A 72089-nucleotide genomic window follows, 5' to 3' on the forward strand; every position below is an offset into this window, starting at 1 on the left:
CAACCAATCAACCAACCAGTCAGCCAACTAACCAACCAATCAACCAACAAACCAACCAATCAACCAACCAGCCAGCCAACCAACCAACCAATCAACCAACAAACCAACCAATCAACCAACCAATCAAAACAGCGAACCAACCCTTAATTCTTAACAATTTTCTACCACAATATATGCATGCATGTTCATGTGATGTGAGCATACATTTCATAATATAATGTATTATAGATTGAAAGAAACAGCTATCTGATATAATTTTTCCATCTGTGTATAAATATGCTTGTTCAGTATAACGAACACACACACACACAGAGAGAGAGAGAGAGAGAGAGAGAGAGAGAGAGAGAGAGAGAGAGAGAGAAACACACAAACACACATATACATACATACTTATATTTACCTAAAATATATACATAGATACATAGATGCATAATACATATATCTATATTCATAGATAAATATACTTGTATGTGTATGTAATGTATATATAAGAAATGTAATTAATCTACAATATTCGCTTTCTCCATATAAACTTGAAGGCTTGTATGTAACGCGATGTAACCTAACATAAGGTGTTGTAATGTAATGTTTTGTAATGTCTGCTGTCTTTATAAAAACTAGTTAAAAACTGGTAATTTTTTTGACCTGCTTATATAGAATAGAGTTAATTGTATTTTGTTACAAATTTTTTTGTAGATATTATTAATTATTTCTTCATATTTCCGTGTTGAATAATACTTTCAACAAGTTATTATCATTTACTGATTGATTGAATCTGTCGTCCGGAACTTAAACCTCTGTAAGTTCGTGTTTTTGTTTTTTTTCAAAATTTTCAATTGTATTTTCTAAATTTGAAAAATAGTCTTTTGCAGATAAATTTTACCCAAACAAATATTAGAGACCAATTGATTGCTTGGAATTCATTAAAAATAAATAAAACAACAACAAAAGACACATGCAATTTTTGAAAAATCTGTTCTTAATATCACCAACATTTATCTGTAAATTATATTATGAGTTGTATATAATTTTTATATATATTTTCAAGTTTCGTATTTGTGAAAAAATTGAAATTGCATTAAATTAACAAATTATTAACCTCATTGTAAAGGAACATTGCAACTGGTTAAATAAGAACATAAGATGATAATAGCCAAGCAGCAGCTTAAAACAAACACATCTGTACTAGTAAAATATTATTTATGATATAATAATAATTAGTACATTAAAAACACAACCACAACATACAAACATGTAACATATGTAACAACATAGTGAGACATCACATACACACATCACAATAAATCAGAGCATGCAAAAAAGCGAAAAACAAATATTAGCATCAAGACGAACGTGCAACCACAATAGGTTGAGAGCAGACATATGAGGAAGAATGTTATCAGAGCAGGCAGACGGTTGCATAGATAACAAATATAACAAACAAAACAGACAGTTGTTACTTCCCTAAAAACTTTCTGTTTAATGTTCACAGGCGCTAATGCGTTCACATTAACATGTTCATCTTTTTGTATTAAACACATGCTATTACAAAAACACCTTCACATAACAAACAAATAAATGAACATGCCATGCATACACACACGTAGTATACATAGTAGCTTAAGCACGCACACAGACAAACACACATAACCACAAATAAACACATACAAACAAACACATATCCACACATACATACACTATTCATATAAATACATAACAAACACACACCACACACCACACACACATGCACTTATAGATAAAAGAATTAGTGTACATGAAATCATCTTTTATAACATCTTTTATGTAAGTTCTTCAATAGGACGTTCCATGAAAATCTTTTCTATTTCTCTTTGTTTCAATATCTTCCCGGTACTCACGAAAGGAGAACCAATTATTTTATTATAGTTTTGTCTATGTTCCGCTTATTACTTTCATTTGTTTGTTTGTTTTTTGTTTGAAAATTTAAATCAGCGTTAAGACGTTGAACAGCTGCTTCCCGGCTGCAGCTGACTTTCAATGAAGTTCTGTTCTCCACCCAACTAACAAGGCCTGACATGATGTTACACAACGCATTACTTAGCATTTTATAAAATATTCAATACAACACATCCTAGCATAACATAACACATTCCAATATAACATAACATACCGCAACAAAACATAACTTTACATAACATTACGTAACGTAACGTAACCAAACTAAAACATGAGAACGAAGACATAGAAAGATGTGATCAGCTTCGAATTCATCATTAGAGACTTCCACTGACATATTTGCTACTACATGTTTATCTGACTTCCATGACCTCCAACTGAACACACAAGCACACGTTTGTGATGAACACATAATTGCAAAAACGCATACTTGCACATGCATCATTTCACACATACACAATTCCATAGATACACAATTTCCTACATAGCAACAAACATAGGCGCGTATCCAGTTTCATACAAAGTACAATTATGCATGGCTACTTTTGTTAAATTGACATACCAACGGGAACAAACACATCCATTCCATCACTCCACAACTCTGTTTCTATAATTTGTTGTACGCTGCCACTACTAACACACATATATAAAGAAAGAGATACGCTTACACACACACACACACACACACACACATACACATATATAGTCTATAACTTATATACGTATATAAGATATGTGTATTGTGTAATGTACCGTAGCATGTTTGGTCCTGTTAAATTGTGATATATGTTTTATTTAGCTTGGGTGTGTGTGCATTCGAATTCAAACATTTCTAATGGAAACACTACACCTCATTGAATCATGCATGGATGGATGTGTGTGTATGTGTATGTGTGTGTGTGTGTGTGTGTATGTGTGGATGGATGTGTGTGTATGTTTTTGTATGTGTGTGTGTGTGAATAAAGGAATGGATGTGTGTGTATGTTTGTGTATTCGTGTGTGTGTGTGTGTGTGTGTGTGCGTGTGTGTGTATTGCATTACATAACACGTACCACTGCTAAATAATTAAAATAAATACAAATAAATACAAATTTATATTTAAATTTTAATTCATAGAAAGTACATTAATTTTTGAAAGCTAAGCAGCCATGGGCGTATTTCATTACATTTTTTTTCAAATCTCCTCAAATACCACGTTTCACATCGTGCTGTTGTTGTTGTTGTTATTGATCTTGTTGCTGTTGTTGTTGATGTTGCTGTTGTTGTTGTTGTTGTTGTTAATGTTTCTGTTGTTAATGGATGTTGTTGTTGTCGATGTTGATGTTATTGCTGCTGATGTTGTTGATGATGTTGCTGTTGTTGTTGTTAATGATTCTGTTGTTAATGGATGTTGTAGCTGTTGTTGTTGATGTTATTGTTGCTGATGTTGTTGTTGATGTTATTGTTGCTGTTGTTGCTGCTGATGTTGTTGTCAATTTCTTATGGCCGACAATATATAAATACCCGTAAGCAGAAACTTATATACGTGTATAAAATATGATGATGGTGATGAAGATTAGGAAGGAGGTCCGTAACGACAATTATCACAAATATCAATAAGTAGATAAATCGACAGGTTAATATGAACTAATTATGAAGATGACACGGCTGAATAAATGACGACAACAACAATCAATGCAACTAGATTAATTACATTACACCAAAGAATCTTTATAAAGAACCTTTACCATCATCACCATCATTCTTTGCAATGAAGAAAGTAATAAAAAAAATAAAAACAGTTTAAAAAGTTCAAACTAGTTTGAAGATATTTTAATAAAATTTAAATTTAAAGAAATGTAAATCAGAATGACTTAAAAAATTATCTTTTATGTATAATGTCATCAATTGTTTAACATCGGGAGTGAGCAATTGTTCTTCTTGAGGGTTGTAAAGGTTCCTTCTTAGAATATTAAATTTTTATCGTCCTGGTTATTGTTAGTATCATAGTCATTATCATTTTCATCTTTGCGTTATCATTTTCATCATCTTCGTCGGCATCTTCATCACTATCATCAACTATCATAAACTTCACATGATCATTGATACCACTAATGATTACATTACAGCAGTGAACTTCACACACACTTACACATAACTCTCTCTCTCTCTTTCTCTTTTTCTTTATTTCTTTATTTCTCTCTCTCTCTCTTTCTCTCTCTTTTACTCTCTTATTCACACACAAAACATTTTAAATTTCAAAAACTTCCTGAGAAAATCGTGTTTTGCCATTTTAATTTATTCACACGCCATAGAAATGTACAGGAGTTACTTAGCGGAGGAGAGAGGTCTCGGTCTATAAAGTTATTCCACCATGGTTCACACAGCAACAAGAATGGCATGAACAAAATAATGAACAACGAGAACAACCTAAAATTCAAATAAGTTCGTTTCGTTCGTTCGTTCACCCAATCACTCAAGTTAATGTTAAAAGTCTAATTAGGCTTGCAGTTCCTGGAAATGGTGCCCCACTCATTACTTCAAATTTATGCTAACTCGCTTTAAACAGCATGCACGGGATTTTGTGTGTGTGTGTGTGTGTGTGTGTGGTGCGTGTGTGTGGTGCGTGTGTGTGGTGCGTGTGTGTGCGTGTATGTGTGTGCGATAGAAACGACGATGCGAATTTTATTTTGGAAATTCTTGAAATAAAATGAATAGCATGGCTTCATTTAGACAATTACTCTCAGTCGTAACATTAAAATAACATTTTCCGTCAGTAAAAATTAGAGAAAAAGAGAATTTAATTTATGTTACTGCTTAGCTGGTTACGTGTGGGCGACATCATTTGATGTTGCTAGAAACTATTTACTCTTCAATCAATCAAATTATTAAAAGATAAACCGAACGGCTTAAGCAAAAAGAATACACACATATAAACAAAAAACGCACTCCTTCACACACACACACCACACACACGCATACACACAAACACACATACATACACCCAGTAAAACGAATTCATTCACACACACGCACTCGCCTTTAGATATAACCCAAGTAAAACTGTTTCATATTTGGTGGCAGTTTTTCAAGTTTGTTTTGTTTCTTAATTCGCAATTAGCATGACAAAAAGCACTAAATTATGTATAAAAAAAATAATAAATTTAATAATATGATCATCATTAAATTTAATTAAGACGAACGTTTGCCAGTTTTTATTTCAAATGCCAAGTATGAAGGAAATGCCATAAACCAAACAGCCATTGACACAACTGAACGAACAATCACTGCATGCAAGTAAAACCAAAAATAACAAAACTATTAATTTCTTTCATTCATATCTTCAATAATACAGGACAATTATTTATTGACAGAATCGTCACCATAGCAACAATTATACATATGACAACATATAGAAATATGCACACATATACGTACATTCACAAACAGACAAACACAGACACACACACACACAGATACACACACACACACACACACACAGATACACACACACACACAGACCATAGACTCACTCTCTCTCACACACACACACACTAATGCATATGCAATTCTATTTCACATACTTTTATAAAAATTCTATATGAATGTGTATTAGTATTAAATACTAAATTGCGTATATTTTTATATATCAGTTGGTATAATATACTATAAATATGTTACGAAAACGAAGCTAACAAAAGAAGCTAACAATAAAAGTTATGTGGAGATTTCATTAGATAATGTAACGGTATGTAACGTAAGAAGCTCCTTTAGTCAGTTAGGTAGGTCTCATAAGCCATAAATTAACGTTGTAGTCTGTTCGAGAGTTATTTTTTCATCCTAAATTTTTGTTTACAAAGTACAACAACAACAAATATAATATTGTTAATAATAATAACAATAATAGTAATAACAATAATAATAATAACGTAATAATAATTTTGTTTTGTTGAAATACTTTTAACAGACGGCACATAAACTAAAGATCTCTTATAAAAGATCAGTATGATAAAAAAAAAACTAGCGACACGGCCATTATACGTTATTCAGCTTTACACATATACGTGTTATATATGTTACTGCTTGTACATTACATTGTATTAATTTTTGTAGTATTGATGGTGTAGTATTGTTAGAGTACTATTATTATTGTACTATATGTGAGTGAATGTGAACTAATATTATAGAGTTATATATCGTCGTGTTATATCGTACAGCTGAAGTAAGACGAAAATTGATAAGATCAGTTAATTTTTACTATATACCTAGGCAAATGCTGATCTGATGAATAGCGATATTTTTGTACAGGCATCTGTAGCGATGATTTGTTGCTAACGGTATTATAACTCAAAATTGACTTCGAGACTGACTCAATCAAGATAGTTTAATATTTTTATGTATTTATATATTTAAATTGTTTGTTATTGTATTTTTGTAAAGTATTTGTTTTACGTATTTTTTATTACTAAATTATCGGTCTGTTAATGTGTTTGTTTTAATATGATTAAAGTATGAGTAATTTTCTGAATCGCACGAAACAAAATAGATTGAAAATGTAGAGTATATACGTGTATTGGTGCATATTAAATATAGCAACTAGATTGGTGTGGTAGGCTCATGTAACAGTAATTCCTCAAACGAAGGGTCATGCTTTTTTAAGGCGGGCAAAAAACTTTTAGATTCAAGGTCTCTTATATTATATATTTTACCTCTTGGTTTTTTGATTTGCTATTAACCAAACCATTGTTTTGTGACGTCATCACTCAAAACAGCCTCAAACATGGCGTGTTCAGTTGAAAACGTTGACACCATTTTAAATTCAACATATTTAATTGAGATAGCATTTTTATGAATCGACATTAAATTTATTCGATAATTTTTCTCTGTAATAAATTCAAACGAAAATAAATTTGAAAGAACATAGATGTTATATCAGGCCTGCCTGATGTTGCACAGTGCCCAATCATTTAATCTTAAGTGAACAAAGTTATAAAAAAAATTATTACTCAGTTACTCAAGCTCGCCTAGATGACACGTACGTACGTATTCACGCAGTATATTAAGTACGTGTGCATAATTATTACTGTATAATTATGCACACGATTTTATACAAGTTATGAATATTCCGACTTTAACCGATGCACATTACTGAAGAAAATTATTAATAATTATATTATATTAATATAATTATAATTAGCAGACGTGGAGGCATGACTTAACGAAAACAATAGCTGCCTTGTTCGTATATGACTTGATTGAATGCAGCGTCGTGTGAATTAGTTGCACGTACGAGTATGTGCCATGAGACCAGCTGCTCTCTTTTGCTCTACTGTTTTTGCTGTTTGCTTTAAAATTGTTTGCCGTTCAAATGAACTTATTGACTTTATGAGTTTGTTCAAATTATACTAGTTTAAAAATATTACTGACTACATTCAGCAAACAAGCGTGAAAATAAAATAAGAGTAACTGAGCGAATGCATTAACTTATTTTATGTCGTTAATTTAAACAAACGTTCGAGTGTTTAACGTGGTTGTTATGTTCTCATTTCAAGTGTTTGATGTCCTTAATGTGTTTATCTCGTTTAAAATTCTTAGGGAGGCGGAATATTTATAGCTACCTTAACTTACAGAACTCCGTACATGATTTTGTGGGTACAAAAGGTAACCCACGTGGACGGTGTGCTTCTGCTTCTGTTGACTCCATGGGTTTGAAATTGTGAGCTTAGCAAAATTCGCAAAATTAGTTTCTACACAAAGCTAACAACAACGGAAGATAATAACTACATGATTAATTTATTAAATACTAATCAATTAGTTTTACATAAATATTCATACATACAAACATCAGCAAACATAAAATATTAGATAGATACAAACACATGTTATACAATTGCATAAGCTTGTGTGTGTATGTTGTACGAGTATGTCGACAGCGCGATCAATCTACTGTTGAAGATTTAGAAGCCAACATTCTTCGCATTCACTTTATTTCTACTCGTTCATTTGATACATTGACAGTATGCACTGTGCGGTACACTGTGCGTATGTTTGCTGACATGTGTGTGTTTGCTTGTTGTGGTAAGGATGAGGAGGATGACGAGTTCATGTGATGATGTGCTGCATAGCATTATGGCATTTTGTATGTTTCTTAAAGTTGTTTACATGGGTTTACAAATGATTGAGTGATCTTTTATGCATATACAAGCAGATTGAAGCTGCACATTTAATCCGCTATACAAATACGTACGTGTTGTTGTAGTTCGATTGAATTGCTTACTGACTGCGTTCAACTATTTTAAGAACACGCAGTTAATTAAATTCGTTTTGACTAGTTATATTTTAGTGTCATTTAAGGATTCAACAGATTTCATTTCGATTGGATTTCATATTTTTATTTACACTTTCTCGGAAAATATCTGCAAATATGAAAAACAACAATTAAAAATGAAAGTATTTATTTATAAATCATAAAAAACAAAATATTTACGTCACATAAAATAACATTAACTATCAATACATTAACATTATTACTTCACTTAACATTTCAGGGGAGCAGAATGCTGAAGTAGTCTTAAAAACGTCCTCTAACAATTCCGTTTTAGCTCTTATAAGCAACGACATTATCATTCATTAACAATTGATGCAACAAATTTCAAAGTTTCTGACAAACATCGGTAAATAATATTTTCAACCTAAACTACCATTGAAATGTCGGCAACATCGCCCATATCGAAACAGCTGATTACTGTGGAGGAGAGGCAACAAACAATAAGAGAACAACTTCATTCCAGAATGAACCAACGGGATTTGGAGTGGAAGCAGGAGGTGGAGCAACTAAAAAAACAATTCTTCACGGATGGTTCTGTTACTGGGATGATGGACAGAAATCGATTTTACAGTAGTGGCAGTGATAATTGGGGAGTTAATAACAATAATAATAATAGAGAAAATGGTTTTTATTACTACAACGACACAAAAGCAACGAGTAGTAACGGTGGCAACTTTAGAGAAAATAATGTTTACTCGCCCGATTCCATTAAATCCTCATTCACTCCACCTATTTCGCCAGATTTGCAGCACCATTTCCAGCAACAAAATTTTGACAAATTGTCTTCTTCCACAAATCAACAACAACAACAAAATAAAAATTATTATTACCAACAGCAACCACAACAACTACAGCAGCAGCCATTTCAGCAGCAACAACCACAACAATTTACAGTACTATCGAAAAGACCAACACCTTTTTCCAGCAATTTAAGCAGGTTTTCCCACATTGGCGATATAAACCCACGTTCCAACGTTATTTCGCCAACAAACTTTATTTCGAACTCATCGTCGTCGTCGTCATCATCTTCGTTATCTCCAGTTCTGTTTAGACATGAATTTGAAGTGAAAAATTTTCTGCCAGAAGAAATTAAAGTGACGACGGAGAAAGGGAAACTTATCGTCTTTGCATCACACAAGGAAACTGGTTGGCCGTTTTTACTTTTCAACGTCAATTTGTTTGTTAGTTATGTTACATGTAGCTTATTATGCCGTAATATCCTGTTATTGATTTTCTTAAATAGATGTATTATCGAACTAATTATTTTAACTTTTGGTCATCATAAAATTTTATTTATAGATGTTTAAATTTTTATATAAATCTTGAAGTCAGTGATATTTAATTAGCGGCAACAGCTTCGATAATGAAAGTTAAATTTCTACTACTTTGTTTCTTATTTTTTTTAAACCCACACTGTCATTGAGTCATTAAAGTTATTTAAACAAGAATCTCCTTTTTATTTTTATTTTATAGGTTTATAATATTTTTAATATATAAAACGCGTTGGCTAAGTTGGTAGGTCTTATTATTATGTATGTTAAATTGTGGAACACCTTTAGAATTGTAAATTCATGTCAAGTGGTTTGCGTTTGATAGAATATTTAATTTACATAGCCTGTATGCGGTTTTTAAGACGGTAACAGCGGTGATCGTATGACAACTAAGGTTTCCTGGCACAATTGTGAATAGATGTTGGGCTGCTAATTAGATCGCTTGTCGAAATTTTGCCTAGAAAAAATGTCTAAATTATAGCCTACCGTGCAATGTTATATAGAATAATTAAAATAAACATAAATAATAAAAAAAATTTTTGATAATAAAATTTTATTCAACCATTCAGGATTGAACAAATCAGTAAGCAAAGAATTCAAACGAACTGTTGACATTCAAAATGACCTTGACCCATCTCAACTGTTGTGCACACTGACTCAGGACGGAAAACTCATTGTGGAAATATCAAAGAGTCCCCCGTCGTCCAAACCCTGCCAGTTCGGATTTGACGATGTCAGGCCGTCAGCCCCCACACTCCTTGCTAACAATAACTTCAATTTATCGGCTGTGGATAATTATCTCAGCAAAAATTCGTCATTTGTTTCAACCAGGTTTAGACCGATCGAGACTCAAGAAAATAAATTTCCAAGCGTCAGTAATCAGCAACAAATGTCTCATCAAGTTGTCTTCCTCAACAGTGAAACAACTTCTTCAGACATCAACCACCAACCAACACTTTCGACATTGCAATCCAATAAAAAGGACAGGTACGCTGATCACAAAAACGAAGGTTGCAACAAAATTAATACAAATAAAAACTACATCAACGGCCTTTCATACACATTTCCACATAAAAAAACGTCATTGCCCGATTTGATTGATACCACAAACCACAACATCGACAACTATTCTCAGAATTGCACAAAATTCCAATGTGACAATGACAGCAGCAGCAACTTCTTTACATCAAGAAATAAAACAGACGCCTTGCACACAATCGAGCAAACACACTCAGCGGATTATTACAACCATCAAAACTCGCCGAACGACTTAGACCAGTTCACGGAGATTTTAAAACTCTCTGACGATCAGAATCTTACGTACGAAAGCGGTGTAACGGTTATTCGTTCAACAAACAGACCATTCCATGTCGGTTTGAATGTTGGTTTCGGTGTCGATCCGAATGATATGAAAATCGACGCAGTTGACGGGATATTATTGGTCAGAATCAGCAACAGCTGGAATGCCAATGATCATGACACTAAGAAAACCACACGGATGTGGAAGGTTCACCTACCTGAAGAGTTGGATCCCGTCAATATGAACGCCCACCTGACCGATGAAGGATTACTTTTGCTGGAAGAAACCTGCTGAACAACCACTGCACATGATATGAAATCAAAATTAATAAGATAGCTTATTTTACTAAAATGTTTGAATTGTTTGTAAGGTGTAACGTAAACAACAATTATATCATTTATTTTATGTAATTTTAAAATTTAATAATGTATATAATTTTAATTTATTTTTTCAAATTCACTTACTTTTTATTTTTTTGGATATTTTGAAATTTTGTGTTTTCATCATGAATATTCGATAAAAATAAACACATGGAAGCTTATAAAATTGTCCTTCGATTGAAAATAAAAGGCAATACGTTTAGTTTAAAAAGTTTTTGAGAACCAACGCTCAATAATAATATAGAGATTTGTTTTTGTTGAGACAGTGAAAAGTTCTTAAAACAAAAATTGACTTTAAACACAATTTATTTTAAGTTTTTCAGTTTCTCACAAAAATATACTATCATATAACACAATTTGCATCAAATTTGTTACTACTGTGAAGTTTAAAATCAGTAAGTTATAAATTTAAAAAATATATTGTTTATAACAAAAGATTAAAAACTATACACGAAATGGTTCTATAAACCTTTTATTAATTACAAACATGTATTAACCAACATATCTAAGTTATGTAAAAATAAATTCGTTTATATGTAATTATGTTATATGTGCATTCGTTAATTAAAAAACGAATAAATAAATAAATATAATGTAATTACAATATTTCGATATTAATCATACGCATATATATAATTATTCGTAAAAATTATTCGAAAAATGGTTATGCGAAAGAATTATGATTTTTTGAAAGTTATATTGTGAGTTGATTTGAATTCTTCTTTCACTTGGCGAGGCGGCGATTTCTCACGGGGTGGCGTGAAACGAACAGGCTGCAAAAAATACATAACATGTTGATTATTTGTAGATTCAATTTAAATGGAAATTTTAAATAACAACTTTCATCTATTTAATAGTTAGAGGAAGTTTAGAAATCGTACCTCTGGCTTTTTCGTCTTTACGGTAGGATTAGTACTTTCGGCTTCTTTTTGTGACCAAAGTTTCCTTACGTTTCTGGTGGCGTGGGCTGATATGATTTCTGGCTGAAAATCTGCTTCCCTCGCCACATCTTCCCGTGTAACTGGGTTGTTCTCAAACACGCCTGCCTCCAACACCTTGCAGTTTATTAGGTTGGAATTAGAAGTTAGAGTAAGTGTTTTTATTTGTAAAGGTGATGTATTATTTGTGTATTAACTTATGTAGCAATGCCAAATTTGTTACACGTTAAAATGATTCACATGATGCTAAAAATTTATTGATTGAAACATTTTCAAAAAAATTATGAAAATAGAAAATTTAAATTTGTTTACCTGTTGAATTTCATTTTTTCTTGAAGGCTGAGGGTCATTCTCGTAAACTGCCGGCCCATCTGCCAACTCAAAGACAGATTGTTTTTTTACATTTTGGTTTGCGTCAGATTTTGGTTTAGTCCAGAATCCAGCCATATTTTTAGCATATCCTTTTCTCAAAACAGTAAAGTTGTCTGCATAATTTTCATCATCTTCACGAGCAACGCCTTCTCTTTTTACAGGCTCATTTTCAACTACACATTTTTCATTCGAATTAGTGTCATAAATGTTGATGGGTTCCTTTCTGGAACCTTGTACTTTATATTGACCTGCCGATATAAGTTTTTGTTTTATTAAACTAGCCTGGCCTTTTAAAGGCATGTGTTCAGCAGCAATTTCATTTTGATTCTCTTCTCGAAAAACATCAGTTCTTTTGGGGCTAGGATCATTTTCAGCCACGTGTCCGGAATCTAACTCGAGAACAATTTTCTTATCTTTATTGGTTTCATTACTAGCACTTGTACTCCACTGAGATGTCAAAGATTTTGTGATTCCTTTTTGAACAATTTCCAATTCATCCGTCTTTGCTGGCATATCAGCTTTTATTATGTCATCTCGAATTATTGGTTCGTTCTCTGCGACAACTCCATCGTCTTTTGAAATTTGAACAGTCGTTTTTGTCGACGGTTTTTGAACTAAATCAGGATTTTTCCAACGATTTAATAACTGTTTTGTTGTGCCTTTTTGAACAACTGACGTATTTTCAATGGTAGAACTTTCTTTGGCCACGTCGTCTTTTGTTATTGGTGCATTTTCAGCCACGTGACCGTCCTCACTTGCAATTTTTATCACTTTTTTTTCAGGTGTAAATTCCTCCATTTGTTTATTTTTCCAATGACCTACTAAAGATTTTGTTATACCACATTCTACAGATGAAATATCATTGTCCGTTTGATCACCTTTGACGACATCAGTTCTTTCTATCGGCTGATTTTCTACTATGCGACCATCATCTTCAGATATGACCACGGCTGTTCTATTCTCTTTCTCAAATGTTTTGTTTCCCAGATTTTGCCACTGAGTTTTCAATTGTTTTGCTGTTCCAGTTTGAACAACGTGAATCGGGTTTGTGTTAGCGTCTCCTTCACGAGCTACATCGTCTCTTTGTATTGGTATGTTTTCCACAATTTTACCGTCTTCGTGAGAAATAACGATTGGGGTTTTGTCTCGACTGCTGTTACCACTTGATCTTTCATTTGTGTTTTGTTGCCACTGATTTAACATATTCATAGTAAACCCTTTTCCAATGTTTATTTCATCAGATAGAACATTATCTGTGGACTTTATGACATCGGACCTTATGATAGGTTCATTTTCAACGCACTGTCCATCTTCTTCTTTAATTTCAATTTTTGTTGTTTTTTGAGATTTGGTTTGGTTATCCTTTTTTTCATGCCATTGATTTAAAATTGATTTAGTAAATCCTTTTTGCACAAAAGTTTCTTCTACTTCTACACCGCTTTTTACTACGTCAGACCTTTGGATAGGGTCGTTTTCAGCTACGAAACCATCCTGCTCCGAAATAGTAATAGGAGTCCTGCTTTTTACATTTGATTTGAGAGGCATAGTTTTCAACTGATTTAGGATATTTTTTGTGTAACCTTTCTCAATAATAGTTTCATCTTTGCTTTGATCTGACCGAACTACATTCTCTCTTGTTATTGGCTCATTTTCAGCACATTGTCCATCATTCTCTTCTATGACAATAGGAGTTTTTTCATTCCTGAAACTTTCTAAATTTTTATTTTGCCACTGACCGACTAGTGACTTAGCTAAACCAGACTGAATGACTGGTTTGTACTCGTGAGTTGTTTCAGTTTCACGAGCAATATTTTCTAATGTTTCAGGATTATTCTCAGAGAGCGAACCATCTTCTTCTCGAATTTCAATTTTTGTCTTACTTTTCGCAGTGCTTGTTATAACGTTTTGATTTTGCCATTGATTAAGCAAAGATTTTGTGAAACCTTTTTCTATTTTTTCTATTTCATCATTTTGCATTGGTTCCGAACTGACAACATCCACCCTTTTCACTGGTTCGTTTTCGATTATGTGACCTGAATCCAAAACAAGGTTTACCGGCTCCTTTTTGAGAACTTCAGAAGAATCAGTAGTTATTTTATTCCAACGTCCCAATAAATTTTTTGTAGTTCCTTGTTGCACAACGTTTAAGGCGGAGGGTAGTTGTTCATCTTCCTTGGCAATATCATTTCTACTTAAGGGCTCATTTTCACAAACGGTACCATCAATTTCAGAAATAATTATTTTCTGTGATTTTGATATTTCTTTATTTTTGCAACCTTCAATTAATTGATTCATTATCATTTTAGCCGTGCCTTTTTCGACTAAATTTTTTGCTTCATCATCTTTTGATTTGATTACATCAGTCGAAATTATAGGCTCATTTTCAGCAATCAATCCTTCATCTTCATCAACTATGATTCGTCTTTTACTGAATTGAACAGTTTCAGTATTTTTATTTTGCCACTGCCCTAGCAAATGTTTTGTCAAACCTTGTTGAATAACGGGTTGCGACTCCGATATTTCACAGCGTTGACTTGATGTATCTGGAATCGCGGTTTCATATTCTGGAACTTTATCATCAACTGGAGATAATAAAATAGTCTTTTTTTCAACAATTTTTGAACTTTCCACTGACTGTCTTAATTGCTCTAAAGCCGTTCTAGCAAATCCTTTTTCAATTGTATCCACATTAGATATATCTGATGTCTTAACAGTTTCGTCGTCTTTTGTATCACTTTTGAAAAATGTATTTAAATTTTCAGATAATGCTACCGATGCTTTCACGTCAAATTTTACTTCATTAAGTTGATCTTTAACAACATTTTTGTTTAAATCTGGTTTCTGTCGGTTTTCGTTTAATTCAATTTTTTCTACGTTGTTAGGAATTTCATCCTTTATCACATTGGTTGCAGCATTGTTTTGTGGCAGTTCAGTTTTTACTGGTAATTTCTCCAAATCTTTCGAATTAACTTCATCTTTATTTAATATTTTTTCCAGAGTATCATTTTTTAAATTTTCCGCTTCTTTTTCTGCACAAGTTGGGGCATTGGCTTCCTCGTTTGCTCTATTAGCCATTACCTGCATAACGGTTGGTCTTGTTCGTTTCTCCGGAATATTGATAACAAGAGATTTTTTAGATCTATCGAGTTTTGGCAAGTGTTTGAATTTGACATATTTCCATTGTTCGTATAACGTTTTATCGATTCCTTTTTCTAAAAGTATTTCATTATACGACCCACTAGTTTTTGTTGCATTTTGTATAATATCATCTAGTGAATCATCAGGATGATCGGATTTCCATTGAAGCACCATAGCTTTTGCTAGACCTTTTTGCAAACTATCCAGATCTATTTCTTCTTCTTTTGTTTCTTCTGATTTTTTTGACTCTTGGGTAGATTGGTTGACCGCTTCTGGAGATAAGGCATCACTGTCATTTTTTGCCGGTTCATCTGAAATTGTCATACTTTTAGCAGTTTTTGGCAATAAATCGGTGTTAGGAGCTGTTTGGTGACCAATTGTACTTTTCGGTATAATTGAAGAATCCGTTGTTACAGACTGCAAAAGAACTACGGTTTGTTTGGGTGCTACGTATGTTTGATTTTTCTTATCATTCCATTGGTCTAACAAAGATTTAGCAGTTCCTTTTTGTACAACCTCAGCATCTGTAATTTTTTCTCTTGCTTGTTCTAAATCGTTACTTGAAATTTTATCATCTTTATTTATTTGATCAGCACCAACTCCTTCAATATTTTGGTTATTCCATTGATTTAAAAGGTTTTTTGCAAATCCTTTTTGAATAATGTCGTTTTCTTGCATTTTCTCATTGTCCGAAGTTTGATCTTTTATTGAATCATCGTCTACTAATTTTATTAATGACTTATTTGGTGATACGTAAATTGATTTATCTTCGCTCTTTTTTTGCCATTGATCTAACAAATTTTTAGTAGTTCCCTTTTGAACTTGTTCTCCTTCGCTAGCAGCCTCACCAGATTTTATTATGTCATCTGATCTAGCCGTAGGAGTGTTTTCAAAAACAGAATTAGTTTCAGCTGAATCTTCAATCAAACTGATGCGTTTAGGTGTTGTTTTAGTGGCAGTGTTAGAGGTATCGCCTTTTTCAAACATAGATCTAACATTTTTCGTCATATCTTTTGCAATATTTTCAATCACTTCTGACTTCGGAGCACTGCTAGGACTCGCATTTTTACCAGCAGCTTCAACAAGATTTAAATATTGCGATTTTCCGGATTCACTTCCAGAGGCAGTCATTAAAAATGCTAACTGTTAAATTATAAATGATAAAACTTTGTTAAGCAAATGTAAAATAAACAAATGAAATGAAAATTTTATTAATTTTAAGATTTTTGTTTCATTGTTTAAATATTAATTATTAGTTCACGAAATTAATCAAAGTATGGAAGCTAGTTTTTATTCCGTTATTAAAAGGTGAGCTTAAAAAATGGTATTCACGCGTATTTTAAGCGTTTTTAACAAAGATTCTTACGATGTCTTGTTCCCTTAAAACAGGCCCCGAGGTATCTTTCTTTTTTTCATCAACCACCCTGATTATAAATTTTTTTAATTATAATCAAATTTATCGCAGCAATATAAAAGCTGTCAAACTTGTTCCAACTGAAGTCAAGTTTTTGAGGTTCTCTGACTACAGTAGGTAAACTTATCTTGGATACATCTTTGTCCTTTTCAAATTGATTATATTTATTTTTCATATAATCAACCACTATTGGCGAACCTAAGATTGACAATATTTAGATATTTAATTAGTCAATAAATGAAAATAATTCACAAGTACTGTGAAGTAATGGACAACTTGATAAATGATTTCATTTAAGCATCCGGTTTTCAATGGATAATCCAATTTCATTAATTGGTTTAAAAATCACGAACTTCATTCAATTAATTTCACGAACTTGAAAATTAATTATTACAAATAATAACCTGTGTCCTTCGCTGGATCAGCTTGCAAAAGCTATAAATTATTTTTTTTGTAAAACATTCAAAGCATTTAATGATAACTTGTTTTTATTATTCTCCAAAACAAACAACGACGTATTAACATTAATCAACCAACCTTTTGTTTGTTCTCCATTTTATTAATTCAGCTCTTGAAGTTACTAACTATTGTTTAACGTTCAATAAATGTGGGGAATGCTTTACAAAAAAAATTAGGAAATAACAATGGAAGTGCGTTGAAAAATGCGGATGAATTGAACCATCAGTGCAACTGATTGAATAAACAGTGCTCGACAAAGTTTATTTTCACAATACTTCAACTTTTCCAACATACGCCAACATATGTATATATGAAAATATCTATATATAAAAAATAATCTTTCTGTACAATTTATATGTGAATTTTATATATATATATATATATATATATATATATATATATATATAATGTATGTACACTTATACATGCATATATATATATATATATATATATATATATATATATATATATATATATATATATATATATATATACGTATGAACACGAGTAGGTACATACAGATATAACGTAATATATGTCTAAATTCACCGGCACATCGCATGTGTATTTTCGTATTTAAGCAGCAGGATTGTTGAAGATGTGAATCATACAGCGAAATATAATGCATGTAGTTAAGAAATACATACATATACATATAAATACATACTTTCATACATCTTTTTCTTTCTTCAACTTACCTATGTATGTGCATTAAATATTTGCGTGCATTGCTTGAAGCTGCTATGTAAAAACGTTAAATACATTACAATGCGCCTAACGATTTCGTGCGTTATTTTCAGTTCACTGAAAATCTAATAGATAAACAAATGGCTATCAAATCCAAGTTGATGAACCTCAATAAGTATGAACAAAAGTTTAAAAAGAAAGCTCACACACGCTCAACAACAATAGGGAAACCACTGTTAAGTTTCGAATACAATCTTGCCTATAAACTTAGATGTTTACTGCGTGCAGCTTATTCTTAAGTTGATTGACTTAATTTTAAAAGATAAACGTTCATATATCTTAAAAACGGTTTTTTATTACAAAATAAGGCTTATTTTTAACTGTAGGAATAAAGTGAGGCGTACACTCAAAGGAAAGTTTTATCGATAAACTAAGTTCAATATTAAAAATATATAGCACAGCAAGATACTTTTTCAGTGATATCTGGCATGACTATCCATCTATCGTCCTTTATTCTTAACGGTTTGCAAACACACGATGATAAAATATTGCGAAACATAGATTTTGGCAAATGTATCCAATGTTTTTGAGCATCAGTTTTTGCGATTTTGTTTTTTTTTTGGTAAAAATTGGTCTTTACTTTGTTATAGAAGCGTTGACCACGACCAAAGGTGATCGCATATCATTTCCAGATTCAAGAATTCAAGTTTCCGATAATGAAACTTGATGTTTTGGTGCCTTACCTCAACTTGTCTTTTTTCTTGCTTTTTGCAATAAATTAAACAATTTAATTCTTTTCAAATAAATTAAAATGAAGATTTGTTAAAACCAAAAATTATAAAGTTTGTTTCACAGTCAAAACGAAATCAAATACACGGTTCATCATTTTAATATATATATATATATAATTAAAGATAAAGATATATATATATATATATATATATATATATATATATATATATAATTAAAGATCACTGCGTTTTCGGCATTATTCAACTTGTAGTTAAGTTTCTCAATTTTTCTAACGAGACTTTTATCTTGATGAAGTTTATTGAGGTTAAATAAAAAACTTTTAATATTTGACATTTTTGACAAAACATATACTGTATTATATATATATATTTATATATATATCCAAGATTTACACTTATAAAATATTTTAAAATGAATTATTTTATTGTAATATTTCAAACACCACTTCTACATTCTAATCATCAGTCTAAAAAATTGCAAAATTAACATCGACTTAAATAAACCTATCACAAATGAATACATTACATGTGTACATTAGTAATAGATATAATGGCCTAGTGGATCAACAAAAATGAACATCGTTTATGAATACTATATAAAATATATATATATAAATGCCTTTCATAAGAACACAAATGTTCCAATATCGAATTCGTAAACATAAACAAAATGGTTTTCTTAATTGGAAACATGAAACGTCAATATGAAAGTTCACTGTTGGCCTAAAATAAAGCTCATTCTTACAATTTGGTTTAATGATCGCTATCAAAAATCGTCATCATATTGAAATATTTTCGAGAATGTGTTCAGTTATTAATAATTTTACTTTGATTTTTTGTACGAGTTTATCATTTTTCTGTACATGCAAACAATTTTAGAATCAACCAAATGTTTTGAAGAATCTTCAGCAATGGTTTCAACAGGACCTTTTGTTATTATCTCTTCATTATTGATATCTTGGTTGAAATTTGAATTTGGCATATCATAAACGCTGTTATCATTACTGACATTGCAAACTTCTTTTAGTTTTTCATTACTGATGTCATCTTCAACATTGTTATCAACAAAATTGTCATAAACATAAATGCCATTTACATTTAAAATGGATTCAGCATTTGCAGTAACAGAGTCAACCATTGTTTTAGTTGCATCTGTGGTTGCATCGGTAACAAAACTTGTATCATTAACTAGTCCTAGCTCTCCTGCACCTGACAAGTTTGTTGATGTGATCAAATTGTTACAGGCATTACTGTCATCTCCTTTATCTAATAATCTATTCTTAAAAATTAAACCTGAATCCCTGCAAATATTTTCAGCTATAATTCCCCCAATTTTGTGGTCATATTCTGGATAAATATCATCATTTTTCAAATTATCATACATTGTTTGATCAATAAGATTCTGACAGTTTGAATGCTTCGAATGGTCACTTGCTTTTATCTGCTCAACTGTTTCTTTCAAAATTTTCATTTCACATTTCAAATTAGAATTAACATCTTGTAGTTCCGAGTTTAACATTTTAAAATTTTCATTAAGCAAGAGGGTTTCCTTATATTTCAATTTCAGTTCATCAAGTTCTTTGGTGATAATGTTTTTCTCAATAACATTAGAAGATATGATTTCTTCAAGCTCTTTTTTACATTGAAAGATTTCCTCAGTTGCTTTCTCCAATGCATTTTCAAGCTGTTTAATTTTCAAAGACTTTTCAGCATTGGATTCAGAGTAACTGCTAAGTAACGATTGAAAATTAGAAACTGTTTTTAGAAGATCATTGTATTTCAATTCTTTGTCTTCTAATCTAGATGTCAGAGATTTGTTACAATTTTGTAATGCAGACAACTCAATCTTAAAGTCATCTATTGAAGTTTCTAAAGTATTAGAAACTACCTTCATTCTTACATCATTAGCACTGGAATTAATTATTTTTTGTTCCATCAGTTCTAAGCTATAATTTGTCTGTTTCAGTTCATCTTTTAAATTATTAATAACCTCTGAATAAAGAGAATTCACTTTGATGCTTTCTTTTACCTCCAATGCTAATTTAGATAAATCACTGTTCACTTTTGTGGTGATTTCTTTGAAACTCTTCAATAATATTTCAGTATCCAACTTTTGTTTGGTGAAACTCTGTAACAGAGAATTATTATGAAGAATCTTTTCATTCTGTTCATTTATTTTTCGTTCAAGTGTGAAATTTGCTAACTGTAATTTGCTGTTTTCATTTCTCAATATTTCAATGGCTTTATCACTTGTCTCTATGATTAATTTTTGCTTTTTCAGTTTTTCATCCATAGCCACTGATTGGTTTATGTTGGATACTTTTATTTCATCTATTTTCAGCAAATGTTCTGCTTCTAAATGTTTCAACTTCATAGTTAAAGTGTCCATTGATTTTTCCAACTCAATTTTTTCTTTAACTAACAATTTCATATTAGATTCAGTTTCTTTGTCTTTGGCTTTACGACAACGCAACTCTTCAATAATTTGAAATAACTCACATGGAATTTTGATTTGATCGATAACACTCATTATTGCAAAACTTTTAAAATAAAAAAAACGCAACGAGGGGAGCGAAAAGCAGGCGACAAAATAAAACCATAGACTGAAAATAAAAGAAAACCTACAAGCATATGAAACCATGGATATATCCAGGTATGAAACGTTAAAATAACCGATGAAAATGTTTATTTCAAAATCTCAAGCTGTTTGATTCAATTAATTTTAATAAATAATTAATAAATACAAATATGACGTCTTTATTTTGTGACTTGGAATGACGGTGCACTACTTTACATATTTGGTAAAGTGAATATGGGGTATTATCGTATTGATCACGATTTTTAAATTTTATAAGCGACCTAGAAGAAACTATGTCAGACAGACGTTCTCCAAATATATAAGAATCATTGAATTGATTATTATCCGTGTTGCCCTTGTGCATACACAGATCTATGTGGGATGGGTTTAACAGGAATTGAAATATGAAGCACGGACGCGTCAACTCATATGGAGGCATTCACGAGGCATCGAAATCATCAAAGCGAGTGCATCATGTATATTAAACTGTTAAATAATGCGAGTCGATGTATAGCTCTTAAATCAGAAACTTTTTGTAACATAAACTCCTGTAAACTCCTGTATCACATATCAAGTTTATCATACTGAATGTTGTCTACGGACGAGTTTCCAAAAGTGGTGGGCCCACAGGAAGGGGTGGAGTTTCATTTAAAAAGGGGGCTATTTGAAATATACAGGAATATGAATTATAAGTAACCGTCAAGAAAATTTAAATAACTGACAAGGGAATGCTAAGTGATCCAATGGAAACTAATAATCTACAAAACTGCTTTATGAGTGCGTTTTCTCAGCGAAAGAAACTAATTCCAAACAAAAATTTTTGTTACAATATCCATTTTACTAGCTACAAAGCCCAGTAAATTACGTTTCACCACAGTACGATGCTATTTTCACGTTAAAAATAAGATACAGGCTACATCTACCTAACTAATAACTTTTAGAATCATCCAAACTTTTTTTAGTGTTTTGAAGGCAGGGCGCGAAAATATATAAGAACTGGGAAACGCTGCTGTAGTGTCGAATAATTCATAACAAATGACAAGATGAAATGACATCAACAAGAGAGCATTACCTTAAAAGAGTTTAGTTTTATATAAATTTTTTTTTGCGAATAAAACTTTTTTGAATTTGAATGTGTCTCAATGTTTCAACCTGTTTAAGTTTGTACAACTTATAAAATCATATGTCGATTGATTAGGCGAACAAATTAGACCAAAAAAATGTTACTTTATCTTGGAACTACTGAAACAAACAAGATGAAACAAACGAAATATAAAATAAAATGTAGAAATTCAAATTTTCAAAAAAGTTATGAAGCACGATATTATCGTACTTCTTAATTACACAAAAAATAGAGAACAATAAAATAAAATAGAGCGAAAGAGCAAAACAATCATGTTAGAAAATGATAAATGTAACAATTTTAAAAGACTGTAACAATAACCAAAAATCGAATATATAAAAATGAAAAGAAACAAAAATGACTATTTGAACGCTTAAATAACTTCCTAGGGCGACTACTTGATCATCTGGAAAAATAACACCAAGAGTCATAAATGGAACAACTAATAAAACTGCTCAAACAAAAATTTCATTCTGTCACAAAAATCCGAAAATTTATAAAATCCGGTCAGTCGAGTTGGCCTGCAATGATTGATGCGGTTCTTGATGTGTAGGTACCTAAGCGTGTTACATACCTTGTGGAGCAGTTGTGAGTATGGGGCGATATAAACGATGCTCTGTGTCGGTCAAAGTTGTCTAAAAAAGATATGAACTGTTTTTGAACTAAATATGAAAAATTATAAATCAGCGTCAAGTCCGAACTACCGATTTTGCCCTACTTATTTAGCAAAATAACCGCCAATCAATAAGTTTGAATCAATCAGTAGGCCTATACTTGGCCGAATAACAATTATACAATAATGAATCAATGACATAAAAATAAATGACTGATTGGATGAATGAATGAATGTATACATGAATGAATTAAATTTTAATACTTTGCGAAAAACTTAAGAGTGGGAGGTGATAATAAGCATGAGCACAAAATATTAATTATCATTATTATTCTACTGCAAACAGTTCACTACACACGAACATTCAAAAATAACGTACAAGGTTGACGAAATAAAATATAATGCAAGGAATGTTTTTAATGACTATGAACTGGAAGATCAGTGTAAATATATTTCAGTAATTAATGCGTCATATTAATTCAGACTCAGACCCAGGAATTAGATGGAAGAAAATTTTTTACTTTTCTCATTTTATCAGATGAGGCATCTAATAAAAACTGAGACGACAGAGAAGACAAATCCGGCTGCAACGATGACGTCACTACCGCCACTGTGGAATAAGAAGATGATGATGATGACGATGGTGGTGCTGCAAGTGACCTGGATAATGATGCTGAAAAATTTTCAAAATCAGGCAGTAAACATGAATCATTGAATGTTTGCTTAGATGGTGGGAAAATGCCTAAGCCATTGTTTAAATCAAATGGTAAACTTTTGTCACGTTCATTTGTTGCAGTAGAAGCTGTTGGAGGTAATCGTGTTGCCGACGATGATTGAGATTTGTTATCGCATGTAATGTTCTTATTTGAAACATTCCTCTCGGGACAAAGTGATTTCGTAATCGCTACAGATGACGACAACGATGACAAATTATTATTATTCGTTTTAGGAAGAAATGACAGAGATGAGGATGATGCTAATGACAGTGCCAGCATAGATGACGACAACGACGAAGACAACGATGACGGCGATGAGGAATGATGGGGCACTGTCGATAAAAATGACGATGGTGTTATTTTTGAGGCCATGACAGGATAATGATGAGAGGATGTTGTTATGCTGACATCGTTTGGTTTTGTTGACTGCTGGTGGTGGTGCGAGTGACTTTGGGGAGGGGCGTGTTTATATAAACAGGCCTGATGACGATCCTCTTTGAAAGTTGAATTGGTCTGACACGATAACCTAGTTTTTTTCTCTTCTGAAATACAACAAAAATAGTGATTCAACAAAAGTGTTCTTATATCTATGTAAACTTGACAAAAAACTCGTTCATTACAATCACGGTTATCATTTTATTACTATCAATAACTGAAAGACACAGACCATCTTGTTGAAGAGAATGACAGTTTGAATGATCAGAAAATCTGACTCTTTTCATCTTCAGCGAACAATCAGAATAACTCATTGGAGCAGTTGTGTAACAGCTAGTGACGTTACTTTTTAATGAACATCAAAAATAAATTGATAAACATACTAACAACATACATACGTTAAACATACTGCCTAACGTATCATCAAACTACACAAATCATTGTAATTATTTAAACAAGTGTAATTGAAGCAAGACTTACATTTTTGGCTGAATGAAAAAATCACATTTCCTATACCCATACTTTTTGAATTCAGAATGAAGATCCAGCAATGACCAAAACTTTTTCAAAAGCTACAAATGTACAAACAGTTTTTTACATTATAACATTTTAAAACGTGTTGATTAAACTTTTTTAAGAGCAAATCAATCAATCAATCTTCGTTTTGCGTCCAGAGACCCGGTTCCCAGAGGAAGGACAAGAGCAAACAAGAGAGTTTAAGAGCAAACAAGTTCATATCCTCAATTATCAATCTACACTTCTATCTATAAGCTGAAATTAATACTGAATCAATGGGAGCCAATTATTTCCGTCACCTAGTTAAATTTGATAAAAATTATTTTTTAAAATGAAAATTAGTTGGCTAACAATTGATGCCAAAGTGCTTTTTCCAAAACCAAATAGTTGTGGAGACATGGCAACCATCTGCAGGCTATTCAACCAACCACCAGATATTACACTTCTTTTAAATTTTATGGAAAAAAGTTGTCGACAAATTTAATTTTACAAAATAAATAACAAAAGTTAATAATCAATAACACAAAATCATATAGATAAAAAAATGTGTTGTCCTATCCAAAATTTCCTAATACATTGTTTTCTGTCACGATGTAAATGGTGATTGAAATGAGACGTTACCGTCAAATTATATAAATGATGCTATACATCTTTTAATAACATGAACTGTTGAAATGAATAATTGCTTGTGTGACTTTCAGAATGAAGACCTCCTTCATAAACCTGGTGAGCTGTGCAGTGGGACCCAGGCAATGTACCACGGTTGATTCAAGCACTGACGCCAGTTCAGGTGTGTATGGATCATACAGGTGAGGTATGGCAGGTGAGGTGGGACTCACATTCGGCGGTTTGCTCAACAAATGATCAATTAAGAGCTTTCCTAAAATTTGATCGTAATCTAGACTAGTATGAAAATATTTTTGTATAACGAATCAGACATACCAAAATCGTTTTGAGATGCTTGATCGAATGGCAGCTGTTTCAACAAGCTGGCTGTAGGCAATACGATTCTGTCAGAAAATGAGGTGAGATTTTTGATGAAAAGTTGCAGGTTGCTGTCTTTTCCAACCAAATGCTTTGATTCCAATGAAAACTAAAAACAAATTAATCACAATCAATCAATCAATCAGTCAGCCCTAATTTGTGAATACACAACATAAATATAGACTCTCACAGTTATACGACTCAACATGAAAGTTAATCAATAATAACGTTGCATCATTTTCATGATATTTTTTTTTTAATAGAAACCTCCGAATTATCCAGCATATTTAAAATAATTTCAAGGACAGCCTCACAAATGTTGATGCAGACATCTCCCTCAACGTTCTTATTCTTGTAGTTATTATTATTATTGTCGTTATTGTTATCATCATTGAAATGACTGTTGATGCAGTTGAGGTCGGGATTGTACAAGCAGAGAAGATGAAGCATGATGTGGAGGAGTTCGGAGCTGGTTATTAGCAGGAATACATTGTCGGTCTTGTTGCACTCTTGCTTCATCTCATTCACGTTGGAAAGGCATTCCCTGCAGAGGGATAACGATATGCACGTCGGGGTGAGTGTTTCTTTAGACAAACTCTTAATTTCAAATTTTTTTCAATTCATAAGTCATCACTTTGAGCATGAAATTTTGCGAAGCTAATGTGAAAAAATTTCAAAATAAGATAAGTTTATTAGGGAAATTAGTTTGTCAAGTTAATAAAAAAGCAAGCTTAATTAATTGCAATGAAAAAACCCAACACTATAAAAGAAATATATGAAAAATCTCAATTAAAAAGCGGAAAGTTTTTGAAGGAGACTGACTGACTCTGTTGAGGATTGCTTGAATGTTCTCCTGGCGAACCTGGAAAACATTCCACTTCTAAAACAAACAATTGTCGGACTCTCTTGATTTGTGAGTTATGTTAGTATTGTTAGTAACGTGAAAGCTGTTAGTGTTAATGACATTGATATCATTAACGACGTTATTACCGTTAATACTACACCAAAAATATTGAAATGAGCAAAGCTGATGTCAAATGTTAGATAATAAAAGCTTTAGGGCAAGCATTTATAAATCGAATGTTACGACAATAATAGTAATTTATCAAGCTGATTTAAAAATTATTAAAAACTTTTTTGTTAAAAAGTGTTGGTGACAAAAACAAATAACGGGAAATTTATAACAATATGGAAACGAGCACATACATGCAACTTTAAAATCATCTAAACTAAATTGTGGTCAATAAAAGAACTAATGATCAAAAAAATTTTTTTAATTTTTTCAAAACAAACTAACCCAAAGTTTCTTTCTTAACGACATAAACCGGCTCTGTGGGTTTCCTACCTAAAGAAAAACTTCTTCGGCCGTAAGAAGATGATGATGAGGATGATGATGGCGTCGATGATAACGATGATGACCACTGCATGAAATGTCGATCTTTGTTCATGTTTAGAGTTAAATTCCTCAAAATAATTAAACAGTTCTCTAGTGATTTGCCATCCGTCAGCTCTTTGTGCTTCGAGGACCATGTGACAAATTTCAATATCGAACTCACGACTGTCAACAGCTGATTAAGGTGGGGTCGAGATTTGCGACTAACCGAACTTACATTTCTGAAGAAAAGATTTACAAATAATCTTTTTTTTACGCAATAGACAGTAAAACATGAAATATCATCACAAATTACCACAAACATTACCTAATAATGCCAGTGGCGTGTCTGAAATTAGTGAACTGCAGTTTCAGAACCGGGTTTGTGGCCTGGTTGGATATGCAGCATATCAGAGGCATTATGATGTAGTTGAAGAGAACATGCAAACTTTTCTGTAGGATTTCTTCTTTCAAGTGCTGTCAGGTTGTTACAAAATGTTGTTTTACATGAAATCTTTGTAGGATAGGAGTTGGGTAAATAAATATACATCAATACACTTGTCTTTAAACTTGATTATTAAGTAAAAATGATTTCACAATTTAAAATTTTGAGTTAAGTATGCAATAAGTAAACAAATAAACAAACGAGTAAATAACAAACAAATATACAAACAAACAAATAAAAAAAACAAACAAAAACATACAAGCAAATAAAATGTATTGATCGAATAGCAATAGACCAAATTAAAAACATAATCGTTGAGAATACTGCAATTAATTAACTTAAGTTGAATGTGTGTATGTAACTTATACTCAACAAAATTTTTATCATAAAAAATGTATAACTTAATACAAAGAAAATTGGAACATAAAATGTAGATGTAAAATAAATGTATATAAGCACCAACCACTGGCAACATTAGGTACCAGTTAAGATCACACCACAAATTATGTAGTGCCATTCTTACTGGCCAAACTACTAAATGACCAATGAAGCAAACAAATGAATGGGTGAATGAATGAGTAAATAAGTTAATTAATTAATTAATTGATGAACAGGACAAACCTGACAGGAAGAAAGATTCCAAAGGAGACCAGAGGATAGAGAAGTGATGGATGAATTATTTGTTGTTTTCAATAAATTTATTATTGCATCTACACCTTTCTGCTTAAGTATTTCAATCTGAAATGAATTGAAGAAAAGTTTTTTAAATTATGATGACAAAAAACACGAAAATAAATTGATATTCAATTGTTATTATTCATCATAAAATGTTGATGCAGTAACGTGCAATCCTAACAACTGACCAATCAGCTTGATTATTATTAATTGAACGAAAATAATAAAAATTAATACTTTGAAATGCCAAACTAATTAAACAGTTATGAAGTATAGAGATGCATAAACTATTTTGTACTTGAACTTCATAACACTTATATTATCAATGAAACTAAAAATAACAAAAAATAAATACCTCAACATAAATAATTATAGAACAATGATAATAAAAATGATGATGACAAAATAATGACGAAATAACAAAAATACTTAAAAATACTGATACTTTATTTTTATCATTAGCCTTCCCACAGGAGAGGTTCCTCAAAGCACCCAAGGCATTCCTGACCACATCCACATTTGCACTACTCAGCATCTCAACCAGGGGTTTTACACCATGCAGCTCTCTTAATTAAATTTTATTTTATTAAACATTGAGAAATATTCAAATAAGCAAGTTTTTAGAAAAGTTAAACAAATTAATTAGACAATGACACTGGTAACAAATAAAATTAAAATCAGCAAGGTTCATCTGATAAATTTAATCTCTCTGAGCGGCGAAGGCAGATGCAAAAGGAGAATGAAATTCCCATCAATGCAGGTAGAAACATAGCACTTTGTTAATAAAATGCTGATGGCATGTCTACCAAAATTAATATTTTTCTCCACATCGTTAATTGTACAAACACTGTCAACTTGACTAATTATTATTTTACTTCCAAACGTGCTCACCAGGTTAGTTTCATTTCAAAGTACTTCTATGTGCGTAGGTGCTTAGCTATACTAACAGTGCTAAGCTACGTACAACTTTACTAATTTGAGCTTGCAATTCAAAATGTTAACTGAAAGATATAAAAATCTCAATAAACATAATAAACAACAAAAAAATTAAAAACAACAAAAAACACCTGACAGAAGATTTCACTTGATCATTCTTAAAAGATAAATGTTGCAAATAGGCAGCAGCGTTCGATTTAATGTCGTCATCGGAATTACTGAGATCTAAAATTAATTCACTCAAATCCGGATACCTCCAGAGCTCATTATTTACCATCGGACCTGATTAAAGTTGCCAATGATTGTTTATTTCAAATAAATTTAACTATTGTTATATTGTTTAAACGTTTATTTTTTTATGTTAATAAACACCAGAAAATCAAAATCGTAATTTAACTATTAGTAGACTATACTATTTCAATGGTCATCCAGACAAATTAAAGTTTTACCACCATTCAGACAGATTGAAGTGTTACTACTATTCAAACAAATTGAGGTTTTATTAATAACAAATATAAAGCCATAAAAACTTAATTACTATTACCTATTGCAACTACTAACACACTCAATACTTATTTAATTTTTAACTTTTTTAATTTGATTGAAGAGTAACGTTTAATTATTGGTGAATATAAAATAATTTAAATATTTTAAATAAAAGAAAAAACCAGTGAACTAACTAACCAACATTAAGGTCGGTATCCATGGTGTATTGTATTCTTTATCAGGTGAAGATGATATGTAAATCAGCAAATAAGTAGTTTGTCGTTCGTTTTTTACAATTTTACATTAGTCATTAACAAATGTCTAACTAATCCTAATCCTTTTTAGGAGAAGATAACAAAACATAACCACTGATATAAAAAAATGATAAGTAAACAAAAGTAAACATTTGGATTTAATTAAATTCAACTAATTAATTAATTTAATTTAAACATTTAATTTAATTCAATTTAATTTAGTTAACCTTTTTATTAATAATAAGAAGGTTAGTTAAATTCAATTAAATCAAATGTTTTTAATATTATGTCCTATATTTAATAAATAATAATTCAAAATAATGTAATATTATGTTATTGTTAATAATATTAACAATTTTATTTAGCAACTTTTAAAACCTTTCAATTGTAGTTTATTAGTATTAAAAAATTTTAAAATAGATCAAATATTAATTAATTACCTTACGAATTTTATGTAAAAAAAGTTTCATTTATTTATGCTTTGGGACTAGCATAATACTAATCTACTAATCTACCCTACTAATCTATTTTATTTGCTTCACTTTTTTACAAAACCAAAAATAAAATCTAAATTTTAGATTTACTGATGAAACCAGTGGATCATATCACGATGATGATCACATTCAGCAACAGCAGAACGACATTACGATAATGATTAAAAATGATTTTTTGGAAAAAAATATTTTTTAAAATTAAAAACGCGAAACTTCTCAAGTGAATTGGGCATAAAATTAATCTTTAGATCGAATGTAACTTTAATTGTTGTAGAATCAGGGATGCTACCATAACATTTTAATTTGTAATAATTTCGTTATTTGATCAATCAATCAATCAATCAATCAATCAATCAATCAATCAATCAATCAATCAATCAATCAATCAATCAATCAATCAATCAATCAATCAATCAATCAATCAATCAATCAATCAATCAATCAATCAATCAATCAATCAATCAATCAATCAATCAATCAATCAATCAATCAATCAATCAATCAATCAATCAATCAATCAATCAATCAATCAATCAATCAATCAATCAATCAATCAATCAATCAATCAATCAATCAATCAATAAATCAATAAATCAATAAATCAATCAATCAATCAATCAATCAATCAATCAATCCATCCATCCATCCATCAATCAATCAATCAATCAATCAATCAATCAATTAGCTTATAAAGCGCTATTTCTGCGATGTTCAATCAATCAATCAATCAATCAATCAATTAGCTTATAAAGCGCTATTTCTGCGATGTTCAACAGCGCTCATTAGTTTGATTCTTTTCAAGAAGACAATCGTTAAATGGTTTAATTACAATATTTGATAAGTACCTACTTAGAAAATAATTTAAATTGAGATTTGTACATTAATGTGCAAATTTTAAAAGTTATTCTACATTGTGCAAGAGATCAAGATATGGTGATATATGCAAAAAGATAGGGGCAAGAGCAACTAGTTCAGAGGTATAGAATACAAAAAGAAGAGAACCGAAGATGAGTCTTTGACGTATTCCAAAAGTAAGTGTAGAGAAGTTATAAGTAGTGTTATTAAGAACGACAGAAAAGAAACTGTTACAGAGACAAGAAGAAAACTAAGACAAGCAACATTAAAAGAATGATCTAGCAGTCTCAAAAGCAGAAGAAAAGTCAAAAGCAAGAAGTAGAGTAAGATTTGCTAGAGTTATTCTACATATATGAAGAGAAGGATGTCGTTATGAACTTTTAGTAAAGATGTCTCAGTACTGTGAGCAAGTCTGAAATGTAAAGTTTAACATAATATATTATAAATACAATTTTTTTAATATTTTTATTGCTGTAAAGTTGTATTATTTACAGTCATATATATATATATATATAGACTATATATTCTATATATATGTTTACACTATATAACGCAGTTTTAAGATAATATCTCGAAGTCCATTAGCTAATCCAAAATAGAAGCGCAATTTATATTTAAAATTTCTTTGGTTAGTGGATCTATTTATTTTACAAATAACCGGAGACTTGAAATTGAAACGTTACGAATTATCGCTATAAGATAATTATCGCTATAAGATAATTATCGCTTTCTTATTATTTTCTTAATTTTGAAAATTTTTTCTTTTAATAAAAATTTCAAAGGTTAGATAATTTTTATTCAGTTTGTTACACGCTTAAAATTATTAATGTTGGTCTGTAATGTTCTTTTTTTGAGTTTGATTAGTAAATTAGTTCATCAGTAGTTAGTTTTTATTTTAATTTAATAATTTATTTAATTTTAATTAATTTAATTTACATGATTTATTTATAATTATATCTATTTATATACAATTTAGTATTCTTTCAAATTTTTAGTTTATGAAGTCAGTTGTGAGTGTGTGTCTGTGTTTAAATTAAAAAAGTTCAAAAAATTTAAAAAAATAGTTTTGATTTAATTTTGTAAAAGTTGGAAACTGAATATAAATTAAATAAATTAAGTTACGTTTTCTGTAAAAGTAAATGCTAAATCTTAGTCCATTTTGAATTTTAATAATTTTTCCCATTTGACATTTGTTTTTATTTTATTTTCACTTTTCAGCTTTCTCTAATTTTCTTCCTTTGCTTTGCAAGATCATGTTCGGAAGTAAACCTACTACCGGATTGTTTGGCGGGACTGGCACCGCTAATACATCGTTTGGTAAATTTTGTTTTCATCTACATTTCTTGTTTTGTGTGATTATCAATTATTTAATGTCCGTTATAAAATGATTCAAACTTCAAATTGTCTACTGGGCTTTTCTGTTGAAAATGGTTTTGATTACAACTTGTTTTTAACATTTTAAATATAAAAATTGGATTAATCATTTATTTCATTTTATTTATTAATACCAGGTTCAACATCATTTGGAGCTCCTAGTACTCCTTTTGGGGGGGGAAGTTGGTTCATTTTTTTAAATTTTCAACTCATTAAATTAATTTTTTTAATTTTAGTGGCAAAAGTTTATTGATTTATTGTAAAATTCAATTGAATTTGCGAATTAATTGTCTTATAAGAATAATTATAATATGTTTTATATTTAAAGATGTTGGGTTTGGTTCATCAACTTTTGGTACTCCAGCTCAGACAGGGGGTGGTATGTTTGGTCAGCAGTCGACGAGTACTGCTGGGTTGTTTGGGGGAGCGTCCAGTTTTGGAGCCACCAACACTGCATCAACACCTTTTGGTACAGTTTTAGTTGTTTGATCTAAGAAGTGTTTTATTACATAATTAAATTATTACTTCACTTTAAAATTATTTTGATGGTTTCCAGGTGGATTTGGAGCAGGGGTGCAAACATCAAATACAAGCTCATCTGGCTTGTTTGGAGGAACCACTAGCACTGGTATGCAAATTCAGTATTGAATTTTTCATTTTCCAATTAATTTGTTCATTTGAATACTTATTGTTTTGTTTTACGAAATATTTCGACAGCCTTTGGGACACCTTCATTATTTGGCCAGCCAGCTCAACAAGCACAGCCAGCAACAGGGTTTGGCCAGGCAGCTGGTCTGAATATGTTTGGGTTAGGTTCTCAGCAGACCGGGACCACTGTGAAGTTTGTTGCCACTCCTGGAACCGATATTATGATGAAATCTGGCATCTCAACAAATGTCAGCACCAAGCTACAGTGCATTACTGCAATGAAAGAATATGAGAATAAAAGTCTTGAGGTTTGATCATTTTTAAGGATTATGTATGCATGTGTTCACATTATATTTTTTTTTTCTGGTTGCAATTAAATAGGATTTTGTCTAATTAAAAATATTTTAGCGAACAAATGAACAAACAAATGAAAATATGTGATGTATGTGTAATATAAAATTTGTTATAGTGACTGCATAAACAAACCTATCATGCTAGATGCAATCTGTCAGGCCCAAATATACATATATATATATATATATATATATATATATATATATATATATATATATACACATTACACACATACATTACACACATGCCTCTTATTATTATCTATTAAGTCAGAATATCCCTCTGTTGATGCATTGAATCAGTTGTTTACATATTAACCTAACATATTAACTGTGAAACCCTCTCAGGAACTGAGGCTGGAAGATTACAATGCAAACAGAAAGTCAGGTTTGGTGATGAATGTTGGATTTGGATCAACAGCTGCAAGTGGGGGTGGCTTCATGGGCGCTTCATCACAACAGCAGCAACAACAAACAAGCAGTTTTGGACTCTTTGGAAATCAGAACAAGCCAACATTTTCAGGTTAGCTAATGAATAAATCTTGAATGATTGAGTTGATAAGTTCAAGAAATAATATAATTAGTGCTAGAGATAAAGATTAGTTCGTTTTTTACACCATTGTCTGTATATTTTTTTATTCTATCTCTGAAGAGCCAATTTTTCATTATTAAGTTATTCTAATAGAAAATTATTAACTTAATAAAATCAATGGTTTCAAGTTGCACATTGAAAATGTTATCTTTATGGCATGTTAGCAATGACTCATTAACATAATGAAATTTTAAAGGTTTTGGCACACCATCAGCAGCCAACAACACATCACTATTTGGTGCATCCCAACAAGCAAAACCATTGTTTGGAGCCCCTGCAACAGTTACATCTGCCTCCAACGCGTTTGGAGGCCTTGCTGGTGGAAATCTCTTTGGAAATGCATCAAAAGTTTGTTTTTCTGACTGCTTTCTTTCTTATTTAACTGCATTTTTTATTTAATTTTTCGGTATAATGCCAGTAAAATTTATTGAAATAATTGTGTGTGGTGTGGTGCATTGTAATGATGTTTTTTTTACAATTGAAACCTCATGAATGGATGTAAATGAATTTGAACAGCCTGGCGGTTTGTTTGGTGCAGCAGCAGCAACGACGACAACTCAGTCACTCGGCTTCTTTGGAAACAGCCAACCAGCTGGCAACACTGGTTTTGGCCTTACTAATCAAAATGTATGTACCGTATACTAACTTATGTTCTTTCTACTCATTGATTGCAGATTTTTTTCGTCATTAAAAATTTAGATTTAAAATTAAATTAAATTAAAGATTTAGTTAACTTATTTAGTTATGTTCAGTTATTATTTACTTATATCTGTTCATGTATTTTTGAGTCATTCTATGTATTCATCAGTATTGTTTTTCAAATTTGCTTAATATTATTACAAATTATTGTCACTGAAATTTATAAAACTGGAGTGCTGCTCTATTTATTGGTTGCAGATTTTATTAGTTATTAAAAATTTAGTTAGTCTATTAACTTTTCTACATATCTGCTCATATATTTTTAAGTCCTATGGATTTTTGTTTTGTTCACATATTAATCAGTTTTGTTTATCAACATTTTTTAATATTGTCAAGCATTATTATCTTTAATGAAATTTATAAAACCGTCTAATTTGTGTGAATGTGATTATTTACCACCAGAACATGGGAGGTTTGTTCGGAGGCAACAAAATTGGTTTTGGTCAGCCGACCACCACAACAGCACCAGGGTTTGGATTTGCAGCACCTCAACTCAATCAGTCAACATTGGGAGGGCCATTTGGTACAGGCAACCTCTTCAACAAACCTGCTACTACCACAGTTTCTGGTTTCGGTGTTAATGCACAAGCACCAACACTTTTTGGAGGTTGGAAATTCTTCCATCTCATTTTTTAATTCGATGTCTTTTTATTGTTAAACATTTTTTCATTTATCTTCTGTATACAGATGATTGATAATGTGCAAGGAAAGCTATGAATATATTGGATATATTAAAAAAAATATGCTGTTTCCATCCCATTCAGGTTTCAATAATCCCACGAGCAATGCTACTCAGTTTGGTAGTCTGGGAGCAAGCACGGGGACCTCATTGTTTGGACAGCAGAAGCCTGCCGGTTCATTATTTGGAAATAACACTGGTAATATTAACATGATTCTCATTGATTTCTAGGTCACTTTACTAGTGCCATTAAAATAAAACAAAAACAAAATTAAGATCAAACATAGTTTCATTGAATCTTGATCTATGTCAAAGTGGTTCTTAGTTTGTTTTATTAAGATTTAATACCAAATGGCCACCATTTGGCCACCATCAAGTCCAGAAATCATTTGATTTCTGGACTTGTTCACAATTAAAGCAGGCTTTCAGCAATATGCTGCTCATTTTATTTAGTTAACAACTTTGCCAATCCTTCATCAATGATAACAATTATGTGTTTAAACTATTAACACGACACTCATTATATTATATTATTCCAAGGCATACCAACACCAGAACTATGTAAATATTATTTGCAGGGTTTGCGTCCAACACGAATGCACTGGGTGGAACGGGTGCAGGGACCAACTCTCTGCTCGGAGGTGGCTCACTTGGAGGCACATTTGGATCCTCCTCTTTCAACATCTTCGGCAGTCAATCGCAGCAGCAACCACTGAATGCTGATGCTGCCTTAATACAACAAAAGCAGCAGATACAACAACATATACAAGCTCTTAATACGTCGCCATATGGAGACTCACCACTTTTCAAAAATTTAAAGAAGGTTGTTTTTCTGCCGATGTATGTTTATGAGAAAATAAATTGTTATGAGATGAATTACCAACCATGCTACAGACGGATGTTGATTGATCCTCCTTCTATCATGTAATTAATTGTAGAAACAAACCCGACAGGACGATATGTTGAGGCCGACGAATGCAGAGGCTCAGAAAGCAGTCATCATCTCGCAACTCTCAAACAGCACGCCTGGATTGATCCTCTCCGGTGGAGGAAACCACCGACTGGCAATAAAAACTAAGCCATTACAAATGCAGACATTTTCTGGTGGAAAGGTTATTATATTTTTCTTCCTTTTCTTGTTTATTTTCCTTATTTTATGTTCTCCTTTGGCCATTCAGGCAAAAATAAGATACAAATTTTAATTAATTATAAATACTTTCGCAGTATAACTTGTTTGATGAGCTGGATCAAGATGAGAACTCGCAGGCAGCGTCGACGTTGGCGCCATCTGCCTCTGCTGCTGCCACTGCAGAGAGGTTCGTCCCTCGCAGAAATTTCAAGCAACTGAACATCAAGGCAATCATGGAGCAGCAACAGGCCAGCAATACTTCAAAAGAGGCTGCCTCATCAAAATGCAGCACTCAGAATTCCAGCAGTGTCGTTTTTGAGCTTAACACGTATGAACCTCATTTCATTTGGATTTTCAACCATTGCAAATATATGACGCATGCCTTGGTTATTTGTTGCTGTAATGAATGTGATAGTTTTTTAAGCTTTTATCCTTCCTCTCTATCGTTATTTAATTAATGTTTGTTGGAACAGATCCACTGGCAAACCTGTGAACGTCAGTTCTGAAAAAGTTGATAGGTAGGTTCACGTTGGTGTTATTTTGTTACGTGATACTGCTATGTCCCCATGTACTTTCTATGGAAATGATCAGAAATAAAATTTTAACCAACGTTATGTTGCAGTGAGGGCGTCAACAACACCATGGCTGAACTCCTATCGAAGAATCGAAACGTACTCGAAGTTTCAGACAACAATGATGACAAACATTCAAATAGTGTAAGTTCATTTTGTTTTGTGAGCCATTCATTCATGAATTGTGTTTCTTTATTTATAAATTGTTTAGAATGTTGTTTTGCAATAAAAAACATTGGATGATTAATTATTATAAACTTTTTTGCCACAAACCACAGACCGACCATAGTGAAAACTACCAAGTAAAAGAGAACCGTTTGCCACATCCGGCGGGAGTTGTCTTGACACGACCCGACTACTTCACCCTCCCAACTCTTGATGAAATGGTTGAAGTGATCGACCAGGATGGCAGGTGCATCGTGGATGATTTTGTCATCGGCAGGGAAGGATACGGCAACATTTTCTTTCCTGGCAAGATTGATGTCACAAATCTTAACCTGGATGAGATAGGTTGGCTGGTTGTTCATTAATTGTTAGACCGTTTTTTTGCTTGCATCGTTTGACACTCAACTGATTTCTTTAATGATGGGTCTGGTTAGAATGATTAAAAATATTTATCGAATATAAAGACATCACAAAACTTATATAACAAATGAGATTTAACACTATGTTCTTGCTACACACATTCTCTCACTCACTCTCTCTTTCTCTCTCTCTCTCTCTCTCTCTCTCTCTCTCTCTCTTTTTCTCACACACACATTCACACACATACACACACAGTGTTTTTTAGAAGAAAGGAGGTGGAGGTGTACCCCGTTGAATCAAGCAAGCCACCAGTAGGCGAGGGGTTGAATAGGACGGCTCAAGTCACGCTTGATCGCGTGTTTCCTGTTGACAAGACCACTGGAGAGCTTATAACAGTACGTTTGCATTTCATTCGTTTATTTGCTTTATCTATCGTTTTTTCTAAAGGGTTTTGAATTAGATTAAACATTTTCTTTTTAAATTTGATGAAACAGATGTAAATAGCTTTAATTGAAGTTTAATTTTGTTGTTGTTGTTGTTGACATTACATCTCCACATCTTAGGATTACACTCGTCTCGTTGCCATGGGGTACATGGACAAGCTGGAAAGAAACGCTGTAAAGATGAATGCGAAGTTTGTTGAGTACAGACCGACTACAGGATCGTTTGTTTTCATTGTCAGTCTTGTTTTACTCACTAACAACATGCACCTTTAAATGTTTATAATGTGCTGCTGATTTCCTTGTTCTGTGCCGAGGATGTTTTGTGTGTGTGTTTTTTTTGCTGTTTTATTGTGTACTTCATGTGATTTTGTGTTATTTTATGTCGCTTACTTATCCAGGTGAATCACTTTTCAAAGTATACTGTAGCAGATGATGATTCTGATGACGATGCGGTTCTAGCGAAGGTTCTTTTGATGTTTTTATTAATTAATAATTTTATTTTTTAATTAGTTAATTTATTATGTATTTTTTGTACTGGGGTTAGTTACGAAAAATTAAATTTTTTTTTTAAATTATCAGATCTGCTTAATAATTTTATGAAGTTAAAAAAACAGCCTAAATAAAAATAAATATGATTTTTCTTATGTATGTAGTTGATATTTTATTACACTATCAAAGTTTTGAAACATTCTCTCAACAAAGTCACGCAAACAATTTATTGAACAGCAACTTCCCAAAGATCCTAACACACTGCAACAACCTCAACAATTGCAAACGTTAATGTCAACTGCAACGACGACAACAGTGCAGTCAGCTGATTACTTTAAACAGCAGCAAAACAAGCCAATCTTCACAACCAACCAGCAAACTCAGCAGCTGTTCCTCAGGGATCTCGATGAGGTGGAGATGGAAAAGGCGGAAGAAAGTGATGACATTGAAAATGACATGATGGATTATGAGAAAAAAGGTCAAAATTGTTATGATGTTTGTAATAATTCAGCTGTTAGCTTTTGTACTCTAGGGTAATAAATTTATTGTACACTTGAAACTTACTTCTTAATGTTGAGCTATCATTTTAACTGCAGTCATCTTGGTTGTATTATTTTATATTGCTGCTGATTTCTAATTGCTGCTTTTTATATTGATGGTGATGCTCTGGCAAATCCATATCCACATTACTATTTTTTATTATTTTTAAAAAATTGTTAATATTATTGTCATTCTTAAAATAGATGAGGCCAAACTGTTGAGACCGAAAGCCAAAAGACTTTACGATGACAATGATGATATTGAAGAGAGCAGTGATAAGAAGAACAAGCAAACCGATGATGTCGATGAAGAAGATGATACTGATTTTTACGGTTACAACAAAGAGAACACTTTCCCATCCTACCAAATGCTAAGGAACATTTCCGCTCACAGCATTCAACTGCAGAAGGCATCATTCTTCTGGGATAACGATAATCTTGGTGATGATGAGGAAGAGGGTGACGTCAGAAAGATTAAGATGGCCGCTGCAAAGATGAAGGATGTCATTGGCGGAAGTTTGTTAGGTTAATTGAAATACGAAGCAACGTGACTTCGATGTTTTACATATTGATTTTTTGGCTGCTTGTGCTAAAAATTATTTTGCAGTCCTTTGATGAATGAACCAAAATATTTTATTCATAAGATTAAAAATATTAGTTATTTATGTGAAAGATTTATTTGATGACTTATTAATGCTTGACTTATTAATATTTTGTTGTGTCACATTATTTTACTTGTTGATTCATCATTTCTAGCATTAGTTTCATATATTTTATATTATATAATATTTAATATGTTTTGAGCATGAATAAAGTGTTTTGAAACCTTTAATATTCTCTTGGGCGTTTTTATCAGAAGTTGTGCGATGTGTTAGTAGCTATCATTTGAGTTGTATTTTCATTCCAAGATATAGGGAACTTTTGAATTGAATCTTACAACTAATGAAGAACTCATTTCATTATTCAGCCGCCGATAGCAAAAGCTTATCGAAACCAGCTCAGTTGTTGAAGGAATTTGTTTCTTCACGAGAGAAAGATGGTGAGTTGTGTAGAATGTTCGCCTGCTTATCATCTTATTATTTTATAAAAGTTTACATCGTTTTATCTTATTTAGTCAACTACTTGACAAATTTTTCATATTTTCAGATAATGTTATCGTAAAATGTATTTTTGCTGCTTATCACGTTATTAAAACTGTCGTCAGTATTCAATGTTTTTTTCTCATTTGGTAGTTTTAACGTTAATGTTTAAAAAGCAAAATATTTTTACCAGATGATAATTTTGGGAGCGAATCGATGATGAAGATAAACACGTCGGGCAAACAAAACCAAAAACTTCAACCCCTTCCATCTCCCGCCCCTCAAATGCCATACCGTTCACCTCATCCTATTATTTGCTGCATGGAACTTCCAGATGATTCAGATAAAAAACTTGTTGAAATATTCAGGAAAAATAGGCAAAATTTGGTTTCCAAAGTGAGTTTAAAATCCTGCTTTCCAGGCGCAGTTGACAGAACGTTAACAGATATAAGCTTGTACCAGAGAGGTGCAACGAGGGTTGGCTGGCAAAAAGGTAGGTGGAGTTTCTGCCACTCGTCATTACCCGTCACCTCTCTCGAAGGTTCGTAATGGAAGGATGAGGAAGTTTTCATTATTTTCAAAATTTAGTAATTCAGTTGCTGTTATGAAAAAACGTTCTATTTTTTTCTTTCCAAAACTCAATTTCTTTTTAATCAGTGCATACATAAGCTCTTTAATTTTATTCTTTCAACTGCATCGAATTCTCAGCTCGCCTGTTTGTTTGCTCTTTACTTTTTATTTCCAAACTACTACTATATTCTACCAACAGTATTTCAACTTGTTCATATCATTTTTCATTTTTAAACTTCTAATAATTTCCGAATTTGTGTTTCTTTTAAATTTTCATTTTAGAATGTATCAGATATGTTAAGCGATTTTTGTCATTGAGTCGGTTTACATTTGTACATCTAATTTTTTATTTTATATTTGTTTTATAGCGATCAGACTTAATTGTCCTAAGAAGAAAATTACTAAACTTCTCTGCTGCTTTTACATTTTTCTCATTTCAACTCGTTTTTCATCATATCAACTAAAAAAAAGCGCTTTGTTTTGAAATAATGAATTTGTTGATTCTTTACATTACTGACTACTGACCTCAATCACGTAAACACCATCAGAAAACGATAATGAGGTTAGTTTGTCGGCAAAGTTGATGCACGAGAGAACAAGACAGACTGAGGCGAACATCAAGACACACAACTTACCAACCATCCTTCATGAACAAATCATTGTGCCCGGTAGTAAGGATCAGAATGTTGATAGGATGGTAAGTAAAGACGGTCCTCTTGTTGCAGTAGTTGTTTGATGTCTATGATCATAACAGTGCTGATTTTAAGTTGAAGATAACAGGAGTGATGGCGGTGATGTTAATTACGACCGTGGTCATATTTTGTGATGTTGATAGTTTGTATTTTTATGTGTGAACATAAAAATTAGCTAAAATCAGGTGGCTACTAAGTTGCCGCTAAAAATTTTATCTATAATTTCAACGTGGCAGGCTATCTTAGAGCAGTGCCTTTCAACGGAGCTGAATCACTGCAAGGTACTTAGGTCGGATGATGATATCTTGCACGAAAGAAGTCACATTCACGATCACAGTGCAGACATTCACATGGAAGATGATGAAGATAACTCCGATGGTCAACCTAGAAAAACATTGACAGATCCCAGTCTTATTGACTGTCCATTCGTATCATTTGCTCATGACGCTCAATCACTAATGAATGAATTGGTTGATCGATTGAAATCTAGCGAGGCTCAGTCACGTTGGTATTTTCATTTGTAAATTTGGTTTTTGGCCGCATTTTTATAATATTTTTATCATTTTCTTATGTCACCATCGCTAATTAATTACATTGAATTTGTTTAATTTCTCATTTTATTAGTATTTGTTTAGTATTTGTATTTTATATTTGATTTTCAGTGTTCCAACGAATGTTTTTAATTTAATTTTAGTTTAAAAACAATTATTATTTTTCAAAAGATTGGACTAAAGTTATGTTGTCAGCCCTGGAGTTGTGCCTGGTGTTGTGGGGCAGTTTGAATGGTCCCCATCGAAACTACAATGACGACGACGATGATGACGCAGACGTTGGTAGTCAGGATTATTATTACACTCAGAAGAGGAGGAAAGATAGGCTGTCAGCCTGGCTGTCCAAGGAAGTTCAACAAAAAATTGAGGAGGAGGTCTGTTTATTGGAATTGATTGAATAATTGGTTGGTTGATTGATTAATTGATTGATGATTTGTCAACTGAATTTAGAATATTAGTTAGTGATGTTTGGCATTTTATTTTCTCCAATGGGACAACAACAGGACATCATTTTATGGGAATTGTAAGAAAACAGTTTGCACGCGCATTATTATAAAAACATTTATGTTTGTGAGGTTTGGGACATTGAATCACAATGCTGAATGCTAAATCACTACGAAAAACAGGTTCAACAAATTTATTCAAAAAAGTCTAGAAGTGAGGATGATGATGGACAGGTGACCTATTTGTATATGACTGGTCGACTGATGGAAGAAGCCATCCAATCAGCTTTGGAGGTCAAAGACTATCGACTGGCCATGCTTATTTCTCAGGCTATCGGTAATGATGATGTGAGGCTGGAGTTGAAGAAACAGCTGATTGGCTGGTGTACAACCGAGGTTTGCTCTTCAAATGTGCTTCATTGTAGCAGTGTTTGCTTGTGTTGTTTGTGTTTGTGGCTGCGTGTTTAGTGGTCGGTCAGTTGTTTTCTATTGCTATTTTTTTGGCTTTATGAAGTTTCCATTTTTTTCTGATTTTAAATTGAACAGATTTTATACTTGCTTGGCTGTGGACTTTGTTAGGCCGTTTTGAAGTGTCAATTTTCACTGACAATTGGTTCTTCTTGCGAATAATGAACAGTTTTAATGGTTGCTTGACTATTAAGAAATGCTTCAAACTTTTAAAGATGAATAGGATTGACTTTTGCCTGCACAACATCTTAAAAATACATTGATACTCCTGACTCATAAATGTAATCGCACTTAAATTTCAAACGCGTAAAAACAGATGGATAGATTCATAAGCAAGCCTCGCCTTTCTATCTGCACACTCCTCTCCGGCAGTCTTGTTCAGAAGACTTCCCAGGAAGTCATCAACTGCTGCCATCAACTTGATTGGAAGAGGTGCTTTGCCATGCACCTCTGGTTGGTTTGATGATATTCGTATTTCATTAATTCTTGTTTTATTCTCCAAACTGCGATGTTACATTGTTTCGATATATCAGTGTAAAACATATGAATATGTGGTTGGCATACATGACGATTCCACGTTACATAGATAATATTGTGTTAATATCTCACATGAAGGTATGCCTGTCCAGCGACGTGCTTGATATCAGAAGCATTGGAAAGATATGATGCCAGCTACCGAGGCGAGGAGATGCACGGTGCAATATCTGTAGCACCACTGCCACAGTATTTGGAAAACTTGGGTGTTCTTCAGAACGAGGATGGCGCCCCGTGTGACGTCACCTACCATCTCTTGAAGTTGTACTGTCTGGAGGATCACCCGCTCTACAAACTGCTCAGTCCAAGGACCTTCATCGATGATGAAATGGATTACAGTGGCAGGCTAGTGGTGATGATGATGACGATGATGCAAAATAAGAATTATAATGATAATGCAGTAATTTCAGAAGATATCTGTTTAGATAAGTTTTATTTTATATGAATAGATGATCCATTTTAATAAATATAAGTAATTGGTTTTTGTAAACAATAAAGTCATAGACTTAAATTGTTAATTACCAGTTGGCACATGATGAAAGTCTTGGAGTCCTTGCGTTTTGGTAACTTGAGTACACACCATCACATGTATATATGCCACAGCTACGCCAGTCAGCTGGAAAGTCTCGGCCTCTGGTGGTGGAGTGTCTTCGTTCTCATGCACATCACTCATCCGCTTATGTAAGCCGTTTTTTGCTTGGTCCTTGTGTTATTGGTTTGGAGTAACAACGTTTCTTATTTATTTGATTGACAGTCGCAAGAATAGTGTGAAGAAGGTGATTGAACGTAACGTTGAAATCATGAAGCAGAGGGATGATGAGGATGGGGAGCACGATGATGAGGACGACGTTCTGCTGAATGATAAGGAAATGTTCGTTGTTGACAAACTGAAGATACCTGCCGAATGGCTTCATGAGGCTAAGGTTTTTAAAGAACTATTTCTTTATTTTCTGTAATGTTCACGTTTTTCAACACCTTTTTTTAACTCACCTTTCTAGTCTGTGGTGTCCGCTATTTAATAATAATGGCAATTTTTATATATAAAAGCTCTTAAAATAAATAAAAGAAACAGATTAAAAATGATAAATGGAATTGTTTTATTGCCAACCACTCAATTCTGCCTACCTAACTTCCTACCTACCTACCTTCCCACCAGGCCATCAAATGTCAGTGGTTGAACATGCCCCATCTCGAAGCCAAACATTCCTTCCTAGCTCGCAGGTACAATCGTTACCACGACATCATCATCGGCAGGAGTGTCGCATCCAGAATCATCATCAACGACGACCTCCGATCCTATTTGTACTGGCTGAACAGGCTGAGAGACGGCGGACCCTGTGGCTCGCTCTTCAAGGAGCGCGAAGTAGCGACGTACTTGAATTACATGCAACTCTTGCAGGCAGTCAATAAAATGGAAGTCGTTCGTCTGGATGAAGGAGGATTGGAGGTGAAATGGATGGATTGATTGTTGATTGAAGGGTGGATAAGTCTATCCTGATGGATAGAATGTGCGCGTGGTTGGATAGACTGAGAGAAATTATAGATGGATAAATGATTGGATGGCGAAATGGTACCTTATGCAGAAGTTTGTTTTACCGTATGTGGGATGATGTGCTTCAATATTTAATTAATGCAACAGGACAAGGAAATTTTGGAGATGAGAATGACACTCTACAGTGATCAAATGGCCGAACAGCTGAAAAATTTCAAATGCAACAACTCCACGGACAGGTTTTTATAACTTTGGCACTTTAATAAAAAATATTAATTGTTGTATAATTGTTTCGTTTATTCATTATTCCAACGTGGCACATTATAATGATATTAAACATATTTGATGTCACTAGTGTCGCAAGCGTGTCATGAGTGGTGATGCCACAAAAAATAAAATAATAATTATTAAATTACGCTTCCAACTTCACGATCTTCAATGATCATCTATTTATTATATATGTAATCGAGCGTTACTAAAGCGCGTTTAAACTCACAGAAAATAATTGAATTTTTCGTGTAACTAATGTTTAATTTAAAATTCTGTTATAAAATGGGAAAAATAGAATCAACCTTAGAGTTACTGTAAATCTGAAGAAGTGTTGATACACCAGATGAATAATAAGGATCATTCTGACGACTTTTTGTATGTGCTGCTGATGCTGAGTTGACAAAATGAGATGATTGTTATGTTTGCACGTAGATATGATGAGTAATAATTATGAATTGAACTTTAATTCGTCAGGTTGGCCTACATGAAAATGTTTAGAGTTCTTGCTAAGGCCGTTAACTTGAGATCCGTCAAAACAGATCACGATTTGTTAGTGCCTCTCACGTTTTCTCATTTGATGCTTGATTTTTATTTTTGTTGAATTTCTAAAAAAATAAGTCTTTCAAAGTGGTCGTAATTAATATTATTACAATTGATACGATATATTGCCGAATGATAAATGCCAATGTTGGTTTGCTTATGCAATTAATATTGTCTCTAATTAATAAATGAAATCGATTTTAAATATTGTTAAACATTTGTTTAATCTAAAATTTTTCCTAACAATTTTCATTGGTAATGTAATTATGTAAAATATAATTACAGATCAGTATGTTTGATAAAATGGAAGTTTCCACTATCGTACGATGCGTTGCACTGTGGAAGTCTGGACGATGTGACGACGCACGCCACACAGTCAAACAGCGATGGACTCTGCAGCAGTTACAACTCTCATCTTCAATCTGGCGATATTTTATCGGCCTTATTGAAGGCATGAGTAGAAAGATTAGAAGCGATTGAATAAACTATCCTGTGACATAGATCGTGACAATGGTGATGAGGACGGTGCCTTAGGTGTGATGACTTGTACGCTATCGTATTAAATATTGTAGATTTATGAGGTGATGATGCCCCTTTTACAAACAATACCATCTCATATATATCATATATATATATCATATATATATATATATATATATATATATATATATATATGATTGAGGGATATATATATATAAAATATATACATATATATACATACATATATATATATATATATACATATATATATATTGAAGGAGACCATATTTTATACAGGATTGTATGAATTCTACAGAATTTTTTGGATTACACACACACATATATAATATTCACGTGAAGCCTAAGTTGTTAAATATGATTAAATTAGTGTGCACATTATCTTATATAAATTATACAAATCTGTTATTTATTGACGAAATTAATAAGAATTTTTTTTAATATTATCTTGTAACGATATACAATGGAGATATACAGGGCAATGGCTAAATTAAATTTTAAAAGTTCGCCCGTTTTAATGCTGCTATGAAGGGTGCATGTATGTATTGTATGCTGTTTATGTACATTAATAAACTACTTTTTTTCATTAACTGGTCACTGTCATTTTCTTAATGACATTTTAGAGGTCATATTCGATGACTACCTTTGTGATGAACGTGGCTGTATACCTGTTTTTAAAAAACCTTGGTTTTTTTAAAAAACTAAGTTCAAATTCTCACAATTTAGGCTTTTTAAAAAAATTGAAAAGCTTAAATTCCTAACATTTCCGTATTTTCCAATTCGTTTTGTAAGCTTATTTTTTAAATATCATATACTACATCGGTTTTGACAAGATTTGATCATAAAATGTAAAAGGCTGAAAGTTTCGAAAGACTAGTATACAAAAATTGGAAATACCTAGGTTTCAACAATCCTTATAACTGACGAAGACAAGTGATTTGCTTTAAATTCTTATTCTTTACATGAACATTATTATTATGCGTATTGGTTTCATTTTAATTGTCTGAATTCACGAATATATATTTTAATAAACTTCGAAAACACGGTCCCAAGTTTCATGGAACGTTTAGTACTGTTAAGTAACATAATTTATTAAATTGTTTCCGATAAATTCACACAATATTTTTATATTTTTGCGTGTTATCTGGATTCACCCGACGTTTGAATTGCATTATTAACGACCCTAGACAACTCCGTAACTTCGTTATTTTCTAAAAAATTTTATTTTGTTTCGTTTATGTCATTAGGTAGCAAAACACAAAATAAAATGATATAAATAATAATGAAGCTATGGAGTTGTCAACAATTGTGATAATGACCAAATTATAATAAATTCGGAATATTAACTAGGAAATTATTAATAACTGTATTAATAAAATGCTTAAGTCTTTAAAAATTTTCCAGAAATGTTACAAATACAGTTTATGACATTTTTCTACAGATTTATCATGAGGACCAACACCTGAGGGGGACATATTTTGTCGATCAACTTGATAAAATCAAACTGCAATTGATAACTACAAAAATGTTTTATATTGATCGATTTGTTTTGATGATTGATTTGTTGTAATCAGTTCAAAAATAAAATATAAGAAAAAAAAGAATATCAGATTAAAATATTTAAATGAGCTTGAACACGCTAATTTCACTACTCCCAATGTATGACACGAACAGACGTCTCGAAATTATATCGACGCAAAGTCTAAACGGCTTGTATTCCAAATCTATAAAACCCTTGAAACCTAATCTAACATCGAAGATAACTATTCTTTGATTTTCGTGGTCGCAAATGTATAGGACTTGATTGTTGTCCATCACCATGTAACAGAGGCCGTTCATTTTGGAGTCCATCGGCGTCGGACGGTCCAGGCTCGTCACGATGTTTCTTTGGACATCAAATAAAAAAATTCTGTTTTTGCATCCTTCTTCAATTCCAACGTAACAATCTTTACTTATTTGAGTTACTTTATAAATATGATTGCATTCGCGCGGAAAAAAGATTCTCTTCCAACGGAAATCCGTCGGACAGAATTCTATCAATTTATTAGAAAAACTGGTCACAAGTAAACGGTTCATTGAAGTGACGGATAATGTTGAGAATGGTTTATATATTTTTATTTGCTTAGAAGTTTCTCTGCCGGAATCAACGACGTGCAATTCATTGGTTTCACTTTCAGTTATATACAATTTTGCGGCTATAATTTCAACATCATATGGATTACATAAATTTTCAACGTCAAAACTGTATACAAAGCTCAACTGCTTGCTGTCGTACACTCTTATAGTCGAACTTTCACATGCCAGAACGTAAAGAAAGTTGTTTCTTATCGACATTGCAGCTACCGAGAATCCAACATCGACCGAATTAAGTAGATATGTTGGACTTTTCTCATCTGCACATGAATAAAAATTTTTAGTTACGCTATTGTATGGAGCCATTTTATTACATTTTTCACAATTTTGAAAAATTAAACAGTTATTAAGCATATTGTCATTAATATTTATAGACTAACTTCTTATTTCAAAAGAACCAACTATTTCTTTAATCAAGTTGCGTGAGTTATCTGGCGTTTTGAATATTACCTCTGGAAACAAAACATGATCTTTAGGAATATTCTCTAAGCTGGAGACCTCAAAATATGAGCATTTATCAAATGAATTGTTTAAAACGTCGTGTAAATTCTCTTCATTTTCTTCTTGGGCTCTGTAAAATTTTTCCAAAATTTCTAGTTTATATCTTTCTGTTTTGTGAGAAAGACTTATCAACAATTCTGAAACTGATTTATCAATCAATTTTTTCAAATCTTCTCTCCAATTCATAATTTTTTGGTTAACATTTTCTATGCTTTTTTCAAAATTTAAGCAGCTTATATTTACTTTCTGAATTTCTTCTTCAATTATTAAGCAATTTGATAACAAAATGTTAATTTGTTCTTCCTTATTTTTATTTTTGTGGAATCCAGAAAGAAATTCAAATGGGCTCAGCATAGAATGATTGCTTGGCAAATGGTTTTTGATGAATTCTTCATATGAACAACATAACAGGCAACAAACACAATGAACTAGTGAAGAGCTACTAAGATTTGTGTCTTTGTTCTGTAATGTTAGATAAAAACTAATTTTGGTTTTGTTCTTATATATAATTTTAATTGAAAATTATTCTTCGGCTGCTTCAAAAATCAAACACATATTTAAATGGATGAAACAAAAGATTGTATAAATTTTCAAATTTCTTTTAATACAATTAAAAAATGAACAAAAAAATAAAACATTGCACAAAGCTTGAAATTAAATATTGGAGCCAAAATAATGAAACAAAGTCAAAGTGTTAAAATGGTAGTAAAAGGATAATAGTCGTAGTTAAGAAGTACTGATGTCATTTCAATAACTCAAACATTAGAAAGAACGCTGAAATTGATTATCATTAGATTAGATTAGACTTTATTTAGGATGAAAAGTGTAAGCAGCGTTTGTTGTCACAGATTGGAGATGCAGATAGCAGAATGAAGTAGATACAATGGAAAGGGTTTGAAATACAAAGACTTTTTTAGTTTTTTAATTCAAAATGTGCATCAAATGAAGTAAAGCCATTGCATTTTTATTTATTTATTTTATATTGTATTGCTTGATCATCATCGTCATGGGATATCATTTTTGAACAAAGCTCAAACAGTTCCATTTAAAAAAGGATAAAATCTGGCAATAGTTAACCTCAGTTGTCCCTGTTGATTGTTGGAGAACGTCACAAACGTTGCCACTGGCATCGGAATCTACCACGATCTTCATAGTTCCAGGCACCGGAATAATGCCACTTTCGATTCTGAAACTAGGAATTACCCGCATAGACGTAGCAATGTCATTTTAATTTTAACTTTCTAAAAAATATATAAACAAATAATTTCATATTTAATTTGTGAAATGTATACTATTTTGTTAAATATTTTAGATAAATTTCACATAGCCTAAAAAATTAAATTTTAAAGACATAAATATGTTTTTTAGTTTCAAAACAACAACTAAATTTACTACTAATGAAAAATAAATTCTTAAAAAATTAAATTAATCGATGTGTTAGCATCGATGTGGACTCCCAAAAGGAATGGAATGGACCACATCATGTTGAAATAGCTTCTATGTTGGAGAACTCCAGTGTTTCGCCACAGAATAAAGCCAGGCAAATGACGGCAAAGAGTGAAATGGGCTCAGCATGGCTGAATGCAATACCAAATACCATGGTAAAAGGCCATCAGATTGAGTTTGGGTTTGAGGCTTTGTTTGGCAATAGTTTCAAAATATACATACCTGTGTGGGGCGAATGTTTGTCCGCTTGGTTATCACGGTCTCTCACGTAAGCTTGGCTCAGATAGGCAGGCTCGTCACACTGCCATGAATGATTAATTAAGTTTATTTCAAAAAACAAAGATCCGCGCCATTAAGGAGCCGGCAGGTTTGATAGGTTTTAGACCAGATTGAAATACATTGGTTCCATGGTCTCATTGACTTTGACTGATCTGTGACGTTACGTTCTCTCACACATTGGCAGAAAGACATAATCACAGATCCATATAATCAGGATCAGCTGCTTTAAAAGTGGCTGATTTTAAGAATAACAAATATAAGGACTTGAATAACGATACGAAAATTTTTATCCCAGTCTGCATTGAAACTTTCGACCCGGTTGACAAAATGACAAGAACACACTTTTTTTTTATTGACACTGTTAGGTGGTAGTCGCCCAGTTCGCCACTCTGCAATTAATGACTCCATTTGCTATCGGAATTTCAGCTCAGGATGGTAAGCGTCCGGATGGCTGCAAATGTACCGTACCGTAGCTGAAAATATTCAAATGAATGCTGACAGTTAGTTACGATTAAACCACATACATAATATATGCATACATGTACAATTGTACATACATACTTATATAATACATACACACATACATACGTACATACATACATACATACATACATACATACATACATACATACATACATACATACATACATACATACATACATACATACATACATACACACACACACACACACACACACACACATACACACATACATACATACATACATACATACATACACACACACACACACATACATACATACATACATACATACATACATACATACATACATACATACATACATACATACATACATACATACAAACACATACACACTTGCGTACATTTATTTTATACATACATATACTCAAACGCGTATCTATATATTGTATAGAAACACAATACACATACACTCAATACTGATACAATGCGTGTACATACACTATACACACACATACATACATATGTATTGATGTTATGGTTGTTATTTCTATGGCTGTGTGAAGTTTATGCTATAAGGACTGACTACTATACTAGCAACAAACACTAATATTAATTACAGTCTAGACGTTCTTTGTCCCCAATTCCATGCAAAATGTAAATATCAGATGGATTAGTAGCTGTTGTGAGTTTAAAAAATAGAAAAAATTTAATCAAACTTTATTATTTCTGCAATTTTAGATTATTCAATTTTAAATGAAAAATTTCTTTTTTGCGTCGTTTATTTTTATTTCTGAAAAGTATTTTTCCAAATTTTTTATATTATTTTTACTGTCTGACTGGGTTTCTGAAATCAACAAGTTTGTTTTTTCTAATTTTGTTTAAATTAAAATTTAATAGTAAGTAAAATTTTATAGAATTTTATAAAGAAAAGCATGCGGCAGAACTAGGCAAAAATCGGAGATATGTCCTGGGCCATGCCCGGGCATAACTAATGGCCTAAGGGACTTCTAATCTAACTAAATTACTAAACAAGCAGTAACATCTCAAACTTTTTGGTTTGTTACTGTTGTTGTTACAGACTAATAATAATAATGAAAATATTATAATAATTATTCAATTGTTGTTATGAAGAGTATTTTAATTTAATTTTAATCAAATTGTTAAAATTATTGTTGTACTTTTTGCAAGTTTTACTTTCATCTCTAAAATAATAGAAAAAGTAGTTTTTCATCAATTGTCATCTTATTTAAAATTTAAACTCTAACAGTTAGAGAGATACAGGTAAATCTGGTTTCATACCTGCTCACAGTACTGAAACTTCTTTACTCAAAATACACAATGATATCCTTCTCTCTAGTGACAGTAGTAATCTTACTCTTCTTCTTTCTCTTGACTTTTCCTCAGCTTTTGATACTGTTGATCATACTATTCTCCTTAGGCTGCTACATCTTTCTTTTAATATTACTGATTCTTGTCTATCTTGGTTTTCTTTTTATCTCTGTAATCATTTTTCTTCTGTTGTTCTCAATAATTCTACTTCTACTTATAAAATATAGAATAAGTATAAGTCTCAATCTAAATTATTTCCTAAGTATTTATCAGATATATTAATTGAACCTAAACGCCCCGGTTTACGATCATCTTCTTGTTCTCGCTTCTTCTTAACTCGTGTTAAACACTCTTTTGCGAAATCTGCTTTTGCTTTTTCTGGCCCTTTTCTCTGGAACTCTCTACCTACTTCTCTGACTACTTCTCCATCACTTTTGAAGTTCAGACCCATCTGTTTTCAAAATTCATCGAGTAGCGCTGTTGAACATCGCGGAAATAGCATTTTACAAGCTAATTGATTGATAAAAACTATTGCAAATCTTACCCTACTTTACATCAACCAGGAGGATGGTTCTGTCTGGATCTCTGTTTTAATTTTTACCAAAAAAAAAACTGAAATTATTTTTTAGCTTTTCTCTTAGAGAGTCCAATTGATTTTTTCTTCTCAGGCTCGCTAAACAGTAAAGACCACTCTGATTTAAAAATAATTCTTTAATTTAGTAGTGCATTTCATCCATAAATTTTAAAATTTCATTTTATTTTTTTATTGTATTATTTTTCTATTTCGTTATCACTTTTTCAGTAAAAAATTGAAATTGAATTTGAAATAGTTTTTTTTTATAAATTTACAAAATTGTTATGTTTGTTTACACTTTTTTTTAAACAACAACAAATTCTTATCTGCAAAATGCTCTTGATTCAAATTGGATAAGTGAAGCTTTTAAATTAAAAACAATTATAAGAAATTAAAAAGCAAAGTTGAAATATTAAAAATACTGCATGATTATAACTATAATTATATTAAAATTGATTACTTTTTGTACAATATAAGTTGTTATTTCCATCCTCGCATACCTTGCATGTAGTTACTTTCTCTGCTGTCTGACAGAGTTTGTTTACAGAATTTGCATTCAACAAAAATTGTAAAAGGTATGTAAATAAATTAAAAATTTAAATAATAGTTACATAATGCTTATCGTATTTTTACTTGTACATTATACTAACTGAATTTTGATTATTTTATTACTTTGTGTGTAAGTTCCTATATTATTTTTTAAAAAGATGACAATTAACCTTGTTTACAACTTCTTCCAAATAAGGCTGCTGCTGTTGTTACCTGATGCAAAAAACATTGCATAATATTACTTAATTACCTTTTTATTGTTTTAATTTTTTCTGCCACAATCACGAAGCACTTGTTTTGGCGTAGTCTTTTTTAGACCGCATCTAATGAAATTTCGTTCCAGAATCATTTTTTATGAGTTTTTTTTAAAAGTTATAAGTGTTAAAAAACTGTTTCAACAACAAAAAATTTAGTTGCATTTTGATGAGGAAATATTAAGTTTTAAAAAAGTTTTCAAAATCACTTTTGTTTACTTTACTCATTAAAAAAATCGTCTTTTATTTGAATAAATGTAAACAGTCTAGAGCTAGTCTTTTTGAAAAAAAAAATATTTGTCTGATTTGATATTGTGAATTATTATTATTTACTTTTAGCTTATTTTTGCATTCAAAGATTAAATTGTGGAATCATTTTTGAAAATAAAATCTGCATTTTTAAAAAATTATTTTTCTCTAAAAATGTTCATTTACTTTTGATAACTTCACTCTTAACATTATATATACCCTTTTTTTTTTTAGAAGGAAATTCAGTTGATCTGAAAGCAAGACATGTATTGAAGATGATGATATGCCATGATGATGATGATGATGATGATGATGATGATGATGATGATGATGTGATTAATATAGTGATGATCATTCTCTCTGCTTCTGCTTCTAACAACTCACTTGACAGAATTTCATAACAAGTATGGCTTTTATTATTCCCAACATGCTAGCTTATTATTATTTTTTTTATTATTATTTTTATTATTATTGTGATTATTGTTATTATTGTTGTTATTGTTATTGTTGTTATTATTGTTATTATTATTAATGTTGTCATTTTTTATCTTGACATCATCATTTTTTGTCCTACTCACTGATTGTTTAGTAATTTGGATGAAATGTATTCAATTGACTTTTTTGTATTATTCACCATGGTGGCTAGTATTGCTCATGGCATTTTCTATGATTTAATATTGTGTTCTTATATATATTTTTATTGTCTTTGAACAATTCACTATATAATAATGGCTCTATTCATTCCACACAATTGACTCAACAGCTTCATGATTTATTTCAGATTTTTAAAATAAAGTTATTATTGAAATAATAAGACATTTTTTGTTTCTTTATAAATATGAAAGAATTTTTTGAATTTGATTTAATATTCTATGTGAATTCAAAATGAGTGAATCTACTGCCTTCCTATATTTTACTTAACAGATAGTGATTGTTCATTTTGTTGTGCTGTATCTTGCTTTTATCACATGCACACTCATAAAAACACACATACACACACACACACATACACACATAAACACAAACACACACATTAAATTTTTCTCATTATTACTCTAAGCTTGATCAGGTATATGTAGTGCATGTACACACTTTTAGATACAGTGTATACTGTGGATGAATGTATTTATAGATCTCTATTAAGCTAATTATAATCCTACCTTTATTTATGATAATTTAATCCAGTACTAAATGTATGTATCTCATGTTACCTATTATATTGCAATACATTTAGATCAGTGAGCTTTCACAATTATTGGACAGGTTAGAAACTCTACAACTTTAACAATTGGTGGCAGACTGGCCTATCTTTATTCTGTTCTTTCTTGAGCCATTTCTGGTTGCTAGCAATAAGTTTTCACATTCTTTGCGACATTTTCTTTAAGGTGTATTTAGGTCCTTCATTTGGGTTGACGTTTCCCAAATTTTAAAGTTTTTATTTTTGTATTTAAAAAATTTACTTTGCTATCTCGGTCTTGTACTTCCATGTCATCAAATTGGAAGGAAGTATATCATTAGAACCCTTTTTCAATATCTTTTTCATCTTAAATATTCTTTTCATCACAGTTCATTTAATTACTAACTTGAAATTTCAGATGTAAAAATCCTGGAACTCTTATGTTATTTCACAGTTTCAACTGAGTGACATCAATTACAAATAAATGCTATTGCTCAATTAAGACTTCTTTTTTTTATTTCAATGTCTGCAGGGCCATCTTCACATTTTGTACACAATTAGCAATTTTCCAAACACTTTGCCATGAAGTGCACATGGAAATTTATGGCATTCCAAAATATTTTATCTCACTACCGTATCATTTTTGTTCCACTTATATTTTCCTTGGTTCGTATTTTTTTAAATTTCAGTTTTTCCATTTGTACTTGCCTACAATTTATTAAAATAATAAGTAGACATTCAGTTTAGAAGCTTTATTCCCATTTGAATCATTTCTTTAAAAAATGATCATTGCGTTCATACATATACTAGCGATGTTCTTTGTGCTTTTGATTCGTATAAATTTATATTAATTTCATTGAGCTATCTAAAAATGACAGAAACCACAAAATCTACATAGCCCTAAAGACTATTATTTAAACAAAATAACATCAGTAGTTACAGTAGGACATTAAGTTATTGGTTGAAATTCTCAAAAAGATTTAATGTGATAGTAATAATAGCCATGTTATTCATTGGGAGTAGTTGTAGTAATAATATTATATTAACTTTGTTAATTACATTAGCAGATGACCATGTCTAAAAATAGCCTGTAAATATTTTTCTTAATAATTTTTCTACCAACGTATTAACATTAAAGATATGAGTATATAATTTTCAAAATTTAAAAAGTGTTTAGCTTAATGTGACATGTTGAGGTATTAACGCAGAATATCCAATGATGTCATTAATGGTTCATAAGTTCGTCTGAATGTCAGATGCGGCAAATGAACAGAAGTTTTTTCAACCCGAATGAGTTTGTCTTAGACGGATCCGTGTGTGCTACATTTTGCATCTACTTGTTTCAATACTAAGCGTCTCAGAGTTTGGTGCCAGTCATATGTTTAACATGAAAATTTGTGAATATAATTTTTTGTCTCTGAAATAATTTGGGGTTTGTGGCTTTTTTATTAATTGAAAATGATTTTGAAGAGAGAGAGAGAGAGAGAGAGAGAGAGAGAGAGAGAGAGAGAGAGAGAGAGAGAGAGAGATTTATATTGAAGATTGTTGTGAAACTGAATAATAAATATTTATTGATCCTTACTTATTCGAATATCCAGTTTTATACAAATGTTCAGCTGAGCTTGAAAGGGTATTAATAAATATATGCCATTAAAAAGGTTGCAATTCAAATCAGTTCTTTAACATTAACTTTTTTTAATATCAGATAACGTTCGTTTTCTAGGCTTTCAAAACATTTTTATGATGCTTTTAATATAAGTTACTTGAATAGAATGCACTGTTAACGGATATTTATAATTGTTATGAATGAACGTTTATCACTAATAAAAAGGAACAGAAGCATAAAATGTCAGTAATAAGGAAACCGTTTATTTGTTTATCTGAGCATCTACCATGCAGTCTGAGCAACTAATTTTCTATGTAATATTTTTTGTCCAGGTTAGTTGGGCTGTATGTAATTAGGTAAGACATCCTATCTGGAGAGCGTGGTTGTCATTTTAAAAATGAAAATTGCTTCCACGGAATGGCAATTATTTTTTTTTATTTAATTAATCAAGAGATTTAAATAAATTAATTTTTAAATTTTTTTTTCAATAAAATAAACATTGGTCAGAACAGAACCAAACAAGCTTGCTTTTACCTTAAAATTTATTGCAACAATATGTAAAGTAATTTAATTTCTGCTGCTATATATAATCATCAATATAATTGTCGAGATTTCTTTTATGCTCTAGCTGAAAAGACATTCGAATTTTATAACCAAAATAGATGAGTAATTAAGTGAAATTAGATGTTAATTTTCGAGTTTCATGCTGAAATTAAGTGTTCTTATTTGAGTCTGTGATGAAACAATACTTAAATATAATGATGATTTGCTTTGATAGATTAATGTAAGTGGGCTTTAATTACATTATTAATATGTATGATTTAAAAGACAGTTAACAAGCATTGTTTTAATTTGCTTTGTTGAGGGAGATAATTAAATTATTTACAAAGATGCCTGAAAAATATAAATTATGATTTATCATGCAGGAAATTTTTCACTTCAAAAAATTATGAAAAAAAACATCTAGTACAGTGATTTATTATTTTTATTTCTTTTTTTTTCTATCTCACAATAACTTATTCATATAATCGTTTTTTTACTAGAGCTGTTGAATGGCATGATGATGTTCACGTTTAATATCTGCAGTACAATAATATTTCTAAAGAAGCCAGCCAGGCTAGTGATGAATGGTGCGCATTATTCTGCCTCACATAAAAGGGAATTATTACAGAGATGGTGTATTTTTTTCCTGTTTCACGGTTCCTGTTCATTAATGCTGATGGTCTTTTGATTTTTAAGTTATCATCTAATGAAATGTTGAGTACTTTTCAATTGCTCCTTCATGAAAGGTTTTATGTTGCTCCAACAGCTTCCCTTTCTATGTAGGCTTCATACTGCTTACTCCCAGTGCCTGTCTGCTTGTTGAAAAGTCTTCAAGAGAATATCTTCAATTGAATGCAACTCTCTTCGCACTTTTATTATTAATTTTTATTGCTGTGGTTATAGTTATTGCTTTTATTATTTTTGTACATCTCAATATAAATTCAATTGAATATAATTATTACTTTCATTACTACATTGTTTCTTAGCAATTTAGTTTGTTAAAGGCATTTTGGTTTAGTTTTTTTTATCAAAAAATGATAGTTTTTATGCCTTCGCTGAATATATATTGTAAAGATTTATAGTCATTTTGTTGTGAATTTCTATGTACTTTTTATTATAAAAAGATTTTGATAATTTCTGAGATACATGATGTCAAAATATTTTTCATTAATTTTCTTTGCGTCTTTGATGTTGTTGACAGATTGATGCTATGCAGTTGTTTGCACATACATTCATACACACAAACACAATTGGATAACAAGCGCTTTTAATTAAACAACTAACAAAATTTTAAATCTCTATGGATACAAATTAAATAATTTTATAATTTTGTACGTGGTATGTGAGATGAGATGGTGAGATGAACATATAAATGAAAAAATATACCAGTAATTAAGTGTGTTTGTTTAGTTCTGTTTAATTGGTGCTATTTATTTTTTGTGTGGGCTTACTGTATAGTAAATTTATATATTTATTTATGTACATACCTTTCTTTATCCTGTCACATAAGTCTGTGCAGTCATTAAAAAAAATTCAACCAATATATCTTTGTATACAAAAATGTTGAGTATCTCAGATCAGATCCAAGTATTGTTGGATCATAGATTTAATGAAAAATTATTGGTAAGAATGGAGAGTTTTCTGGGTGTAGTGCTACTATGATTTGAGGTATGTTTATGGAACTGACTTAACTTCCGTATTTAAAAATTTTTTTTAATGTGAGCACGTGAACCAAACTGAAATGTGGTTGCTGATTTTGGTGATCTAGATATTTGGCAATTTTTTTTTACTGCGTTAAGTTTAGCTAAGCAAAAAAGTAAGATATATACCGTAACTTCAAGGAAGAATATATAGAATCAATCAATCAATCAATCAATCTTCGTTTAGCGTCCAGAGACCCAGTTCTCCGAGGTAGGACGTCGTTTTCTTTGCCATCAATTTTTTGCGCTAAATTAGGCGATCAGTTGTATCCATTAACTAAGAATATATGGAAAGGAAGAAAAATACAGAAAGAAATATAAGTTGGGAAGATAAGCTCAATGATACTTTATGATGATGATTTTCATAAAATGACTTCTTAGTTTAAACGTACATTACCAATTGAATCGTCTGCAATTACGGAGGGGAGAACCAGACTGACTAGTCAAAAATGCTAAGGCATTTAAGTGATTGCGTTTTCTTATTTTCTGTTTTATGCCCTGTCCAGGAAGAAAAACATATTTTTCACATGCGAGTCCAAAATTTGAAACATTTCTATGGCTGGTCCATTTTTTCCAAGAATAATGCCTTTCTACAAAAAATTTGTTTTTTTCAGTTAAAAATTGTTTACATGTTGAAATTACTACAAAAAGATTTATGCTATACTGCTAAAATATTTATTTGTTGGTGATAATAATTGCAGACGATTGTAATTGGTGATGTACATTTAAACTAAGAAGCCATTTTATGATAATCACAAATTTTGAAGTTTTGAAAATTTATGTTAGAGGGGACTTTGTAAAAGTGTGATATCCTTCACTTACAGCCTTTGATATAACTCAAACGTTAATATATATCAATAAAACGGTACAGTGCGATATTTGTATCATTAGTTTAACATGAGCCATTGAATTTTAAGATCTGCGGACTATGTTGATATGCCTTTCAAACGTAATCCTTGCTTATTACATAATTTACAAGCCATTTTCACGCAAGCTTTGTATAAAAAAGTGTTGATAACATTCACGTTTATGTAATATTCATATTGATATAAATAGTTTATCTCACATTTATGCCTCAAAGAATGAAAGGTAGAAAGTTGTTGAGCATGTTAAAGAGTCATCTTGTGCTATTATATTTGATAACTTTTTTTAAATACATGTTAATACTAATATTTTTAAAAACTAAAATGCGCGTGACGGTATGATAATAAAACAATCAATCAATGGTTATTGTGGATGTGTTGAGGGGCTTGAGAAAATTTTTTGGTTCACATGTGAGGCCTAGACTCAGACATAATTTTTAATCTGGTTGATGTTGATTGGTTAAATCTCACGTACTACTGAACAGACAGCAGGCACACGAAGCTTGATGTTGCTGTCATATGCTGAATCACTCTTGCATGCTGCTGAGTAGCAAATGAAACTCATTCAACTTTTGTGATGCATTTATGAAAATGAGCGATGATTAATTCTCTAACACTCATTACAATTTGAAAATGCTCTTTATCACCATTGTATCACTACTCACAGTTTTATTTATGAACTGTGTAGTCTACATGATGTAAATTTTTTTTTGAAATAATTTAAAAACTACACGGAATAAATTGATTTACATTACATTATAAGTTACAAGACACTGCAGCAGCATTATGATTTTATTGAGTTATGTTCGGTTTAATTTAAATAAAGAAAGTAGACAGACAACATGTAACATATTTTTAACTTGAGGGCTTATTGTTCCACAGAGGAACATCTGATGAAATATTGAATCGCTTACAATTTTGTTTCTTTAGGGCAAAGGTTTATTGGTCTTTAGTTTTATTTTAAAATTTTCTTCATTCAGATTATATTGCTCATTTCAATTTTTATATATCACTCTAGTCTGTGTAGTTAAATGCAATCTCCTTTACAGTTTAGCACTGTTGGTTTTTTCATTTGGATTGTTGTCCATAGCTTCTAAGCATAAAAATTCGTTAAGATCCGAAAATCGTTCAAAATATCTTAATTCAGTTTTAAAATTTTCTTCCAACATCCACTAACGTTTCATCAATTTTTTTTTATTAATTTTTGTTTCTCTGTGATTTCCATGGTTTGTTTTGTCTGTAAGAACATTTGCATGAGAACAATATGTGCTGCTGCTGCTTCTTATATATCATTCTTTTTAATAAAAAATTCACATAAATTTTTAAGATAGGTGATAAATTGCTTTGAACCATTTCTTTTTATTTCTTGTCACTTTTTTTCTTTTTCAACTATCATACTGATGGTCTGCATAGTTTTTGTCTTTTAATATTTTGCAGTTGTTAAACACCAGAAATAAATTGTTTGTCGTTCAATCATGTGCCGCCAAATTTTTCTAAAAAAAATTTTTGTTTACTCTTGTGGTTAAACTTAGTTTTTTTTTGTAATGGAGCGCCTCGTTATTATAATCTACTTCGGCTCTCTTTTAACTATTGCCTCCATCATTATTATTAATAAGTTCCTGCATCTTTTAATTCAGTTTTTCAAACTTCGCTAATCGCGTTCGCCAGATTTTCGCTTGGATATTTTTATTTCGATATTTCTTTATTTACTACTCGTTGTTAATAAAGATAGCTTGTAAAATAACTCTTATATATACTCTAATTACTCTAGCTAATTATAAATGTATAGGCTTGGTTAGTATTGTTTTACCTCAAACACATGTGAAACACTGTGCCAGAATTCCACACGTTTCTCGTAAGTCTATCCATCTTTCGAGCTCGTTGACTGGTTTGGTAATTTATTGAGGTTATTTTTGAGCATCCGTGAGACGCATTTATTTAAAATTATTATAAAAATGTTTACTTCAATTGCATTAAAGAACTGCAGCAATAATAATGGTTATACATATAACAACATCAATCATAATGGTGGTATTTATAACTTTCATTGTACTAAATCTGCATCTAGCTTTTCTTCTTCTTACATTTTTAATATAAAATAATTTTACTAATTCGGTGTGGTGTGTGTGTGAGTGTTTGCGTGTTTGTGCGTGTATAATCACATTAACGTTTGAGTGAATTGAAGGTTGGAAAGTTGGATGAATAATGAAAAAAAAAAAAACAATTAAAAAAATCTTTATTTATAGAAGAACTGTACAAGTACATACAGCTTTTTTTGGCTGCGTAGTTCTTCATATTGACCTATGGTTTCTTAATAACTTGTATTTTTGATTTAAAAATTGATTATAAAATTTTTATTTCACACGTCTAAACGTTTAAAATGACTGAATTTAAGTAACTGATTGACAATTGATTTACTATCCCATCTGGCTTACTGACTTATGAAAAGTTTTGTTATGTTTAAATTATCGTACTGAATGAGTGTGTTTTAAATGTCTGATAATAATTAGTTCAGATATAAAAATGCGTCAGGAAATATATTGTGTTGTAAGAGGAATGTAACCCTCTAAGAAGGCCTGGTTGCAGTCTGAAAGCGATGTTTGTTGTCATTATCATCATTTATTAGGACAGTTATAATAATTACTGTGTATTTATCTTCACTGTGTATTTATTTGGTTTTATTTTATCCTGTTGTTATATAAGGACATCATGGAAGTTACATAAAAAAAAACACACACACTTACATGAACACACACTCATAAACGAACGCGTATACACACGCACACTTACTTGAACACACATACATACATAAACTCACAGGCACACACACATCAACACACACACAAAACTCAATGACACATTTATATGTGCTAGATAAATAATTCAGAATATGTATAGATTCTTTTAATGAAGTTGGAAATTAAAATTTTTTGATTAATTACCTGGAAAGAAGAACTAGTTCAATTTTTTCAGTTTATTTATTTTCTTTTTTCGTTATTTTATTAACGTTTCATTAAATCCCTAAAAAATAGTTATTAAGTTATTAATTAAATACAGTAATCAGTGTGTGCATGTGTATGTGTGCGTGCGTGCAAATTAAACTAAAAGGTGGTCAAACAGCTGAAAGTGGTCCAAGTACCACATGGATGTCTTTGATGTTTGAAAAGGATATAAATAACCTGTTTGTCTTGGCTCCTATCATGTTCCTGAACTATAGTCATAATTTATAAATTAATGCAGGGGTAGAGCGGTGGGCAAACTACGGCCCGCGAAGCTATTTTATGCGGCCCGCGAGGCCTTGTTTGCCAAAAAACAAAAAAAGGTCGTTAGCCAGACATTATAACCAAAAAAAGGAGCTACTCTCTCCCGGGTCGAAAAAATTTGCTATTTAAGTACATATGCGGCCCTTCAAAGGTAAAATAGTTCTCAATGCGGCCCTCGCAGCAAAAAGGTTCCCCACCCCGGAATGAATGAATCTAAACGAAATTATTAGGCAAATCGCAGGTTTAATAGTGCAAATTAGCTTTAATAAAAGTTTTTAAATGAAATTGCTTTTCTAAAAACTTTTCGTTATTTTAATAAAGATTATGGTTCAAAATTTGATACTAGGTATTAATCACATGACTTGAACAACTAACAGCAATTAATTAAATTAATAATTAATTAAATAATTAAGTCAACTTATTTAACACTGGCAGTTAATCACTCTCTCCTTGATTAATAGTAAATGATTTAAGGTTTGACTTATTGACTGTAACATCGTCATTAATCAAGATAATATGACGTGGTTTTTATTTACGATCTGTTACACACAGAGTCTAACAATGAAACCACGCTTATGTAGAAAAACAACAATCGAAGATGTCTATTAATTTGTATTTGTTTATTTCTCAGTATAATTATATGTTGATTGTCATTAAGATTTATATTTATTTTATTATTATTACCATCTCCTGCTAAGCTAGATGATTACTTTCGATAATAAATTTATATGGCTGCGTTCTATCTGTTATTGATTTCATTCATTCATTCATTCATTCATTCATTCATTCATTCATTCATTCATTCATTCATTCATTCATTCATTCACTCATTCATTCACTCACTCACTCACTCACTCATCCAGACATAGTAATTAAGTGTTACTCTTTATATCTTATAGATTTTCTTCGTTCATTATCGTCAGTTAGTCATTTAATAAGTTTATAAAAAAAAGCAAATCCACACGTGCTATGTAATAATTTAATAAGTCTGGTCTGGTACGAGTTGCATGTATGTAGTAATTCAATCATTCATATCAAGTTGCGATGATTTTTTTCAAAATTAATTTTCGAAATTCTTTTTATAATAATTTTGTCTCTTAATAATAAAAAGGAAAATAATAAAAGTTACATCATATAGTATTTATAATTATAAGCTATAATCACAATCCTGTGCAATGAAAATATATGTTTTTTCCAAGTTGGATTTCTGGCAAAGCCTTGTAGTACTGTTTTTTACTATCAGCAAATACTACTATAAATGTTAATAGTACTTACAATAATTAATGTAGTACTTGTATTAACGTAGCACTAAAATAGTACTGCGTCTAATGTAATTTATTTTCATAAATTTTCAATAAATATATATTTAAATGGAAATTAATTTATTCAAATATTGAAATAAAAAATTTTATTCCATTTACAGGCGTGCAAGTATTAACGCTTAGTCATTTATTTTACTGTTCTTAAAATTAGTCTTGTTGTCTTTTACCTAGAATTATTTGTAGTTTAAAAATAGGCTCTGTGAATTTAAAAAATCAAAACCTTTGCACTGAAAGAATTAATGTTGTTAATAGGAATACTAAAAATGTCATCTAGTAAACATAAAAATTGCAAGTGCAAATATTATTTTGTCATTAATATTATTACTTTATATTATTATTATTGTTAAGCATTGACTGACATGTACGGACTTAACTTATAATTTTTATCAATGGAATTATGGAATTTTATATAAATGTTTTTTTTCAAGTTAGGTTGATGCTATAATGCTGCAAATAAAAAATTGTTCTATATTTTTGGCTTTTTCAATATAGTTTTTTTAATGGTTGCTTAGTAAGTTCCAGAAATCGTCTACGTAAAGAAAAGTACATAAAAAGTGATAAATTAGATAAATATTGTAAAACATAAATAAATAAATTATATATATGTATATAACCATGACATATCTGTTTTTTCATATATTTGGCTATCTATCATTGCAAATATTACTACTTCAAAGGGTTTTGGTAAGAAAGCAATGTTTTTATTCTGAAGAAAATATTTGCTTTACAACTTTCATTAAGATTAAGAGCGGCATATTCACCATGGGCTTAATATAATATGGAGCAAGTTTATGATTCTGCTATGACTTGTTTTGTTTGGACTTTGGTAGCAAAATCAATATTTTCAGTTGGTATAAATGTTCACTTGGGAATAATCACAAAAAACGAGGTAAATAAATGATAGTTATTGACATAATATGAAGAAGAGTAATGAGCGTGAATGATGGGACTGAAAAAAGTTAACCGAAGGTTGAAACATTGGTAAACTCAGTACGTAAAAAATAACGTTTTATGGCACACAAACCAGGCTACAAAACTTGGCCTCACAATTGTTGGTTGGTCTCTGACAGGTCTAGGTCTGAAAAGTGAATTTGAAATATATGAAACGTATGGAAATAAAAGCTAGCTTGTAGAAGATTAACCATTTTGTATATTCAAATTCATAATGAAATTAAAAACCGGTTGGAATGGTTTTGGAACATAATAACGTTGACCTCTCGATAGCAGATTTTTTTGATGTGATTGATGTATTACATGGAAACTTGAGATCGGGTGGATTGTTAGAATTTGTAGAACGTAGAAAATGTTTAAGTGATGACATTTCTGGTAAAAGCTTGAAGACCAATGGCAATTGTAAAGAGAAATTGGCATGCGAACAAGACTTGAGCATTTTAAACTGGAAAATATTGAATGCATTAATAAGATAAAAAGACTTTGTGGTGCATTTGAAAGGTGATAAGTTTGGAGGTGAACTTGTTAAAAAAGAGAGGCAGTTTAGTGTTTAGTTTGGACTTGTTCTGAGTTTTTAAGGTTGAGAGGATTGGAAAATGATGAAAGAAGGGAGAAAATGTTCGGTGAAAGCTTATATTTTTATTTTACATTGTGTCTGTTTTATTTAATTATTTATAGTTGAAAATTTCAAATTTTCAAATTCATATTTGTCTAACATTTTTATCTACTTTTATTAACGGTATAACGAAAGTTAGAGGAAATTTTCGCAACGAAAGTTAGAGGAAATATTTGCAAGTTTTGTTTATTGGTTATAACTAACCACACACACACACACACACACACACACACACACACACACACACACACACACACACAAATGTATATATTTTGTATGTACACACACACAAATGTATATATTTTGTATGTACGTACACATGTACGAATACACACATGCTTAGATGTCTATTTATTTGTTTATTTCATATATCTCCATCTATCACCTCCAATTGCAGACAGCGCTGATTAAAACTTTTTAAAATTTCTAAATTTTTATAAAGCTGGTCTACATATTATATATAATACAACTATGAAAAGAAGATAATTTCTTTCTTCTTTTAACATCAACAGTATTTACTTACGAAAAACAAGCCGGTACAACAACTTGAATTGAATAAAAAATTAATAATGGTAATAATAATAATAATTACAATAATAATAATAATTACAGCAATAATAATAAGAGAAATATTATAGTAATTTTTTATTTTTATTACTATTTTTACTACTTACTATCAATTTTTATTCACAAAAGAAAGTAATTTGTATTATACACACACATGCTCTCAGCAATTATTACTTTTTTTTCTTTTTCTTGTTTTTTTTTTTTATTTTTTACTCTGTCTAGCTCATTAGACTGCACTAATTGATGTTGCTATGTCGTTGTTCTGTGTAATTCTATTAGAACTCATCCCTCGTGAATGGTTTTAATTATTATTTTCTTTATAATTTATTAATTTTTTTTTTACTTTCATGCGAGTTGTCATCTTAAGCTGGCTGCTGTTGCTGTTGTTTGTTGTCTGATGGGTTGATGATTTTATTCTGTCTGTATCTGTCTGTGGTTATCACTGCGTCATCGTCATCTCTTTTTAAAGTTTCGCTTCTCAGTTTAACTGATAATTTCACTTTCTCAAAATCGTTTACTATATTTAGGTTCTTATTTACTGCATTGTTCGGTTTTGAAGTGTTAAGTCCATTATAAAATTGTTTTATGCTATCGTAAAATTATATTTTTATTACTGGTGTAGACATTTTCTTTAACCATTTAGAAGAAGTTTCAAATGCATGAATTATTGCTTTTTAAATGTCTGCTTTTGTTTGCTCTCATGTTTACGGGTTCAGTTTTTTTATTTAAATGTTTCAAAAATTCTGAGATGAGTTTTTTTATATTATACATGCAGTTTAAAAATAATATTTTTGATAGTTTGAAATAATATTTTTGATCATTTCAGTTTCAGATAATGCTAACATTCATGAAGAAGCTAATGGGTTCCAGTAGCAAGAACAACGATCAAATGTCGTCAAATGCTAGCAGAGTAGTGCCATCGTCGTCAGCAGCTGTCAAAATTTACAAAGAATATGGTGACGACGACGATGATGACGATTCTCCTGATACTGATACTGAACAATCGATTAAAATATATTTCAAACATAAAACAGATAAACTAATTAAAACAGCAAAAAACTTTCATGTCAGCACACCAATCAACGCCAATCATTTTGAATGTTGCTCGTCTATAAATAACATTCACTGTTGTAGCTGTTTGGTGGCCGAAGTCGTCAACGCTGGCAATACTAACTGCGTTGAGAACGTGCACAACATTAACAACAACAACAACAACATTAACACTAACAACAGTCCAGATTTAAAGAATGATGGTATTCATTTCAACACTGAGGACAGTGATAATCAAATCATCAGAACATTGCCAGCTCCTGACAACCGCAAAAGTTCATCATACACAGACGATGGCAACGCACTGAATGATATTCGCCATAACATCCTTGCTAACAACGTTAACATCTATTGCAGTGTAGGCAGCAGTCAGAGCATAGTCGGCCGGGCAAACCACATCTTTGAAAACTCTCCACTAAATCAAATGAATTTCGAACAATCGTCTGATAATTTTTTAGCAACTTCTAAAAGAAAGTCTCTCGAACGCAAAAAATTGAGTGAAATTTCAAACATGCCAGTAACCACTTCAGCATCGCCACCAGCAGCAGCAGCAACCACGCCTACATCATCAACACCAAAAAAACTAGATGTCTGTTGTTGTGTGAACTGCAAACACTTTAGATACAAAGAGGATAAAATTGTGGTGAAGAATAATTCTGATTTATTGCAGTTTAAAGGTCAGTACAGCAAAAGTTAAAAAATAAATGCAAACACATTACAGCTCTTGAAGTTCATTTTTACCAAGTCAGGGTTATGATGCTGGTTGATGGTTTATGTCGGCAAGGGTGATCAATTATACAATAATACAATAACTATACAGATTGTCCTGGTTATGACATTAAACTGGCCCTCACTGCCTTGTGAGTGATGTTGGATCATCAAAGGCTAGGCCCACCGCTTATAACTGTGGTTGCGTAAGGAAGGGCGTCCTGTGTAAAAATTAGCCAAATAAATTACTTATGATGACAGAAGTGACAATGGCCCTCAGTGAATGGCGTCGAGGGGTATTTCGGTTTCATCATAGGTAGCCAAACGGCAACCCTCGATCTCGGGGAAAATGTTGTCTAAACGTGTGTTGTTGTTGTTGTATACAAATTGAGATTTTTATTTAAATGGCACTGAGGATGGTGATCAGTGTGTCGACGTTTTAAAAATTTGAATGGGGTGGGTGGCGAAAATTTTTCAAAAGTTTTTTACTAACATTTTCAACAAAATTTTTCTGTTCTGAGTTTAGTTAATGATACACTAATGACATTTTTACAAATTTTTTGCGAAATGAGAAGCTAAAGGAAAATTTTTCACTTGCTGCTTTTTTCAAGGATACAAATTATTAAATCTCATGTTTTGAAGAGAAGCACTATTATGGTTTTCTTATATACACCTATTTATTGCTTAACCAAGAAAAAGGATTTCGCCATCAATGAATTATTTTGTTTAATTTTGTAAAGTAAATCAATTTAGGTAATGTTGTTTTTTTCCAAAAATATTTTGCAACTTTTTTTCAATCAAGTATATTTTTAGTTCCTATTTTATGGCTTATAACAGTTTGAGAACAATTTGATTAATTGTATTGGATATATTATTGTTTTACAATTTTGTTTGGAAATGTTTTGGCTGTGCAAAATGGTGATCACTCTCATCTACAAATTATTGAGAGGGCAAATACGTCATGCCTCACTCATCAGAGTCTGTGATGGTGATGACGATATAATTATGATGATTAATTAATTAGTAATTTAATTGACTAATTAATTTTGACAATTTTTGTAGGCAATGAAAGTCTGCATGCTTTCTATAGTCCAACAACAACAACATCAACTACTACTGTTGGAATATCTTGTGGAGAACATACACTCGCACATATAACATCTAATAATATGTCTGCTACGTCTTTCAAATGTGCTAGCAAAATAAACAAAAAGTTTATTAACTTGTTAACTTCAGTTAATGCGCAAAACAGGAAAAGCAATGCCGATGGTGTTAGTTGTGAGGCTTGTAATTTGTATTGCAGCGATGAGAAGAAACATCTGTTACACTTCACAGAATGTCCTGATTGTAAAGTGAACTTTTCGTTTGATTGCAACCTATCTAACAATAACATCTACAACAGTAACATCAACGACCACAACGTCAGCAGCCACAACGTCAGCGACCATAGCGTCAATGTCGATAGGAGAAAAAGAAACAATAACGACACCGGTTTACGCGTTAGTTTCAGTTTTTTCGGTTTAACTTGCTCACAATATTTTATTTCGCTCATTTGATGTGTTCGTTTATTACTGATTTGAAAACAAGGAAAGCATGCCTGGTTTGAACGTGGAGAAAGAATGTGCAGTGCATGCATGTGTCCTCTGGTGTGTTTTTTCATATGACCAGATTTCAAGCTAATTTATGCAAGTTTAAGCAAATTCAAGCAAACTAGTATAGTTGAGAGAAAGTGAAAGACAGAAGAGTGCGTGAAAAACGATAGAATATTAGGAAGAAACGTAAAAAAACAGGAATAGAGAGGAAAAGAGAGAGAGAAGAAAGAAAGATACACAAAGAGAGAGAGAGAGAGAGAGAGAGATACAGAGAGAGATACAGAGATAGATACAGAGATAAATAGCTGTTTTAATCATGAAATAGTTGAAAGGAAGATTTCTGTTTGCAGAGTTAATAATTACATAGCTGAAAGCTCTAGTTCGAGAATCGTGATGATGATGACGATGATAGTGATGATTAAGTTGTTGATGATAATAAGAATTTTGATAATAATGGTTACAGTGGTGACGACTTTGATAGTGGTGGTGATAAAATTGTGAAAATGAGCATGACAATGAAATCACAACACAATAGACACCAGTTGGGAGTTCCACATCCGTTTTCCGTCACGTAAACCCACTGCACGAGAATACTGAATTCAACAAACGTCATCCACCAAAACATCAGATTCTACAACAACAAGTTTCAACAACGACAAAGACCATTAAAAGCAAATCCTCGTCCACTGTAGCGCAGCAACAATGCAAACCCGGGAGGCCTTCAACCAACTACCCGCCTGCATTTCCAGCTACGGTTGTGCGCTTCAAGGATGGCGAGGAGAGTTATGAGAGTTACAAGAACAAGCTTGAGAACCTGAACAAATACCACAGTTGTCAGCACAACAACAGTTCCGTTGTTATTCCCAATGTCACAATTCAACACGCACAGGGTCTTTTAATTGATTAACTGACACTTCATCACTAAATAAATCGTTTAGTTACTTGAATTAATTTAAAAAATTAAATGTCTTCACCTTATTATGATCATCGCTTTCAATTTATTATTATTGACGTTACTTTTTTAACATTTTGAAAAGCACTTCAAAGAACGAATGCGAATATCATGATAAGAACATTTCATTATGTTTTAAACTACTCTACTAAGAAATTGTTTCACAGTAAGGATTGTTCGGTGCCAGACTGAGGAGTCAGTATCTTAACTTTTTTAATGTTTTGTTATTCATGCCTGCTGACGTTCCGTAAACAACTTGGTGGTTTTTCTTTTAAAAATTTTAATCAACATCAGCATTGGAGAGCTTTTTTAAGAGACAAAATGTTGGGTTTTCATTTTTTAGAGCTTAACAAATATATCTTGCTGATTTATGAAATGACGTAGATTTTGGAAGAAAAAGAGAACATAACCATGCATTTTATCAACCTTTTAAAAATCAATAACAAAATGTATTTATTATTATTAAATACATTTAATTGTAATTAAATATATATAAATGTGTTAAGATTTGATAGTTCAAGGGCATTTAGTGATAGCTTAATATTCAAACATTTAATGGTGCTAATATAAATAATACCTGTACATTTTATTGGCGAGATAGATATTTAACGATATTTTTCAATTTTTAATTTCTTAATTGAGAAAAATCAGATCATTTTCATGCTAATTATATTGCCCAAGGAACATTTAATTTATAGCAGTTATTGTTTTTCATGTTTTTTTTAATGCTGAACTTGTTTTCATGATTGCCATCGTACTATTTGTGTTGTAGTTATTGTTGTACGTAGTTTTGGTTCTTTGTTCTT

At 31.4% G+C, this 72089-nt stretch overlaps 9 protein-coding genes across 9 annotated transcripts; 5 read left to right on the forward strand and 4 right to left on the reverse strand.

Moving 5' to 3' along the window:
• Nucleotides 1–8622: 8622 nt before the first annotated feature.
• Nucleotides 8623–11359, forward strand: HELRODRAFT_191185 (hypothetical protein; the record flags this gene model as incomplete). The annotated part of the gene is made up of 2 exons (XM_009016609.1): nucleotides 8623–9388; nucleotides 10083–11359. 2 exons carry the CDS (start codon nucleotides 8623–8625, stop codon nucleotides 11105–11107), a joined length of 1791 nt encoding a protein of 596 aa, XP_009014857.1. The 3' UTR covers nucleotides 11108–11359.
• An 81-nt stretch (nucleotides 11360–11440) lies between these two features.
• Nucleotides 11441–17610, reverse strand: HELRODRAFT_191186 (hypothetical protein; the record flags this gene model as incomplete). The annotated part of the gene is made up of 7 exons (XM_009016610.1): nucleotides 11441–11966; nucleotides 12075–12248; nucleotides 12444–16784; nucleotides 17008–17065; nucleotides 17127–17253; nucleotides 17460–17490; nucleotides 17593–17610. 7 exons carry the CDS (start codon nucleotides 17608–17610, stop codon nucleotides 11871–11873), a joined length of 4845 nt encoding a protein of 1614 aa, XP_009014858.1. The 3' UTR covers nucleotides 11441–11870.
• Nucleotides 17611–19776: 2166 nt separating this feature from the next.
• HELRODRAFT_170776 (hypothetical protein) lies at nucleotides 19777–21483 on the reverse strand (the record flags this gene model as incomplete). Its single annotated transcript, XM_009016611.1, has 1 exon — nucleotides 19777–21483. One exon carries the CDS (start codon nucleotides 21481–21483, stop codon nucleotides 19777–19779), a length of 1707 nt encoding a protein of 568 aa, XP_009014859.1.
• A 1064-nt stretch (nucleotides 21484–22547) lies between these two features.
• Nucleotides 22548–30052, reverse strand: HELRODRAFT_191187 (hypothetical protein; the record flags this gene model as incomplete). The annotated part of the gene is made up of 14 exons (XM_009016612.1): nucleotides 22548–24525; nucleotides 24651–24751; nucleotides 24899–24990; nucleotides 25286–25379; nucleotides 25658–25814; nucleotides 25877–26027; nucleotides 26186–26462; nucleotides 26745–26823; nucleotides 27216–27532; nucleotides 27619–27767; nucleotides 28357–28473; nucleotides 28856–28976; nucleotides 29478–29628; nucleotides 30031–30052. 14 exons carry the CDS (start codon nucleotides 30050–30052, stop codon nucleotides 23753–23755), a joined length of 2601 nt encoding a protein of 866 aa, XP_009014860.1. The 3' UTR covers nucleotides 22548–23752.
• Nucleotides 30053–32117: 2065 nt separating this feature from the next.
• On the forward strand, nucleotides 32118–47655 carry HELRODRAFT_191188 (hypothetical protein). Its single transcript, XM_009016613.1, has 37 exons — nucleotides 32118–32217; nucleotides 32685–32752; nucleotides 32947–32991; nucleotides 33138–33278; nucleotides 33366–33437; nucleotides 33527–33765; nucleotides 34159–34333; nucleotides 34599–34750; nucleotides 34919–35029; nucleotides 35504–35708; nucleotides 35866–35979; nucleotides 36359–36603; nucleotides 36734–36892; nucleotides 37005–37237; nucleotides 37383–37427; nucleotides 37532–37625; nucleotides 37760–37991; nucleotides 38262–38401; nucleotides 38570–38683; nucleotides 38848–38913; nucleotides 39176–39416; nucleotides 39682–39993; nucleotides 40445–40516; nucleotides 40750–41097; nucleotides 41675–41823; nucleotides 42055–42322; nucleotides 42541–42743; nucleotides 42996–43208; nucleotides 43597–43733; nucleotides 43896–44159; nucleotides 44340–44495; nucleotides 44569–44737; nucleotides 44971–45261; nucleotides 45454–45545; nucleotides 46051–46125; nucleotides 46402–46752; nucleotides 46799–47655. The coding sequence occupies exons 2-36, from the start codon at nucleotides 32689–32691 to the stop codon at nucleotides 46571–46573; spliced, it is 5808 nt and encodes a 1935-aa protein (XP_009014861.1). The 5' UTR covers nucleotides 32118–32217; nucleotides 32685–32688; the 3' UTR covers nucleotides 46574–46752; nucleotides 46799–47655.
• Nucleotides 47656–48234: 579 nt separating this feature from the next.
• Nucleotides 48235–49434, reverse strand: HELRODRAFT_170779 (hypothetical protein; the record flags this gene model as incomplete). The annotated part of the gene is made up of 2 exons (XM_009016614.1): nucleotides 48235–49007; nucleotides 49128–49434. The coding sequence occupies 2 exons, from the start codon at nucleotides 49432–49434 to the stop codon at nucleotides 48235–48237; spliced, it is 1080 nt and encodes a 359-aa protein (XP_009014862.1).
• A 985-nt stretch (nucleotides 49435–50419) lies between these two features.
• On the forward strand, nucleotides 50420–51446 carry HELRODRAFT_170780 (hypothetical protein; the record flags this gene model as incomplete). Its single annotated transcript, XM_009016615.1, has 3 exons — nucleotides 50420–50469; nucleotides 50690–50849; nucleotides 51339–51446. 3 exons carry the CDS (start codon nucleotides 50420–50422, stop codon nucleotides 51444–51446), a joined length of 318 nt encoding a protein of 105 aa, XP_009014863.1.
• Nucleotides 51447–65625: 14179 nt separating this feature from the next.
• On the forward strand, nucleotides 65626–68728 carry HELRODRAFT_170781 (hypothetical protein; the record flags this gene model as incomplete). The annotated part of the gene is made up of 2 exons (XM_009016616.1): nucleotides 65626–65736; nucleotides 67808–68728. 2 exons carry the CDS (start codon nucleotides 65626–65628, stop codon nucleotides 68726–68728), a joined length of 1032 nt encoding a protein of 343 aa, XP_009014864.1.
• A 926-nt stretch (nucleotides 68729–69654) lies between these two features.
• Nucleotides 69655–71346, forward strand: HELRODRAFT_191189 (hypothetical protein; the record flags this gene model as incomplete). Its single annotated transcript, XM_009016617.1, has 3 exons — nucleotides 69655–69727; nucleotides 69976–70238; nucleotides 70867–71346. The coding sequence occupies 3 exons, from the start codon at nucleotides 69655–69657 to the stop codon at nucleotides 71236–71238; spliced, it is 708 nt and encodes a 235-aa protein (XP_009014865.1). The 3' UTR covers nucleotides 71239–71346.
• Nucleotides 71347–72089: the final 743 nt, after the last annotated feature.

This window comes from Helobdella robusta (genome assembly GCF_000326865.2).
Source record: "Helobdella robusta unplaced genomic scaffold HELROscaffold_19, whole genome shotgun sequence".
Lineage (NCBI taxonomy): Eukaryota > Metazoa > Annelida > Clitellata > Rhynchobdellida > Glossiphoniidae > Helobdella > Helobdella robusta.

What these genes read in the sequence shown, in the direction of transcription:
- HELRODRAFT_191188 (XM_009016613.1), top strand. Translation starts at nt 32,689, where the DNA reads ATGTTCGGAAGTAAACCTACTACCGGATTGTTTGGCGGGACTGGCACC. An exon ending in TCTTTGGAAATGCATCAAAA is followed by an intron (nt 34,751 to 34,918) that starts GTTTGTTTTTCT and finishes GAATTTGAACAG; the next exon opens with CCTGGCGGTTTGTTTGGTGC. An exon ending in GTCGTTTTTGAGCTTAACAC is followed by an intron (nt 37,238 to 37,382) that starts GTATGAACCTCA and finishes TTGTTGGAACAG; the next exon opens with ATCCACTGGCAAACCTGTGA.